Source organism: Rhinoderma darwinii, chromosome 1 (assembly GCF_050947455.1).
Source record: "Rhinoderma darwinii isolate aRhiDar2 chromosome 1, aRhiDar2.hap1, whole genome shotgun sequence".
Classification (NCBI taxonomy): domain Eukaryota; kingdom Metazoa; phylum Chordata; class Amphibia; order Anura; family Rhinodermatidae; genus Rhinoderma; species Rhinoderma darwinii.
Genome location: NC_134687.1, coordinates 286,249,039 through 286,321,127, shown reverse-complemented (window position 1 = coordinate 286,321,127; position 72,089 = coordinate 286,249,039). Strand labels below are relative to the sequence as shown.

At 43.1% G+C, this 72,089-nt stretch overlaps 1 protein-coding gene across 1 annotated transcript; it reads left to right on the top strand.

Annotated features, from left to right (window-relative positions):
- The first annotated feature begins 19,373 nt into the window (after positions 1-19,373).
- On the top strand, positions 19,374-54,247 carry DIRAS1 (DIRAS family GTPase 1). The gene is made up of 2 exons (XM_075825282.1): positions 19,374-19,915; positions 43,779-54,247. Exon 2 carries the CDS (start codon positions 43,798-43,800, stop codon positions 44,392-44,394), a length of 597 nt encoding a protein of 198 aa, XP_075681397.1. The 5' UTR covers positions 19,374-19,915; positions 43,779-43,797; the 3' UTR covers positions 44,395-54,247.
- The last annotated feature ends 17,842 nt before the right edge of the window (positions 54,248-72,089 follow it).

Genomic DNA, 72,089 nt, shown 5'->3' with positions numbered 1-72,089 from the left:
GAGCGAGTAGTGAAATGAAGGGGAAGCAGCTCTCATACGAGTGCTGCGGCCCCTTCAAAACAGCTGATTTGCGGGTCCCGAGAGACACATCAGCTATTGATGGCCTATCCTGAGGATAGGCCATCAATGTTTAGGGACTGCACAACCCCTAAGCCTATGATGTAGCAGGCTTAGGGGGCCCATGAGACAGGATCACAGATTGTGTGATCCTGTCAGCTGGGCCCTGTATCTAAGCCAATCACATGGTAGGCTTAGATACATGGCCCATGCGTGATCCTGTCTGCTGGGCCCTGTATCTAAGCCAATCACATGGTAGGCTTAGATACATGGCCCATGCGTGATCCGGTCTGCTGGGCCTTGTATCTAAGCCAATCACATGGTAGGCTTAGATACATGGCCCATGCGTGATCCTGTCTGCTGGGCCCTGTATCTAAGCCAATCACATGGTAGGCTTAGATACATGGCCCATGTGTGATCCTGTCTGATGGGCCCTGTATATAAGCCTACCACACTGTAGGTTTAGATACAGGGCTCCAGCACACAGTAATCTTATACTGTATAAGATTACTGTCTGCTGGACCCTGTATCTAAGCCTACGTTGTGGTAGGCTTAGATACAGGGTCCCACAGACAGTATCACACATGGGCCCTGTATGTAAGCCTACCATGTGTTACTAATAGTTTTTCTTGTGTGTTTTCTTACAGGTTCGGTCGTTGGACTACGTCAGATTCCAGGACTACTTCGATGACAGCTTTTTTTTTTATTATCAATAAAATGGTTAATGAGGGTCGCGTGTTTTTTTTTTATTTCAATAAAATATTTTTTCTATGTCTTTGTGTTTTTTTTTAAACTATATTACTACCGCCTTAGTAATGGCCGCCGGCTGATTGACAGCATCCATTGCTAAGGCGGGGCTTAGTATTAGCCGATGCAGAGGCTAACACTAACCCCCTTTATTACCCCGGTACCCACCGCCACCAGGGGTGCTGGGAAGAGCCTGGTAATGCTAGGCTGCTGCTGCTTTATTGTATCTGGCTGGTTATGAAAAATGGGGGCAACCCCACGTCATTTAAAAAAATAATTGGAAAGAACGATGTGGGGTCCCCCCTGTGATCGCAATTTGAGTCACGTTACGCCTTGATCTCCATGCAGGTTCAAATCAGGTGGGGGGGGGCGAGCTCGGAGAAGCAACAGATACACTGAGACGTTTCTCAAAGTAAAAATCCTTCTGACTTTATTTAACTGTAGTGGTCGCTTTTATAGCGTCAGAACAAACAAAGAACATTCCATAACATATGAGTCATCTGTATATTCAATCCTTACATCCTTCTTTCCCATAAAGCTCATTGGTGGAACTCAAGGTATTCCCTTAGGTTTCCTTTTATGCTTAGGGGGGTTGGTCAAGTGATTGACAACCATCTGTTCGCAATTTCAAGACACAGCAGAGCAGCTGCAAACTATTTCCTCTCTTAACCTTTCTAAAATACCCATTCTATTATAACACATGTTCTCCTCTATAACATTTCACTCCTTGGGGCCCCAGATACATTATACATATATTTATTCCATAACAATCCCTCCTTTTGTGATTTTACCAACACCTAAATTCCAATGCTACTTCTATCTCCTGATAGCAAGGCTTCGATCCATTTCTTCACTTGATTCACACAGGTATGTAGGTGGGGTAATCTCACAACACTCTTTCATCATAATGTATAGACCTCTGATTGAATGCTTCCCTTATTTTGCAAAATGTATAACAATTGAAACATGTAAGCAATATAAACAATATTATGAAACATATCAAGGGTTGGAATAACACATGCAGTATCTTAGTGGCAGTGGGGGAAAATCCTGTAAATATGTCATACCAATGATGGGCACTAGCATCTTTTATTGCTGACGATAAATTTATCACTTCCCTAGCTGCTATTGTAGCCAATACTTTCACTTTACTTAGAGTTACATTACGGGCTGCTATCAATTTCTTTACGTCTTTAGACTTTTGTAACACTTGTTTTAACTCTTCCAGTGGCAAACTAAAATTTCCATAGGGCAAAGGTTCAGGTACCCATACAGTGGACATTATTTCTTCTAAAGTAGGCAGGAACACTATAGTTTGGTTCCCCCAAGTCAAATGCGTCACATTGTATAGACATCCTGAAAATGGTCCTATGAGATTAAACTGGCTAAGGGTCTGCTTGTCGTTAGTTATTAAACATACATGCTGTGGACCTACTTCAATATATACCTGTAGGTTAGCTTCTGGGATTATAGTGAGTGCGCATACATTATCCTGGTGCTGCATTAGACAGGGTTCATATATCCCTGACTGTTCATTACATACATATCCTTGCTCTGTTAATTGGCACAAATCTATATTCCTTGTCTTATTTTGAGAATCTATGTGTGTTCCTTTCATTTCTGGCATCCAATATTGTCCTAATAATGTCACCGGATCAATCATTACCATTGGCATAACAATACATTTGCATAATAGAGTAGGATTTTTCACATTAAATGCTATTAGTCTTCCTGCACACCATTTAGGTGTACACTCAGTATACTCAGGCTGGAACAATAACCACGTATCATTTCTCTTTCCTATGGGCAGAATGTCTGTCCATTGCCTAACATGACTACTAAACAATTTATTCTTAAAATTATTCATCTGTTCTTGTTGCCACATCGTTTTAAGCGTACATACTGTCCAATTTACAAAAGTTGATACATTCTGTAATGTTCTATATTCGGTTAGCATACTTTCATTAAAAACATTTAGAAACAGTTCATCTATAGCCAACCCTTTTTGCTGTAAGTCAAAGGTAGTAGGTAACCATGAGGCACCTATCCTTAATGCAGTAGATGTGTCGTCTCCCACTGAGTTTCATTTGTTCATAACTGTTTCTACCTGTACACCATTCAATACTCCTAATCCCGTTCCTACCCCTCCTAATAGCGGGTCATACCATTCTCTTTTTTGTCTATGACAGCTGGGGGATTCAGGGAAGGAAATATTGAAGTGTACATTCTTTTTCTGCTGTTGGGTTACAGCGCTCTTACAAGTGTGTGGGATTCTTTCCAGACTTTGTACTGTTATATGTGGCTTAAAACTATCTCTTAAAATTGTTATCCAGAATACAAAATATATTCTATTTCTTATTTGGCTATTATTCATACATAATATCATCCCATCAGTTTCTTTTATTACAATCGTAGAGTTGAGCCTCTCCTTGGTGCATCTTTCATAAATCTTATTTATCATTTCATTTCTATTTTTACTGGTTGTATATTTCTATAGATACTGTAAATCTGGTTCATAACAACAAAACAACAGCCGTCTCTTCTTGTATGCTAATGTTGGCTGTTTTGTCTATGTGAAGGTACACAGTCCCTCCATGTGGTCCTTTTTTCCAAGTCCCTTCGGTTGTAGTCACATTTGTAGTATAACACGGGTCATTGGCCTTACAGGTGTAGTTACCCTGCTTTCTATCCACTGTGGCATTCGCCCACCCTGTCCTGAACTGTTCCAGTGATTCTGTACTGATTACGTGTACAGGAGTAGCAGTTCTGCCTTTTTGTATAAGAGCACACGCAACAACCGCCGCAACAACCGCAAAGATCTTCATTCTTCTGGCTGAAGAACCTTTTTACAATGACTGGTGTGAATCCAGCTTGCCTTTCCTTCGAGCTTCACTGAGGTGCTTGTAACGAGTAGGACTTGAAAAGGACCATCAAACCGTGGCTCAAGGCTCTTCCTCACGTGTCTTTTGACAATGACCCAATCTCCTGGTTCTAGCTTATGCGTCCCTTCAACTGAATCAGGACCTGGAATGGAAGCAAAGACTTGTGCATGCACCTTGGTCAATTGTTTGTTCAGCGTTGATACATAATCTGTTAGTCTACCATACTGCATTTGGAGCACCTGTGGAAAATAACATCCTAATCTGGGAGCCGACCCAAATAAGATCTCATATGGGCTGAGACCTGTTCTTTTTGTGGGCGTGTATCTTACTGAGAACAAGGCTAATGGTAGACACTCGGTCCATGGTTTCCCGGTTTCTACCATTGCTTTTTGGATTTTCAATTTGAGAGTCCCATTTAGTCTCTCAACCTTCCCACTACTTTGTGGATGGTATGGTGTATGTAGGGCTTGACTTATGCCTAGAGCTGACAACACATAGTTCATGATTTCACCCGTAAAATGAGTTCCTCTGTCGCTCTCGATCACCTCTGGAACTCCATATCTGCACACCACCTCGTTGATCAGTTTCTTTACTGTGGCTACGGCTGTAGCTTTGGTTACTGGAAAAGCTTCTGGCCATCCTGAAAAGAGATCAATACAAACAAGCACATACTCCTAGGTACCAACTTTGGGTAGTTGAATATAGTCTATCTGCAGTCTCTGGAACGGATATATAGGTCTGGGTGTGTGCTTCTGTGGTACTTTTACAGTTCTTCCAATATTATGTGTTGCACAGATCATGCATCCTTGTGTAAAACTGCTGGCCATCACACTAAACCCTGGAGCATACCACACCTTGTTTACCAAGTCCATCATTGCCGTTTTTGACTGGTGTGTCTCTCCATGTGTTATCTGGGCCATCATTGGGAACATTGTCTTAGGCAGGCACAGTTTATTCTGGCACTGCCAGAGGCCATCTTTTCGTAGCTTTGCTCCTTGGGCCGTCCACTTGTCTTTTTCTTCTTCTGTTGCTTGTCCTTGAAGTTTTTGCAGTAGTTCCGGGCTTACAGCTGGTCCAACAAAGTGAAAAGTGAAAAAAGCTTGTACCTCAAGTTTTGCTCACCTCATAACCAAGTTGCGTTTTTCCAATGCGTTTTTTTCATGCGTTTTGTGTAAAGCTTGATTGATGCCTGAATAGGCATAAGAATCCAAAAAGCTGTGGGTGCTCGTAGATCCTCCTGAGCTTAATCCTGTGTCGACAGCAGGTTTTGGTAACAAAAATAGTGTGAAGGAAAGGCAGATCCAGCACTCCAATGATTAAAAATTCAGTTTTATTAGGTCATGTTTAAAAGGGATAAAACAACAATCCCGGGACCACGCTTACGCGTTTCAGACCACTAGGGTCCTTAATCATAGCTATGATTAAGGACCCTAGTGGTCTGAAACGCGTAAGCGTGGTCCCGGGATTGTTGTTTTATCCCTTTTAAACATGACCTAATAAAACTGAATTTTTAATCATTGGAGTGCTGGATCTGCCTTTCCTTCACACTATTTTTGTTACAGCTGGTCTTGTTTCCTCTGGATCTTTTATCTGATATACGGCTGCTAACACGGGTAGCTTCTGTGCTGCTTGCTTTGCCGCTTCGTCTGCCGGGCATTTCCCCTTTTGTCTCTGGTGAACTCACCTTAGTGTGAGCTTTAATTTTTACTACTGCTACTTCTGTGGGTAACATCAGGGTCTCCATCAAGTATTTTACAAAGTCTGCATTCTTTACAGGTGTACCTGCAGAGGTCAAAAACTGTCTAGCCTTCCATATGGGGCCATAATCGTGTGCAATCCCAAAAGCATATCGAGAGTCAGTGTATATATTTGCTGTCTTTCCTTCTGCATGTTGGCATGCTGCTGCCAGGGCCTTAAGCTCCGCTTCTTGTGCTGAGCGGGACGCTGGTAAGGAGGCTGCTTCTAGGACTACATCTTCGGTGGTTACTGCATATCCTGTAAGAAAAGATCCTTCTACACAATACCTTGAACCATCCACAAAGAGTATTAGGTCTGGGTTTTGGAGTGGGGTATCTTTTACATGTGCAAACCCCACTGTTTCCTGGGCCATAAGGGCCATACAATCATGTTCATCAGTTTCAGGCAAAAATTGTGACCATACTTTACCTACGTCTTCTCCCCCTTGCTCCAAAGGCAGTAAGGTAGCTGGGTTCAATGTAGTACAGCGGTGTAAAGTAACCTGCTCAGGAAGAAGAAGAGCACAGGTTAATCTCAAATGTCTTGCAGTGGACAAATGCTTAGGTTGTACTTGAGTTAGAATAGCAGTAATATACAAGTTTTGTTTTGCCTTCTCCCTCATCTAAATCCATAAAAACTCGTGTGAGTGATGTCACATCGCCTCCTGTGTAACTTTGCTGGAGGGGGATGGTCTCTTACACATAAACCAAAATTGTACCTAATCAGTTCCTTCACCCTTCCCCCCTTTGTGGACTCTGCGAGAGTGATGTAGCAGAGTTCAAAACTACATCTCAACATAACACTAATTTAACCCCTTGTAATGTACAACAGCCTGAAACAAAAATGACTTTTTCCTGACAAACATTTGATCTTTACAATGACATGACTCATGTGTGAAATCAAAAACAAAACAATTGTAGTTAGTTATTCAATAAAACAGAAAATATTATCTCTGATAACATTAATTACTGCAAACCAATAAACAGTATAACGGTGGGGGTCACATACATTTTCAAAACCCCGTGTCTCACCGTATCTGTAGTTTAATACATCTGAATTATCAAAACACATGAAATCTGATCACATCATAACACATAAATATCGTAACTTTTATAACCAACAGCGCTTGCGCAAAAGAGAAGAAATGTATTTCGGTTTGTAGACATTACTGACATATATATATATATATCTCAGCAGTGCATATTGAGATCCCTTTGTCTCATCAGCCCTGCAGACTGCACCCAGTCAGCCCCCCTCCTCCTCCTCCCAAACACAGCACACTTTAGAGGGGAGGGATGGGGGTCACAAACTCACAGCTTCTCACAACTTCTTCTCTCACAATCTTAACACTTTCAATGCCGGCAAAACAACATACGTATCTGCAATCATTTATCACACCATTGTATAGAAATTATCTACGTTAATGTTTAACCGTACACTCTGTCGGCCACCATCTCTATATTATGATGACGTGTTGTTTCATCAGTGAACTAGACTGGAACTTCTGTAAATAGAAAAAAAACACTACAAATGACAAAATTAACAAGGTGATTATTTCATACTGATTTGGATGGGCCGGGCGTGGCCACATCAGGGGCAGGGGGGGGCAGCCTCTCCCATTGGAAACAGTGCGCAGGGGGTTTCCCACCAACAATGAGGACACACTCAACATGAGGTACGGACGCCATTACCGGGCGTCGGCTGGATCAGCATTTAATGTTGTGTCCATTCATTTCAAGAACAAGATTACATTTCTTATCTCACTAGCAGCTGTTCTCCACCTCCCCCTTCTCTTATCACACAAGTTGATTCTAAATTATATCGTATGGGAATTTACTATAAGGTCATTTGCAACATTAAAACAACTACTACTTCTATACCTCCCTTTGAATTTCCTCTGACAACCTCCTGCACTTTTACTTCAGTGTATTAACATTACATACATTTGTAGGCTCTTTGTTGCTTTCTAAAAGATGCTACTTTGTCATTTGACTCTGTGTGGTTCTGGATTTACAATCCCCTAGTAAATTTACACCATTTTAACAGGTGCTTGCTCACCCATATGCCATACCTCTATTGGCTGTTAGGGAAAGTCCCACACTACGTATCTCCTACGTACACTCTGTATACACTATCCAACTGAGCCAAATTACAACCAACTAAACAATAATCCCACAAAGGATCTGCTCATTATATCATCTATATTTTTCCCGATCTAATCTTCCCGCTTTTCCCATTCCACATGCCTTCATTAACTGATTCGTTCCTTGCGTTGCCTTTTTACCTTCTCTTTCTGCTACTGCCTGTTTGGCTGTCAGTCCTTGTGGGTGCTCATCTCGTAATAGGAACACCAAGTTCCCCATTGTTCACTAGTTATAAGTGGTCGCCTATGGGCAGACCCTAAGTTACGTAGGGGGTAATTTTCCTGATAGGTGAATTTCTTTCTCACCTATTTTAGACAGTTACTTATCCCCTCGAAACTTCTTAATAGGAACACCAAGTTCCTCATCTTGTGACTGTAAGTGGTGGCCTTTTTTGGCACACCCTAAGTAATTCAAGGGGTAAGTTTTCCTGATAGGCAAATTTCTTTCTTGCCTATTTTCGACAGTTACTTATCCACTTGATACTTCTTATTTTGTTACAGATTTTAGCTACTGACAGATGAATTTCTTTCTCATCTATTTTAGACAGTTCTAGTTTCCGTACTTACTCTTCTACTCTGGCCAGAGAATCTTTCCCTTTCACAGTCCTTTTATAACTATCTTACTTTCTTCGTCTGAGACACCACTCGAGTACGTGCCCTCCGCACCATGACAAATATTCCTAATCCAAATAACAAGGCAAACGTAAAATCAAGCTGTTCATTTGACATGCCGGATTATCAGATTGCAGAAAATTCTGGAATTTTGAGCTGAAAATCAGTGCATGATAATCTCCGCAAGTACCTCAATGCTTGTACACACATTTTCGGTATTTTGCCGGATTATCAGATTTGCACAAAATTTTCGATTTCCGGGCTAAAATTTAGCCTATCATAATCCCCGTAGTCACCTGAAGCATGTACACATGTTTCTGGTAATTTGCCGGATTATCGGAAGTTTTTTTCCAAAAACAATTTCCTTATTCTAAAATGCATTTGTGACACAAAACTGGGTTTCTACAACATTCATACAAATACTGCCATGGAGATCAGGCACTTTATCCTGAGGGTAGGATTACATATAGACTTGACCAGATTTTTACACTAAAAATACCCTCATGTGGCCCCTCTATCCCTCAGGAGTACTACCGGGAAGGTGACCTACCAGACAGGAAGGTGCGGAGCAGAGTTTGTAAGAATTAAGTCTTCTTACCTTGCTGCAGCAGTGGTCTGCACGTTCCTTCGTCCGGGTGGTCGCCATTCAAGTCCCGGGAGATCCCCTAGGTGGGGTGCCATCCTTCTGGTCAAGTCCCTGGTTCGGGCGCCAATTTCTGTGATCGCAATTTGAGTCACGTTACGCCTTGATCTCCATGCAGGTTCAAATCAGGTGGGGGGGGCGAGCTCGGAGAAGCAACAGATACACTGAGACGTTTCTCAAAGTAAAAATCCTTCTGACTTTATTTAACTGTAGTGGTCGCTTTTATAGCGTCAGAACAAACAAAGAACATTCCATAACATATGAGTCATCTGTATATTCAATCCTTACATCCTTCTTTCCCATAAAGCTCATTGGTGGAACTCAAGGTATTCCCTTAGGTTTCCTTTTATGCTTAGGGGGGTTGGTCAAGTGATTGACAACCATCTGTTCGCAATTTCAAGACACAGCAGAGCAGCTGCAAACTATTTCCTCTCTTAACCTTTCTAAAATACCCATTCTATTGTAACACATGTTCTCCTCTATAACATTTCACTCCTTGGGGCCCCAGATACATTATACATATATTTATTCCATAACACCCCCCAATTTTCATAACCAGCCAGATACAACACAGCAGCAGCAGGCAGCATTACAAGGGTGGGAAGGGCCACTGTTTTTGGCCTTCCCCGGCCTAATACTACCAGCCTGCGGCCACCCCGGTGCCTGCCCGTCACTACAGATGGTCGGGTACTGGTTTGTACCCGGCTCTTCCCAGTACCCCTGGTGGCGGAGGGGACCGGGGTAATAATTGGGGTTAGTGTTGGCCTCTGCACCGGCTAACATTAAGCCCCGCCTTAGTAATGGAGGTTGTCAATCAGCCAGCGGCCATTACTAAGGCGGTGATAATAAAGTTTAAAAAGATACAAGCACATAGAAAAAATATTTTATTGAAATAAAAAAACACAACCCTCATTAACCATTTTATTGAGAATAAAAAAAACGCCGTCATTGAAGTCCTCGAATCCGAAGTCCAACAACCGAACCTGTAAAAAAAACACAAACACACAAAAATAATCAGTAAAGCAAAATTATTATTCTTACCTATCCTGGGTCCAGCGCTGGAGACGCAATGTCAGCGAGCTGGGCCCTGTATCTAATTCAATCGTGTGATACTGTCTGCTGAGCTGTGTATCTAATCCAATCATGTGTGATACTGTCTGCTGGGCCCTGTATCTAATCCTATCATGTGTGATACTGTCTGCTGGGCCCTATATCTAATCCGATCATGTGTGATACTGTCTGCTGAGCCACTGTATCTAATCCAATCATGTGTGATACTGTCTGCTGAGCTGTGTATCTAATCCAATCATGTGTGATACTGTCTGCTGGGCCCTGTATCTAATCCTATCATGTGTGGTACTGTCTGCTGAGCCACTGTATATAATCCTATCATGTGTGATACTGCCTTCTGAGCCACTGTATCTAATCCTATTATGTGTGATACTGTCTGCTGAGCCACTGTATCTAATCCTATCCATAGTTTATAGGGTCGTAGTGCTATAGATATGCTGTGCTGTCTCATATACACACATTTTTTTGGGCGGACACATATGTATTGGGGCTATTTCCCTGACATTTTAAGCCCTGAGGGTATGTTCACACGGCAGCGTCTGTTACGGCTGAAATTACGGTGCTGTTTTCAGGAGAAAACAGCACTGTAATTTCAGCCGTAAAGGCATGTGCAGGCGTCTTTCGCTGCGTCCATTACGGACGTAATTGGAGCTGTTTTTCTATGGAGTCCATGGAAAATGGCTCCATTTACGTCTGAAGAAGTGACAGGCACTTCTTTGACGCGGGCGTCTTTTTTACGCGCCGCATTTCGACAGCGCCGCATAAAAAAAAATGACCGTCGGCACAGAACATCGTAAGACCCATTCAAATGACTGGGCAGATGTGTGCCAACGCTTTTGAGCCGCATTTTCGGACGTAATTCAATGCTAAAACGCCCGAATTACGTCTGTAAATAGGGTGTTTGAACCCAGCCTTAGTGACGCCCCCGGCTGCTAGTGCTGCATTGTTGGGTCACTTAGGAGACCCAGCGATGCAGCTGAAAGCTGCGGACCGTCGGCCATGAGAAGTTTGCGGGGGGGGGGCCCAGTAAGAATTTTTGCATCGGGGCCCATGAGCCTTTAGCTACGCCCCTGGTCACAGCTCCTGTATGTGTCGGGAGGACGTACTATTAGGTCATGGAGCGCGAACGATACAGCTACCATGACCTAATAGTACGTCCAGGAGCGGGAAGGGGTTAAAATGGGGTGACTTTTTGGAGGTTTCTAATATATAAGGCCCTAAAAGCCACTTCACAATTGAACTGGTCCCTGAAAAAATAGCCTTTTGACATTTTCTTGAAAATGTGAGAAATTACTGTTAAAGTTTTAAGCCTTGTAACGTCCTAAAAAATAAAAGGATGTTCAAAAAACGATGTCAATCTTATGTAGACATATGAGGGGATGTTAATTAGTGACTACTTTGTGTGGTATAACTGCCTGTCTTACAAGCAGATACATTTAAATTTAGAAAAATGCTAATGTTTGCAATTTTTCGCTAAATTTTGGTGTTTTTCACATTTAAATACTGTATGTATCGAGCAAATTTTGCCAGTAACATAAAGTCCAATGTGTCACGAGAAAACAGTCTCAGAATCGCTTGGATAGGTTAAAGCATTCCGAAGTTATTACAACATAAAGTGACACATGTCAGATTTGAAAAATGAGGCTCTGTCAGGAAGGTCACAAGTGGCTAAAGAGGGATGGGGTTAATCCCTTCCCGACATTTGCCGTACATGTACGTCATGGAAAGCATTGACTTCCCGCAAAATGCCGTACATGTACGTCAAATGTTTGGCACTGGCTCAGAAGCTGAGTCGGTGCCATCATCACCGGATCTCAGCTGTATCTTACAGCTGACATCCGACTGTAACGGCGGGGACCGAAATTAGCTTCGATCCCCGCCATTAACCCCTTAAGTGCAGCGCTCAAACGCGATCGCTGCACTTAAGGTGTTTGCAGCTCATCGGAGCCCCAGCAATGAAATTGCCGGGGTTCCGGTGGCTGCAATGGCAACCGGAGGCCTAATACTGGCCTCCCGGTCTGCCTAGCACCGAAGCCGGTCAAGATCCGCCCGGCGGCGGAGCCTGATCGGCTTCCGTAGCTGCCGGCAAGATGGCGCCGGGTCAGGAGCTGATCCGGCGTCATCAGCGGTGGAAGTCAGCTGTACTGTACAGCTGACATCCACCTGTAACGGCAGGAACCGGAACTAGCTCCGATCCCTGCCATTAACCCCTTCGATGCAGCAATCGAAAGCGATTGCTGCATCGTAGCGGTTACTAGCAGATCGCCAGCCCCGACAGGCAATCGGGACTGGCAACTGCTGTTATGGCAACAGGAGACACAGTGGTCTCCTGCTCTGCCATTACGGAAGCCGATTTAGGCCCCGCCGGGAGGCGAAGCCTAATCGGCTTGCTGTCAGTGAATGACTGACAGATCTAATACATTGCACTACATAGGTAGTGCAATGTATTAGGAAAAAAATAATCTGACCGTTGGACCTTCAAGTCCCCTAGTGGGACTTGAAGAAAAGTGTAAAAAAAGTATAAAAAAGTGCAAAAAATAAAAGTTTGAAAACAATAAAAGTTTCAAGTAATCAAATAAAACACAATCCCCCTTTTACTCTTATCAAGTCCTTTATTATTGAAAAATAATAATAAACCATATGTATTTGGTATCGCCACGACCGTAACGACCTGAGGTATCAAAATATTGTATTATTTATTGCACGCGGTGAACAGCATAAAAAAAACGTAAAAAACGTTACCAGATTTTCTGTTTTTTAGTCACTTTGCCCTACAAATATTAGAATAAAAAGTGATCAAAAAGTCGTACCTATAAAAACTATAGCTCGTCCCGCAAAAAACAAGCCCTCATACACCTGCGTCGACAAAAAATTTAAAAGTTATGGTTCTCACAACATGGCAACAGAAAAAATACATTCTTTTTACAAAGTAATTTTATTGTGAAAAAAGTTGTAAAACATAAAAAAGTGCTATAAATTAGGTATCGCCGGAATCGTACTGACCCGCAGAATAAAGTTAACATGTAATTTATAACGCATGGTGAACGCTGTATAAAAAAAACGAAAAAAGCTGTGCCAGAATTGCATTTTTTTGTTTACCTGGCATCCCAAAAAATAGGATAAAAGGTGATCAAAAAGTCACATGTACCCCAAAATGGTACCAATAATAACTACAGCTCGTCCCGCAACAAACCAGCCCTCATACCGCTACGTCTATGAAAAATAAAATTAGTTATGGCTCCAATAAGTCAGGAAATAAAAAAATATGCAGTTGTGCAGGCCCGAGGGGAACATTTCTTCAGTTTGAAGAGGCGATTTATCAAGGACCTAAAATTAGGGAACCAGGAAAGGGAGGGCCCAAACATATCCGCTGGAAGCGACGGTGCCCGTATTATACCAGGACAACACTTCCCAGCAAAATTCCTCAAACTACAAAGGTGCAGAGTGTGGACCAAAAGGGGGATAAGAAATTACACCATTTATCAGTGCGACACTGGCCTGTGCGGAAAGGATTGCTTCACAGCGTAACACACATCTATGGATTATTTTTTTTTTTCATACCACCTGACTATGCCCCTTATATACTCCGCCCCGCTTACAGGTACCCCCACATTATAAAACACCAGCAATACTCAAACAAATTTAGTACCAAGCAAAATCCGCTCTCCAAAAGCCAAATGGTGCTCCCTCGGCTCTGAACCCTACAGCGTGCCCAAACAGCAGTTTCCTTCAACATATATGGCATCGTCATACCCGGGAGAACCTTTTTAACAATTTTTGGGGTGTGTGTCTCCAGTGGCATAAGCTGGGCATGACATATTTGCCACTGAATGGCATATCTAGGGAAAAATATAAATTTTTAATTTGCACCATCCACAGCGCATTCATTTATGGAAAAGACCTGTGGGGTGAAAATGCTCACTACACCTCTTAATAAATGCCTTGAGGGGTGCAGTTTCCATAATGGGGTCACTTCTCAGGGGTTTCTTTTTATTATTTCACATCTGAGCCTCTGCAGTTGTGAACCAATACTTTGTAAATCGCCAAATTAGGCCTCCACTCCGCATGGTACTCTTTACTCCTGAGCCCTGTCATATGTCCAGGCAAAAGATTAGGGCCACATGTAGGGTGTTTCTAAAACCGGGAAACACTGCATAATAATTAGAGGGCTGTCTTGTTATGGTGGCAGAAGCCGGGCACCACATATTGGCATATCTATGGAAGAAAATCCCATTTTCACTCTGCAACATCGAGTGAACACTAATTTCTACAAAACACCTGCAGGGTTAAAATGCTTACTACACCCCTTGGTAAATGCATTGAGGGGTGTCGTTTCCAAAATGGGGTCACTTCTGGGGGGTTTCCACTGTTTTGGGCCCACAGGCGCCCAGAAACCAATCCAGCAACATCTGCACTCCAAATGGCGGTCCTTTCCTTCTGAGCCCTGCCGTTTGCCCAAACAGCAGTTTATGACCACATATGGAGTATTGCCGTACTCGGGAGAAATTGCTTTACAAATTTTGGGTTCTTTTTTTCCTTTATTTGTTGAGAAAATTAAAAAATTTGCGCTAAAGCTACGTCTTATTGAAGAAAAAGGACTGTTTTTATTTTCACTGCCTAATTCTAATAAATTCTATGAAACATCTGTGGGGTCAAAATGCTTACTACACCCCTAGATGAATTCCTCAAGAGGTGTAGTTTCCTAAATGGAGTCCCTTTTTGGGCGTTTTCCTTGTTTTGTCCCCTCAGGGGCTTTGCAAATGTGACCTGGCCTCCGCAAACCATTCCTGCTAAATGTGATCTCAAAAAGCCAAATAGTGCTCTTTCCCTTCTAAGCCCTGCCGTGTGTCCAAACAGCCGTTTATTACCACATGTGGGGTATTGTTTTACTCGGGAGAAATTGCTTTACAAATTTTGTGGTGCTTTTTCTCCTTCAGTCCTTCTTGAAATGAGAAAAAATTAGCTAAACCTAGATTTTTTTTAAAAAAATGTAGATTATTATTTTAAGGGCCTACTTCCAATATTTTCTGCAAAAAAACTGTGGGGTCAAATCGCTCACTATACCCCTAGATAATTTCCTCAATGGGTGTAGTCTCCAAAATGGGGTCACTTGTGGGGGGTTTCCACTGTTTTGTCCCCTCAGGGGCTTCGTAAATGTGACATGGCCTCCGCAAACCATTCCTGCTAAATGTGGACTCCAAAAGCCAAATGGCGCTCTTTCCGTTCTAAGCCCTGCCGTGTGTCCAAACAGCCGTTTATTACCACATGTGGGGTATTGTTTTACTCGGGAGAAATTGCTTTACAAATTTTACGGTGCTTTTTCTCCTTCAGTCCTTGTGGAAATGAGAATAAATTAGCTAAACCTACATTTTCTTTGAAAAAATTTAGATTATCATTTTCACAGCCTACTTCCAATAATTTATGCAAAAAACCTGTGGGGTCAAAACGCTCACTATACCCCTAGATAATTTCCTCAATGGGTGTAGTTTCCGAAATGGGGTCACTTGTGGGGGGTTTCCACTGTTTTGTCCCCTCAGGGGCTTTGTAAATGTGACATGGCCTCTCAAACCATTCCTGCTAAATTTGAGCTCCAAAAGCCAAACGGCGCTCTTTCCCTTCTAAGCTCTGCCGTGTGTCCAAATATCCATTTATTACCACATGTGGGGTAGTGTTTTACTCGAGAGAAATTGCTTTACAAATTTTGCGGTGCTTTTTCTCCTTTAGTCCTTGTGGAAATGAGAAAAAAAATCCCTAAACCTACATTTTCTTTGAAGAAATGTTGATTTTAATTTTCACGGCCTACTTCCAATAATTTCTGTAAAAAACCTGTGCGGTCAAAATGCTCACTACACCCCTAGATAATTTCCTTGAGGTGTCTAGTTTCCCAGATGGGGTCACTTTTGGGGGATTTTCACTGTTTTGGCACCGCAAGAGCCCTTCAAACCTGACATCGTGCCTAAAATATATTCTAACAAAAATAAGGCCCCAAAATCCACTAGGTGCTCCTTTGCTTCTGAGGCCGGTGCTTCAGTCCAGTAGTACGCTACGGCCACATGTGGGATATTTCCTAAAACTGCAGAAACTGGGCAACAAATATTGAGTTGCATTTCTCTGGTAAAACCTTCTGTGTTATAAAAAAAATTGTATTAAAAATTTATTTCTGCAAAAAAATATGAAATTTGTACATTTCACCTCTACTTTGCTTTAATTCCTGTGAAATGTGTAAAGGGTTAAGACATTTTATAAATGCTGTTTTGAATACTTTGAGGGGTGAAGTTTTTAAAATGGGGTGACTTTTTGGGGGTTTCTAATATATAAGGCCCACAAAACCACTTCACAACTGAACTGCCCCCTGTAAAAATGGCCTTTTGAAATTTTCTTGAAAATGTGAGAAATTGCTGCTAAAGTTCTAAGCCTTGTGAGGTCATAGAAAAATAAAAGGATGTTCAAAAAACGATGCCAATCTAAAGTAGACATATGGGGGATGTTAATTAGCAACAATTTTGTGTGTTATAACTGCCTGTCTTACAAGCAGATACATTTAAATTGAGAAAAATGCAAATTTTTGCAATTTTTCACTATATTTTCGTGTTTTTCACAATTAAATACTGAATGTATCGACCAAATTTTACCACTATCTTAAAGTCCAATGTGTCACGAGAAAACAATCTCAGAATCGCCCGGATAGGTGAAAGCATTTCGACGTTATTACCACATAAAGTGAAACATGTCAGATTTGAAAAATGAGGCTCTGTCAGGAAGGTCAAAAGTGGCTAAAGAGGGAAGGGGTTAAAGCAGGATTATTTTGTTTATGTTTGGAACTATACAATCGACTATAATATAACTGCTAGTGACCTATACATAACAGGACAAGCATAGCATGCTACTTTCCAGATATTCTCTCATAATCTATTTATACATATTTATTTATTTTTTAGAGGGGGGTGCAAAAATTCTGGTGCCGCCTAATCTAAAGCTTGCTGGTTCTCTCCCTGCTGGTCCCCCCATTAATGAACCCGTTCAGAGAAGTTATTCTGTACTGTGTGGACCTAGGCATTCTAGGACTTGCAGTTTCGTTACTGCTAGTTATATTTGTTTATAATTCACAAATAATATTCTGACTTGCTGCAGCATGGGGACCATACAGACCTGTGTGGTTTATCTTATGTATCTTTAGATTTGGTCCCAATCACAGGTACTTGCTATACGTGTCCCCCTCCTGTGATGCCTTTATCTTTGTGTGGTGTTGGTAGAGGGCCCCCGAGTTAGTTGGGGTCCCCGATAAATTAACTTCTCCATATACTAGACACCCTTAGGCCTCATGCACACGACCGTAGCCATGTGCTTTACGGGTCGGCCGGCAGCGGACTATCAGCCGCGAGCCGCCTGCAAATCGCAGGCCATGCACATGGCCACGCCCATTATTTTCAATGAGCCCGGACTTACACGGCCGTAATAAGACATGCCCGTTCTTTCTGCGGTGCGGGCTCCCGGGCCATGCACGGACCGTAAAAACCATGGTCGTGTGCATGGCCCCATAGAAATGAATGGGTCCGCAATTCTCCCGTGGATTTTCGAGGGAATTGTGGCCGCAAAAGCACGTTCATGTGCATGAGGCCTTTAGTCTGGCCCTGGTTGCGGTTCTTTCTGGAGGGGTGAGGCCAATTTACTGCAGGTACTGAAAGAGCCACATTCATTATGTGTGGGTGCCTTCTGCCGCAGCTCAGCTACATTCAAGTAATGGGGGTTGATCTGCAGTACCAGGCACATCGAATTGACAAGAGGGGTGAGACCAATACAAAGACCCATAGTGGTTTTCCCACTATGGCAAATTATAGCATGTTGCTAGGGTACATAATTAATTTACAGATCAGTGGGAGTCCGAACACTAGGACCCCACTGATCCCTAGAACAAAAGGGTTGTAGTGCTGATGAAGGGCTTTGTAAATATGACACCACAGCTTTTCTGATTTTGTCACCGGGCAATTTCCTATGGCTGGAGTAATGTCCAGCGACAATTGCTGAAGGTGAACCTGTCACCTGCCCAAGAAATCGCAGCTAACATCTCAGTTAGATTGCAGGCGCCTCACAGATTCTGATGCTTTTTAGTTTTTTCTTCTAGCCCCCACTGTTGCTGAGATATCGGTGGCGTTAGTTTTGGTGCCCGATATGCAAATAAGGCCTTTGACTGTCAAGTGGGCGGGTAACGCCTGTCACTTGATAAGAGGTAACCACCCACTTGACAGTCAAAAGCCTCATTTGCATATCGGTCACCAGAACTAACGGCCTTGATATCTCAGGAACGGTGAGGCTAGAAGAAAAAAAAATAAAAAGCAACAGAATCTGCAATTTAACTGAGATGTCAGCTGCAGGTTTTTTGGGAGGGGGACAGGTTCTCTTTAAATGTTTCTGGTATATGTTCTCAATGGCGTTTGAGGAGATGTTAATGAGGTTTACGGGTTCATAAAGCAGTGGTGCTAGTAATATACACTATATTCGTGTACTTTGGTTACAATTCTACATCCTCATGTATGCAGAACTTCATCCATGTATGAATGCCTTGTGCCTTGTCCATGGTCCTGAAATTTGGGACTAGCTAATTTGTGACAAGAGGCTCCATTCAAATGCCTCCTATTCTTCAGCCTGTGCCAGAAACGATCAGCTCTCCTCACTTCTGTGTGTGAAAGGAGTTGACAACCTCTCCAGTCCCACAAAATGGTGGCCAGAGTAGCTATCCCTTTTGTAGCCAACTGAACTTCTACCCGAGGGACGAGGGCTGGCTCCACAGGTTAACTTCACAGAATGTGTACTTTGTATCTTGCTATGTGCGTTTTACTATGGGTAAAATTGCTTTTTCATCTATTTTTTTATTTTGGGGGGAAGCCCCTGTATCGACTTTAGTGAGGAAATAAACAGGACGAGCCTAATTCCTTTGTGTGCATGCTCTGAGAACGAGCGAGCAGCTGGGTAATTGCAGCTCTGAAAGGATTCATCATAACCATTGGGAATAGAGGAATCATCAGACAGCTTTGGTGCGTTCAATACAAGCTAATAAAGCTCTCCACGCCGAGCAGAAGGCCTGGGAGCCCTCATAGCTCAATGCATGTCACTTCTGGTAAACGTCAATAACGCAACAAGCCCAAATTGGCGCCAATGTCTAGTGAGTGACCATTGCCTCAGAGAGACTAACCCCGTCCACTGCTATAACCTCTCACTACACATAGAAGCTGTTTCCCCACGGGGTCCAGCAGACCCAGCACTGCTGTGCTTATGCTTGCAATATAAAATGAAAAACAATTCGACACCATTACTAGCCGTCGTCTCCCTCAACCACAGATGTCATTTTGCGTTCTATTGTTGGCCTTGTTTTTCATATGCGAGTCAATATGTATTTCTTTATTATTTAAGAGCTCCATTCATAGGTCTGAATTTGTGTGGTGTGTGTGTAACGTGAGCACAAGTAGAGCCGTCATCAGGACACACGCACACCCAGCTCCCTCCCTCCGTCCCTCTGATACCTACATGCAGCCCACGGGTTCCTGCAGAATCCTGAGGAGTCACCCGGAGTGCTACTCATCAGTGACAAATTACACCATGTCCCTGAATGATTAATCACTGAGTGCAGGACAGTGCTGCGTGTGGTTCTTTAGAGGAGAGAGAGAGGTAGAGCTGGATGTGTGCTGAGGAGCAGGGAGCATCCTGACGAGAAAGCACAAGCCCATAGACTAAAGCTGCTGCACAGAGAACATCCCGAGGAGAAAGCACAAGCCCACAAAGCAGCAGGAAAAGGCACAAGCACATGCAGTGAAGGCACACGGGGGCTGCATGTATGTGCAGGAGCAGTGCACATCCTGAGGGGAAAGCACGAGATCATAGAGTAGACACAGAGCTGCATGTACAGTACGAGGAGAAGCTGGGAACATCCTGACGAGAAAGCAGCAGCTTCCACACTGCAGAGAACCCGCGGGCTGCAGCACTGCGAACAATGCTGTAAATAGGCAGCGACAAGACACGACGGACGAGGTAAGAGGCTGCACCACTTCCATTTTTACCTCTCATTATTATTATTAGCATTATTTGTATAGTGATGGCATCTCAGGAAAAATCCTGCAGCAAAGGAGTCAGCATTTTCATGAAAGAAGCTGAGGGAGGGCGGCATTTTCTAGCAGCAAGCTCTCTGTATGGAGCAGTATGAGGAAGCCTCGTGCATTTTATCAGAGCCCTCCTAACTGCAATTGCCTTAGCTAGAAGTGATGAGTATACTGATATGTGCTCTATCTATCTATCTATCTATCTATCTATCTCTATCTATCTATCTATCTATCTATCTATCTATCTATCTATCTATCTATCTATCTATCTATCTATCTATCTATCTATCTCATGTCTATCTATCTATCTATCTATCTATCTATCTATCTATCTATCTATCTATCTATCTATCTATCTATCTCATGTCTGTCTATCTATCTATCTATCTATCTATCTATCTATCTATCTATCTATCTATCTATCTATCTATCTATCTATCTATCTATCTATCTCATGTCTATCTATCTATCTATCTATCTATCTATCTATCTATCTATCTATCTATCTATCTATCTATCTATCTATCTATCTATCTATCTAATGATTATCTATCTATCTATCTATCTATCTATCTATCTATCTATCTATCTATCTATCTCATATCTATCTATCTCATATCTATCTATCTATCTATCTATCTATCTATCTATCTATCTATCTATCTATCTATCTATCTATCTATCTATCTATCTATCTATCTATCTATCTCATATCTATCTATCTCATATCTATCTATCTATCTATCTATCTATCTATCTATCTATCTATCTATCTATCTATCTATCTATCTATCTATCTATCTATCTATCTATCTATCTATCTATCTCATATCTATCTATCTATCTATCTATCTATCTATCTATCTATCTATCTATCTATCTATCTATCTATCTATCTATCTATCTATCTATCTATCTATCATCTATCTATCATCTATCTATCTATCTCATATCTATCTATCCGATACAAATAGTTGGTTATTACTACATGTACATATTTATTTGCACCCCATACATATATCAGGGTATTTACACATGCATATGTATATATATATATATGTATATATATATGAGCACCTCTAACTAATATAAGGGTCAGAGAGATCTTTTTCGAGGTTTGTATCTGCTCTACCTATTGACCAGGGATATATCTATGTGCACTTATGCCCTATAGCTTGGCACCACTTTGTAACCACGGCAGCACTAACCTTGAATTAGCAGAAGTTCAGGGCATTGACCATGTGCAACAGACCTTCAAGAGAAGGGCACTCCACTCACACTGTGGCCAGATGACATTGTACCAAGCCACCCTCATACTGTCTGCAATGCAACGTGAGACCATGAGCTGGTGAAGTATACCCAACATAAAGCAATGCTCGGTGTGTATAGAGTAGGTCAGCAATATGGTACAGGTTCTCTGATTCAGCACATCACACCGCCATTAACATAGACTGCTGCCTCTGCTTTTTAAAAAAAAAATGAAATATTGCAGTGAAAGCGAAGTTCTAACGTTCCAAGCCTACAGAATGATGTGATTCTTTGCCAGCAGCTTATTATTATACAGGCATTTACAGTCCTTTAATTTGCTGATTATTATGTGGGAAGGGGATCAGCTTCTTGTCATCTCGCTATAGATTGCTGGATCAGTCGTGACTTCCTACTCCTACAGGTCAGGCGGATCTGGCTTGTGCTGCAATGCATGTTCCATTATTGAGGTATCCCCCACACAACAGGAATGCGTCACATAGGAAGACCTGAATGACTCACATGTCAAAACACAAATGCAATGCCAATTAGTTTAGGCTTTGCTATTTTTCCTTATTGTTTCCTCAACTCCATTAATACACTCCTTACTATAATGGCCACGATAATTACCGTAAATGTTCACTGCAAAAATACAGTACAATTCCTTTCATTTGGCTCTTGATAATCCTTTGATCTTTAATGGGACAATTTGGAAATTATGTTCACATTTTTTTATTATTATTTCATATCCTTTCATATTTTATATCAAGACAGAAACAGATAAAAATCAGTTTTCACTTAAACGGTTATTGTTTATTAAAAGATATGGGGCACAAGCCCCAAGACATATGTTTCCCCCTAAAATAAAACATATGGCATAAAACTACGACCCCTATACGACCGCCACTGGATAGGTTTAGATACATTGGCTCAGCAGACAGTATCAAACATGATAGGATTAGATACAAGGCTCAGCAGACAGTTTCACACATGATAGGATTGGATACTCTGGCTCAACAGACAGTATCACACATGATGGGATTAGATACACTGGCTCAGCAGATAGTATCACACATGATAGGCTTAGATATAGGGTCCAGCGGACAGTATCACACATGATAGGCTTAGACAAAGGGCCCAGCGGACATTATCACACACAATAGGCTTAGCTACAGGGCCCTGGAGACAGTATTGCACATAATAGGCTTTGATACAAGGGCCAGCGGACAGTGTGATACTGCATACCTTCCAACTTTCAAGCAGTGCCAAGAGGGACAACTGATGTGGCATGCACAGCGCACCGCCACAAATTTTTTCCCTGTTTAGCCATGCCTCTAACCCCGCCAATACACACCTAGTTCAACCCACACAGTATCATGCTCCCATAGTGCCTCCCCACAGTATAATGCCCCCATAGAACCCCACACACAGTATAATCACCCCATAGCTGCCCCCACACAGTATAGTGCCCCCAAACATTATGATGCTCCCATAGTGCCCAACACTGTATTATGCCTCTCCAGCAGCCCCCACACAGTATAATACCCCATAATGCCTCCCACACAGGATAATGTCAAATAGGTGCTCCCACACAGTATAATGCCCTCATAGCTGCCCCCATACAGTATAATTCCCCATACAATATAATACCCACACAGATGCCCCCATACAGTATAATGCCCACACAGATGCCCCCATACAGTATAATGTCCCCATAGCTGCCCCCATATGGTAGAATTCCCCCATAGCTGCCCAATACAGTATAATGACCCTTTAGCAGGTGCCCACATACAGAATATTGCCCCCTTAGCAGGTGTCCCTCTACAGTATGATGCCCCCTTAGCTGTCCCCATACCTTATAATGTCCCCATAACTGCCCCCATACAGTATAATGCCATCTTAGTTGCCACCATACAGTGTAATGCCCCATAGTGCCTAATAGAAAAAATACTCACCTAGCTCCATTCCGACAACGAGTGGAGGAGATTCCTCTGCTCCTCCGCTCTGTGCTGTTACTGGCACAGCGCAGACAGGCGTGATGACATCACTGCATCGTGCCTGTCTGTGCGAGCGGCTCACAGCCGCTTCACACAGTGAATGCTGGAGCAGGGAACTGACGTTCCATGCTTCAGCATTGGATTCAACTGTAACGACATGGTGGGCTTAGATATAGGGCCTAGGAGACATTATCACACCATGTGTGATGCTGTCTGATGAGCCCTGTATCTAAACCTACCACAAGGTAGGCTTAGATACAGGCCCCAGCAGACAGTATCACACCATGTCGGATACTGTCTGCTAAACCCTGTATCTAAGCCTACCATACGGTAGGCTTAGATACAGAGCCCATGTGTGATACTGTCTGCTGGGCCCTGTATCTTAGCCTACCCTCGCTCCTGAGCAGGGTTCTCTCCAGCTCCGGGAGTAGCACAGGTCCTGTTGTAACAACGTTGTGCGCAGCGCACATATCATCTGGACGGTGAAAGGCGTCCGGACCAGCGCTGCGTCCGGACCCGACTCAGGATTGAAGAGGATAAGTATACTGTTACTATAGTAACATGGGCCCATGTAGTTTAATACATAGGCCCCAGTTACTTTTAGGGTTGTCACAATACCAGAATTCGGACTTCGATACTCATACTTTGTATAGTATTGTGATTCTCAATACCAAAACGATACTTTGCCAACAAAATAATAAAAAAAAAGTCCTTCCATTTTCTGATTTGAGGCACGAGGTGTGATGAATTTTGAACCTACATATGCCTCACATTGATAGTAATTAACCCCATCATGTTTCTCAGTCATAATGGACAACATTGGGTTATAGTGTGACGTACATGATGGGGTTAATTACTATTAATGTGAGGCACATTCATAACACCTCGTGCCTCACTATAAATTTGTTGTACAGGGTATTAGTCGCAACGATACCGAATATGTGTTTTTCTTATGTATTGAGACTTTTATTTTAATTTTTATTGTAAAATATGTGTGTGTGATTTTTTTTTATAGTTTTTTTTAAATTTACCATTACTTTAATTTTTTTAACTTTTTTATTTGTAAACTTTAATGTACTGGCATTTATTCAAGGGAATAGCTTTAATCGCATCATTTAAGGGAATAGCGGCGGAGATCAGAGGTTTCTCTGGTCACCGCCGTTAGAGAGGACCTGCGGCTATGTAATACAGCCATTGCCCCACTCCTGACAATTGTGCGCGTGCGGTCAGCATGAGGTGATGCGGCCTACACTCCTCTAATGAGCAGCAGAGCCGTCTCTGAAGTCAGAAGACGGGGGTGTTTTATAGTGCGCCTGCCATGTTCTCTGTCTTCAGTGCCAGCGCTCATTAGTGCTTCGACGGCCATATCACATCATGCTGACCGCGCGCACACTTGTCAGGAGCGAGGCAATGCCTGTATTACACAACTGCAGCCCCGCTCAGCTACATTCATGTGTAACAATACTAAGCGGCCGCGCAGCTTGGTATCCTAATACATGAATTAACGGTATTGAACCATTTGAGGGTGCACAGCATCGAGATAGTATCAATATTTAGATGCATCGTGCAACCCTAGTTACTATAGTAACGGTGAAAAGTCGTGGGGGGGGGTTCGTGGGCCCCCCTGACTTCGGTGCCCGGTCGCAATTGCGACCCCTATAGCTACGCCACTGATAGTAGAGCAGGATTCTCCTCTTCGCTGCGCGCATTGTAGAGAATTAGGTATAGAGCCTGCAGAGGGGAAAACTGCTAAAAAAAAAAAAAAGACAGAATACAGGTCCTGTAATGGTCAGAAATAGTGTTATTTCTCATGTACACACATATGACCGCTTATTCTGAAAAGTCACCTAAAAGTTTATGTAGGCTTTAAAGGAATGTTGGGGCTAAAGAACAGGCAATAAGAAAAAAATCGTGCTGTCTGGTGTTACTGTGAACACCACCATATTTATTTACTTGAAGTTTTGCTGCAGCCTGTGTTGTCACTTCCTTTCTAGTGCAGGTAAGGGGAGGTGGGGGTAAAAGTCTCTTTCATTTTTTCACTGTAGAAGGGTATGAAAATGTTCGGGGGTGGAGGGGTATAACTCATGAAATCTTTACATTGGGCCCACTAATGTGTTAAAGCGTACCTAACTTTTCAGGTGACTTTTCAGAATAACCTGTCAAATGTGTAAACATGAGGAATAACACTATTTCCGACTATTATATGACTTCTATTCTGCATTTTTTTAGTAGTTTTCCCCTCTGCAGGCTCTATCTCTAATTCTCAGTTGTCTCTGAGCTAGTGGGCGGAATCTAACGGTTATCATGTGTTCTATACGCTGTACACATAGAAGAGGTGAATCCTGCTCTTCTATCTAACACACATAGATAGATAAAGATATATATAGATAGATAGATAGATAGATAGATAGATAGATAGATAGATAGATAGATATAGAAGCTGCAGCAGAATGGAGGACATTATACAGCAGCTGAGAATCCAGAACTTGGGTAAAATATAATTCTTGCCAGCAGCCTGTTTCTCACTCTCTTTCTCACTCTGCTCCCCCTCCCCATTGACTTGTATGTGCAGCATGTCTGTGTCTCTCCCTGTTCCCTCCTCCTGCTCCCCCTTCTCCATAGATTGGTATTGGCAGCGTGTCTGTGTCTTTCTCTCCCTGCTCCCCCTCCCCCTGCAAAGACTTCTATTGGCAAGGCAGTAAAGAGACACATTCACACACACACTTGCTGCAGTCTGTCTCCTCTGATCTGTAACTAGAGACGGAGTTTGCTTGACAACAGGGGGTGGACAGCAGATTACAGGAAGAAAGACACCTAGTGGCAGTAACTTCACACAGAATTTGCATGAATAAAACAAAGAATTAGCTTAGGTTCTTCGAAAAGTTAGGGTCCTATTACACGGCCTGACGTGGGCCATGTAAACAAGCGCCCATTGATCGGCGCTCGTTTGCTCCTTTCACACGGAGCATTGATTGCTTATGTATATTGTTTATGTTAATAAAGTTTTTTAAATGTTTTATTGTTTTTTTTTTAGCTTTCCATGTTACTATATATATTTACATGTCATTTCTTGAATATAGTTTAACTCTTGCTCTTGAGCCCTCATAATATGATCACTGGAAAATGCAGAGTACATTACTTTTAATTATAATTAGTTAAAATAAACTACACAAGTAAATAAATATCGTAATGAAAATATTCTTTCACAATCAACCATATAAAATAAGCTCCAATATTGTAACTTCCATATATGGGTATTAAACCAAATGCAAGTAAAGGACCCTCTTATCATCATTCAGACCAGATACAGTGAAGGAAATAAGTATTTGATCCCTTGATGATTTTGTAAGTTTGCCCACTTTCAAAGACATGAACAGTCTAGAATTTTTAGGTTAATTTTACCAGTGAGAGATAGATTATATAAAAAAAGAAAATCACATTGTCAAAATTATATATATTTATTTGCATTGTGCACAGAGAAATAAGTATTTGATCCCTTTGGCAAACAAGACTTAATACTTGGTGGCAAAACCCTTGTTGGCAAGCACAGCAGTCAGATGTTTTTTTTTAGTTGATGATGAGGTTTGCACACATGTTAGATGGAATTTTGGCCCACTCCTCTTTGCAGATCATCTGTAAATCATTAAGATTTCGAGGCTGTCGCTTGGCAACTCGGATCTTCAGCTCCCTCCATAAGTTTTCGATGGGATTAAGGTCTGGAGACTGGCTAGGCCACTCCATGACCTTAGTGTGCTTCTTTTTGAGCCACTCTTTTGTTGCCTTGGCTGTATGTTTCGGGTCATTGTCGTGCTGGAAGACCCAGCCATGAGCCATTTTTAATGTCCTAGTGGAGGGAAGGAGGTTGTCACTCAGGATTTGACGGTACATGGCCCCATCCATTCTCCCATTGATGCGGTGAAGTAGTCCTGTGCCCTTAGCAGAGAAACACCCCCAAAACATAATGTTTCCACCTCCATGCTTGACAGTGGGGACGGTGTTCTTTGGGTCATAGGCAGCATTTCTCTTCCTCCAAATACGGCGAGTAGAGTTAATGCCAAAGAGCTCAATTTTAGTCTCATCTGACCACAGCACCTTCTCCCAATCACTCTCAGAAACATCCAGATGTTCATTTGCAAACTTCAGACGGGCCTGTACATGTGCCTTCTTGAGCAGGGGGACCTTTCGGGCACTGCAGGATTTTAATCCATTACGGCGTAATGTGTTACCAATGGTTTTCTTGGTGACTGTGGTACCAGCTGCCTTGAGATCATTAACAAGTTCCCCCCGTGTAGTTTTCGACTGAGCTCTCACTTTCCTCAGGATCAAGGATACCCCACGAGGTGAGATTTTGCATGGAGCCCCAGATCGATGTCGATTGACAGTCATTTTGTATGTCTTCCATTTTCTTACTATTGCACCAACAGTTGTCTCCTTCTCACCCAGCGTCTTACTTATGGTTTTGTAGCCCATTCCAGCCTTGTGCAGATCTATGATCTTGTCCCTGACATCCTTAGAAAGCTCTTTGGTCTTGCCCATGTTGTAGAGGTTAGAGTCAGACTGATTAATTGAGTCTGTGGACAGGAGTCTTTTATACAGGTGACCATTTAAGACAGCTGTCTTTAATGCAGGCACCAAGTTGATTTGGAGCGTGTAACTGGTCTGGAGGAGGCTGAACTCTTAATGGTTGGTAGGGGATCAAATACTTATTTCTCTGTGCACAATGCAAATAAATATATATAATTTTGACAATGTGATTTATTTTTTTATATATAATCTATCTCTCACTGGTAAAATTAACCTAGCCTAAAAATTCTAGACTATTCATGACTTTGACAGTGGGAAAACTTACAAAATCAGCAAGGGATCAAATACTTATTTCCTTCACTGTATGTCACCAAGGGATAAGTCACCAGTGGGTAAGACTGGGTTCACACTGTGTGTTTTTGTTGAATTTATAACATGCGTTTTTTTTTTGCTTTGGTAGATAAACTCCCAAGTCTCTAAGAGGGAGTTCATATAATAAAATAAAAAAAACGGCTCTATATGGAAGGTGCCCCTAGCGTATCCCTATTAATCCCTCCCAGGTTGATTAGAGCCTGGGTATTATAACGTAAGAGGCCCGAGTTATGTACTTGGTGTAGCAAAGCTACTGTATTAAACAGACATATTTTGCAGTGGCAACTGAGCACTTTGGATGCCTCACAGTTTTCTATAGTTGTCTGACCACCTGTGGTCCTGACGTGAATTCCCTGACAATATGCCAATATTTCCTGTCACTTTTCAGCTTATGACAGGAGCAGGGTCAATAGTCATTATCATCAGAGGGCAGAATTATAATAAAAGGTAACAGCTTTATTATAAAGCTGGTGGCAGAGAACACAGTATCCACCATTGACAATTAAACTCACTTCCTCCCCTCCCTGCACTATGATCCCTGTATATGTCACAGAGCATTCCCACAACACTGTTAGGGTATGCTCTCACGGGATATTTTCTGCCTATTTTCGGGCCGTAAACGCCTGAAAAACGGCTGAAAAATCGGAAGCAGAACGCCTCCAAACATCTGCCCATTGACTTCAATGGGAAAACGTCATTCTGAGCCGACGGAGCGTTTTTCCGGCACGCAAAAAAACGGCAGTGAAAAAGAAGTGCAGAACACCTTTTGGGACGTTTTTGGAGCCGTTTTCCATAGACTCTATTGAAAAAAGCTCCAAAAACGGCCGTAAAAAATGCAGCGAAAATCGCGAGTGGCACAAAGAACGTCTGAAAATCAGGAGCTGTTTTCTCTTGAAAACAGCTCTGTATTTTGAGACGTTTTTGACTCTGCGTGTGAACATACCCTTAGTGTCAACTGAGGTTTCTTATGTCTAGGTGCCTGATGTAAAGGAAAACTCTGGACAAGATGGCTTCCCATATAATCATGTAAAATGATGTAGAGGATATGTCACCTTTTGGATTTTAGTTTTTTTCTAAACTGCAAAAAATAAAAAAAACTATTTAAAAGGAAAGTGGGAACACCAAAATACACGATGTATAACAAAAATACTAAATTTTTCCACTATATAGTGGACCATAATTTCTTGGTTATTGAGCTCTTGCACTTTGTTTCATCAGATGTGATTTGGCCATTCCATAACAATTGCTCTTTTACCATATTTGTTTATATTTCCAATATTTTTATGTATTTTGTTTTCTTTTCAACAAGTTTTATTGAGTTTTTACAACAAAGTAAGGAAATATATTGCATAAACACAAAAAAAAAGGGGGGGGAGATACACAATATATAATATATCGCAACTGATACAGCAATGCACTAGACAGTATGTCAAACAGTCAGGGCGGTAATGATAAGAGCATGTAAAAAGAGGAAACAAAATTGAGAAGTGGAAAGAGGGAATGGAGAGAGGGGAACAAAAAGACAGGGAAAGGTAAAGGTGTGGTCGGCCAGAGATCTAGAGAAAAATTATTAGCAAATTGTCAAAAGGCGGTGATCATGGCACCAGGTAGGTGAGAGTAGGCGTAATTGATCCAGGGCAGCCAAAGCAACTCGAATCTGGCAATCCTATCCAATAAAATACTTGTGAGTTTTTCGTTTACAAATATTTGGTCCATTCTGGTTTTGACACCTGCAAAAATTACAGACTGCTTTTTCCAGGAGTGGGCAATAGTCATTTTGGCAGCCAATAGGATGTAAGAAAACAATTGAAATTGTGCATGCGTTAGTTCAGAGGGTTTGAGGTGGAGGAGAGCTAACTTAGGGTCTTTATGCAAAATTATACCAAACAGACTCTGAGCGAGACCAAAGACTCTGCTCCAGAATCTAACGAGTTTAGGACAGGACCACCATATGTGGAACATGTCACCAGGCGCGGGGCATCCCCTAAAGCATGAAGCAGGGTAAGAGGGAAATGCATGTGCAATTCGGCTGGGGACCAAGTACCACCGCATCATGACTTTATATGCGGATTCTAAGATATTCGTATTGATAGAGCAATGTGAAACTGTGCTCCAGATACTACGCCACTCAGCCAGTTCCAGCGTCATCCCCAAGTCCCGGTGCCATCGGTCCACATATGTATGAGGGGTAGGGGATGGATTGTTGAGGAGCCATTTGTATAAGAGGGATATAATCCCTCTCGAGGTTGGGCAGATGCTGCAGATTCTCTCGAACTGTGAGCAAGAGTCAGATGTATCCCTGTTGTTAAGAAGAGAAGTAATCCAGTTTTTAAGTTGTAGATATCTGAATATCTCGCCACTGGGGATCTGCTTAGAGGTCTGGAGTTCACAGAACGAGAGAATCCGAGAGTGAGTGGGCGTGAGGAGTTGGTGAACTCTAAGTATGTCATTCGACCACCACCATTTAAAGGCATAATAGTTGTCTGCGCCAGGAGAGAACAAAGGGTTGTGCCATATAGAAATAAGGGGAAGATGTGGAGAAATCAATCTACTGGAATATTTGATAGAGTCCCAGACCGTTAAAATGTGTGTAAGAGAAGGGGAGAGATGGGTAGGACGTAAGGATGGGGGCATCCAGGGCAGAGATTGTATCGGGGTGGGCGACACCTCCGGAACATCCAGGTACACCCATAGAGGCATATTTACCGAAACGTGTAATTTAGGCAAGGATGCTATCATGGCTGCTTGATAATATTTAGAGATATTAGGAACACCCAATCCCCCGTCTGTTTTCAGCGAGCAGAGAGTGGACCTGGATATTCTAGGACGTGTGCCACGCCAGATAAACGAGGATATACGGTTCTGAAGGAGACGTAACATGTGCGGTGGGACTTTTATCGGCAGGGTTTGAAATAGGTAAAGAAGCCTGGGAAGGATGGTCATTTTAACCGCAGAAATCCGTCCAACCCAAGAGAGATAAGTGTGTTGCCATGATGTCAGAGAAGAGGTGAGGGAGCGGATCAGAGAGGGATAATTGGCAGAATATAGCTGAGCATATGAGGGAGTCAGGTGAATACCCAGATAATTTAATGAGTGTCTGGCCCATTGAAAAGGAAAATGGTTACGTATGGAGTGCAGGACTTGTTGGGAGAGATTAATATTTAAGGCGATTGATTTTGTAGGGTTAATTGCTAGCCCAGAAATTGAGGCAAAGTCGGATAAAGTTTTCATTAGGTTGGGAAGGGAAACAGTAGGTTGGGAGAGCATTAGTAGCATGTCATCAGCAAAAAGGGACATTTTATGTTGCATGCCCGCCACTTCCAACCCTTTGATGTTCTGATTTTGGCGTATCATCATAGCCAAGGGCTCAAGAGCCAAAATAAATAGAATGGGAGATAGCGGACATCCTTGTCTAGTGCCCCGTTCAATAGGAAAAGGAGCAGACTGATAACCAGCATAGCAAACTTTGGCTGTAGGGTTGGAATAGAGGGCATGCACCCAGGACATAAAGTGGCGTTGGAAGCCCCACTTCCCCAAGGCAAAATCCATGTATGACCAGGATATTGTGTCGAAGGCTTTTTGAATATCGAGCGAGAGAAGCATTGACGCCACATTTCTCCTACGAGCTACATGAATCAGAGATATAACTCTCTTGGTGCAATCACTTGTCTGTCTGCCTGGGACAAAGCCAGCCTGGTCCCCATGGATAATAACGTCAAGGAAGCAATTAATCCTAGTCGCCATAATCTTGGCCAGGATTTTAATATCTGTGTTCAAGAGTGATATTGGTCTGTAGTTGGTAATTTGGAGAGAGTCTTTTTGTGGTTTGGGGATCATAGCGATATGAGCATGAAGGGTTGATGGGAGAGGGGTTGTACCAGTTCTGAGGGCATTAAAGAGTTGAGTTAAATACGGGACCAGTAGTGGGGAGAGTTTTTTATAATATAAAGGAGAAAAACCGTCAGGACCAGGTGATTTGGAGGGTTTCAACTCCTTGATAGCTGCCTGAACCTCTGCTTCGGATATCTCAGCCTCCAAGGCTTCAAGGTTGGAAGGAGTGATATCCGGAAAAGTCAGGTCTGCAAATAAGCCTTCAGCCCTCAAGGAGTCAAATAATGGGGGGGAGGAGTATAAGTTGGAGAGGAAATTTTGAAATAGGGAAGTGATTTTATTGGGGTCCGCTGTAACATTACCTGTGGAAGTTCGTAATCTAATAGGCTCCCTTGTCGACACAGGGACCCTCAATTGACGGGCCAGGAGTTTACCCGGTTTATTACTTTGCGAGTAATATCGCTGTTTGGACCATCTGAGTTTGCGTTCTACCTGCTCCGTCAATAGAAGGTCCAGTTCCAACCTAGTAGCATCTACCGAGGTTTTATTAGCGATCGAGGGGTTCTGTTTCCAAGTATGTTCCTTTTGTTCTAACACGCGGTATAACTCCGCGATTTTTCGTTCTCTATTTTTCTTTTTAAATGAGCCTAGTCGAATGAGAGCTCCCCGCAATGTGGCTTTATGCGCCTCCCACAATATAATCGGGGAGGACGTGGAACCCACATTCAGGTCAAAATAGTCCTTTACCGCCGCTTCCACTTGCGCGAAAGTATCTTTAGAGGACAAAAGGGAGTCATTCAGACGCCAGTTAAAGGAGAGCCCTCGTGGGACTAGGGAAGAAAAGGAAACTTCCACTGGATTATGATCAGACCAAGGTGTGCTTAATATCTTAGCTGAGGAGCATAGTGGTAGAGATCTTTGAGATGTAAATATGTGGTCAATACGGCTAAACGAGGAATGAGGGCAGGAATAGAAAGTAAAGTCTTTTGTGGTGGGGTGGAGTTCACGCCAGAGATCTTGAAGGTCATGTAGGTGCAACATATCCCTGAACTCAAAGGAAGATGTGTGGGATGTGGATGGATTGGGGGTCGGGGATTTATCCACTGAAGGATTGATTACCAGATTCGAGTCACCCATAACCACCAGAAGACCCCGTCGGTTAGCGTCGACCAGCTTAAATAGGTGGGAAAAAAACCCTGTTTGAAAGTCATTAGGACCATAATAACCTACTAGGGTCACTTCTACATCAAATAGTGTGCCGACTAAAATCACATAGCGTCCAGTGGGATCAATAATTTCTGTGTTGCAAATAAAAGGGAGATTCTTTCTGAAGGCAATAACTACTCCTCGCCGTTTTTCGTGAGCGTATGCGCCATAAAAAACGGGGAAGTGCGCACTTAGATATTGTGGTTTAGAAGTGGCAGAAAATCTAGTTTCCAGGAGGCAAACTATATCGGCATGGCTAGCTTTGTAGAAATGAAAAGCCTTCGAGCGTTTATGTGGGGAGTTGAAACCCTGGACATTGTGGGAGATTATTTTCAAAGCAGGAGGGGCCATGAGAGTGGTTTAATGATCCGACGAAGAGTTCTGACCGACAGGGGGAGAAGGAGAGAGGGGAAGGTAAGAAAGGGGAGGGAGAGATAGACTAAATAAAAAGGGATATAAAAAAAACTATGCACATAGACATCGAGAAGTGGAAAATGCCCAAAACACGGCATAGAGAAGTGGATAGCAGTACGGGTAATACTACTTGTAGAACCAGGGGGTCGCCAGCACCTGGGCACAAAGGTGTGGTAACAACATTTTGTTGGGGTGAACTCAAAAATGTAGCAGAGGTAAAGTAAGGGGAATAAAACGTAAGTATATTGACAGCAAATGTAAAGCAGAGTTAACCGATCCCACACAAAATGGAACGGCGGCAGGCTTGGTGTGCTCCATTACTTGTATACAGAAATAGAGACAGTGTTGTGAAGCGGCATATTAAAGCACAGTGTATGAAACAACATCTCGAGCCGGGAAACAGCATGTCCGACACCCGCCACCCCCAATGAGAGGCAGGGGGCACCCGGCAGGCCGATCCACGGCCCGAGAGAAGTATGCCGCAACACCCGGCTGCAATACAGAATAGGAGGCAGTTGAAATGTATGTCCAGCAGGCCATGCATGCAGTGCCGCCATGAGGTGAGGCAAAACATGCATAGCAGGCCAGACCAAAAATCCATAAATGTGTAAGTGGAAAATGAGTGCGGGTAATGCCAGAAATACTTTGTATGTAGTGAACAGCATAGAAATCAATCACAACAAGACAAAACGTCTAATGAGTTAAACTGCCCGTTGCAGAGATCAGTCCCCATCGTAGACAGACCATTGCAAGTGAGGCAGAGTAACAATCCAAGGTTATTGGAAACAAAAAGGTGGACGGTCAGACCACTGCACAGGAGGATTCCAAGCAAAAAGTACTCATCCATCAGGCGGGGTCGTCACGAACATTGGGTATGGCACCAGATCTCCCAGGTGGTCTGCGTGGAGGAACTTTCTCCCAGATGGGGCGAAGAGGAGGTCTGTCGCGGCGCGCCTGAGACAGTTGACTCGGTCTGTCAGCCTCCACAGGTAAAAGTTGCAGGGTGACCAAAAGTTGCTTGAGGTCGTCGGCTGAGTTGGCGGAGTAGAACTTATTATCCACAGAAAATTGGAGTTTGAAAGGGTATCCCCAGCGGTATCTAATCTGACGATGTTGTAAGACGGCCAGCAGGGGTTTCATGTTCCGCCGCTTTTGGATGGTGATCGGGGAAAGATCGGCGAAGATTTGGTATTCGTGACCCTGGAACAGCAGGGATGAAGCAGCTCTGGCTTTTTGAGACAGGGTTTCTTTAGTAGCATAATAGGTAAGTTTCACCACTATATCCCGTGGCCTACCATCTTGACGTTTGGGACCGAGCGATCTGTGGACCCGATCCATCTCCAATCTGTCTATAGGGAGGCCTGGCGCCAATTCCTGGAACAGGGCAGTAACCGAGGAGTTAAGATCTTCGTAGGTTTCAGGTAAACCTCTAATTCGAAGGTTTCCCCGCCGCGCACGGTTTTCAAAATCCTCTAGTCGGAGCATAGTGGAATCCAAATCTGCCCTCAGGGAATCGAATTCAGCATCGTGCGCATTTAAGACTTCTATGGTGTCATCCATTTTAGTCTCCAGGACATTTGTCCGGGCTCCCAGCTCCCGTATCTCCCGAGTAAGATCCCTGGACAGCTTAGAAGCTGTAAGTTGTAGTTCCTGCTGTAGAAGCTGCTTAAATTTTAGAAGCAGGGAGGCATCTCTGGTAGTGAATTGTGGATCGGGTTGCTGGGACCCGTCCTCCTGCGAGTCTGCAATGAGCTCGGGTGAGGCCCGTATCTCGTCCTCGGAGCCTGCCGACATGGCGGGAGAAGTTGCGCTCTCAGGCGTGGGGGCAGGGACGGAGGACTCCGGCGGTTTTAAGTCCTTTCGCCCCACTAAATTCTTCCGGACCATGAACAAACTGAGCAGGGGGTCGTCTGGGGGAGAAAGTGGGGTGTGATAGCGAGATAGTTCACCTCAAAAGTTAGCGTCTGATAGCTGTTGTGCCCAGGAGTCGCGGAGCTACCTCAGCATGCGGCCATCTTGGTTAGCAGCTCGCGAGCGCCCCCTCTATGTATTTTGTTTTAATGTTGCCCTTTATCTTTATTGGGAGCCCTCTAGAATACACAGCTCAGTACCTGTAACCCTTTGGATATCTAAGCCATCAGTGCCTGGATGTCCCCAGGAAAATGTCAACTTTTGTACACAGTCGAGTCACATTATTATGACCACCTCCTACTTTCGACGTCGGCAGCGTGTAGCCCATGAAGGGAGTGATGTGTTGTGGGCTGGCTTGGTGGGTATATAAAGTGTGCGATAGGCTGTCTGAACACATATCATGGGTAAAAGGGATGATTTATCAGAGTTGCAAAAAGGGATTATTGTTGGCTTTCGGGCCAAGGGTGGCAGTATTTCTTAAACAGCACCGTTTGTGAACTGATCACGTGAAGCTGAGGTGGAAGTGTATCGTGAGTGGACAAATTGCACCATTGGGAATAACAGACATGGAAACTGCGGAGCACCACGTGTCATTGATGTGAGAGGTGAACGTCGGCTACAAAGATGGGTGAGGCCCGAACGACACGCTACATGGGAGCAGCTCACCGCGAAAATCAACCAGGGGGCTACCAGACGTGTGTCTAAAACAACAGTTCAGCGAACCCTACTGCGTATGGGGCTCCGAAGCAGACGGATATTCACTGTTCCTATGCTAACAAAGGGGCATTGGAAAAAAAGGCTTCAATTTACGCAGCAGTATCAGAATTGGACCACGGATGATTGGCAAAGGGTTGCCTTCTCCGATGAGTCATGTTTTCGTCTTCATTGAACGGATGGACGTTGGCGTGTCAGTTGGGAAACATCAGAGAACAAACACCCTGCTACCATTGCTGGAAGAACACAAGCTGGTGGCAGCAGCGTTATGGTCTGGGGAATTTATTCATGCCATTTTCTGGGCCCACTCATCCATGTGGAAGGCACTCTGAACCGATTTGGGTATGAATCTATCGTTGCAGATCACCTCCACCCATACATTCTGTTTGTCGTCCCTGGGGTAAATGGAATCTTCCAGCAAGACAATGCGACATGTCACACAGCTAGAAATGTCCGACAGTGGTTGGAAGAGCACGACCAAGACTTCCAAGTATTTCCTTGGCCCCTTAATTTGCCAGACTTGAACACAATTGAGCATCTGTCGGACCACCTTGATCGTCCTGTTCGCTCTATGGATCCTCCCCCACTCACCATCCAGCAAATGTGGGATGCACTACAGTCAGCATGGCTCCAGATACCGGAGACAACCTACCAGCACCTTATTAAGTCACCCCCAGCCAGTCTAGCTGCTGTCCGTGCTGCACAAAGCAGTTACTCTGGATATTGGCTGGTGGTCATAATAATCTGAATCGACTGTGTAATTACGCATTCTAAAAAAATGTCGAATATTTTTTTATTTCATACACTCGCCAATATATATTTTTTGCAGCAGTTCATTATTGTCACAATTCTTGTTGTCCTGGGTAGTACAATCAGTAGCATTGTCACATTGGTCATTTTCGCTACCTCCATTGTTTACACAACACATTTTTGAGCACTTTGTATGAAACACTTGATAAGGCAGAAATGGTAAATATAGTTTCTGCCTTCTCACAAGGGGTGTCCAGTTTTCTCTAACTGCAAGATTATTTATCCTATTGCAGAGTACCGTAAAAAAACAACGCTCTAGAAAAAGGTCCCTTAACCCCTTCCCGCACGACGACGTACAGTTACTGAGTTTTTCCCGGTGCACACTGTCGGCGAGAGTGTGCACCGGGAACCACTCTTGCCGGCCAGCGGTCTTTTGCCGCTGATTTCGGCGAAATTAACCGCTTAAATTCGGTGATCGGTTGCAATCGCCGAATTTTGGGGGTTTCTAACATATCGGTAGACCCCGGTCCGAAATCGCGGGGTTTGCCGATAGTTAGTATGGCAAACGGAAGCCAAACAATGGCTTCTGTGTCTGCCATGGACGGAAGCCCATCAGGACCAACCTTCGGCTGGTCATGATAGGCTTCCTGTCAGAGTGACAGGAAGTCACTGTGTCGTTCCCGATGCACACTGTCAGCGACAAGGTGTGCATAGGGAACTTGGAGATCAACTGTCCCCGACAGCTGACACTCCAGTGTTGCCGATCAGCGGCTCATCGCCGCTGATTTCGGCAATTAACCCGTTACATGCGGGGCTCGATTGCGATCTCCGCATGTAGGGGGTTTGTAGCACATCAGCAGCCCCCATGCAATCGTGGGGGCTGCTGATGCTTGTGATGGCATCCGGAGGCCAGACAACGGCCTCCGGGTCTGCCATGTATGGAAGCCTATGAGGATCAGCCTGTGCTGATCCTCGTAGACCAACTGTCAGAGTGACTGTGACGTCACACTGACAGTTGGAATACATTACACTACCTAGGTAGTGTAATGTATTCTAGCAGCGATCAGAGCTGCAGGTCAAAAAAATAAAGTGTAAAAAGTAAAAGAAAAGTTAATAAACAAAAAAATAAAGTGTAAAAATTAAAAAAAAGTTAATAAAAGTGTAAAAATACGTTTTTGTTTTCCTATAATAACTCATTTATTATAGGGAAAAAATGAAAACGTTAAAAAAAAAAAGTACACATATTTGGTATCACCGTGTTCGTAACGACCCAATTTTTCCGCACGGTGAACGCCGCAAACAAAATAAAAGGAAAACTATGTCAGCATCGCTATATTTTGGTCACCACCCCTCCCAAGATATAGAATAAAAAGTGATCAAAAGTCGCATTTACCCCAAAATAGTACCAACAAAAACTACAACCCGTCCCGCAAAAAACAAGACCTCCCACAGTTTTTTTGACGAAAAAATAAAAAAGTTACGGCTCAGAATAGCGTGTCTCAGAAAATAAATAATTTTATAGAAACTTAATTTTATTGTGCAAACGCTGCAAAACTTAAAAAAAAACTATACACATATGGTATCGGCATAATCGTACCGACCCGCAGAATAAAGTAAAACGTAATTTATTGCGCATGGTGAACGCTGTAAGAAATAAAGAATTTAAAGCGCCAAAATCTTTGTTTTTTGGTCACCTTAGCTCTAAAAAAGATCCTGTGGGGTCAAAATGCTCACTATACCCCTAGAAAATCTGCGCTCCAAAATCGAAAAGGCGCTCCTTCCCTCCTGAGCCCTGCTGTGGGTCCAAACATCAGTTTACGACCACATATGGGGTATTGCTGTAATCGGGAGAAATTGCTTTACATATGTTGGGGTGCTTTTTCTCCTTTATTTCTTGTAAAAATTAAAAAGTTCTATGTTTCCACAGAAAAAAAGGTGATTTTCATCTTCACAGACTAATTCCACTAAATTCTGCAAATAAACTGTGGGGTCAAAATGCTAACTATACCCCTAGAAATATGCCTTAAGGGGTGTAGTTTCCAAAATGGGGTCACTTTTGGGGGGTTTCGACGGTTTAGGTAGCACAAGACCTCCTCAAACCTGACATGGTGCCTAAAATATATTCCTAAAAAAAGGAGGCCCCAAAATCCACTGGGTGCTCCTTTGCTTCTGAGACCTGTGCTTCAGTCCATTAGGACACTAGGGCCACATGTTGGATATTTCTAAAATCTGCAGAATATGGGCAATAAATATTGAGTTGCATTTCTCTGGTAAAACCTTCTGTGTTACAGATTTTTTTTTTTTTACAAATGAATTTCGGCAAAAAAAATAAAATTTGTAAATTTCACCTCTACTTTGCCTTAATTCCTGTGAAACGCCTGAAGGGTTAAAATACTTTCTGAATGTGGTTTTGAATACCTTGAGGGGTGCAGTTTTCAAAATGGGGTGATTTATGGGGACTTTCTAATATAGAAGGCCCTCAAAGCCACTTCAGAACTGAACTGGTCCCTGAAAAAATGGCCCATTGAAATTTTCTTGAAAATATGAGAAATTGCGTCTAAAGTTCTAAGCCTTGTAACATCCTAGACAAATAAAAGTACGTGAAAAAAAATAATGCAAATATAAATTAGACATATGGAGGATGTTAAGTAGTAACTATTTTGTGTGGTATTACTATCTGTTTTACAAGCTAACACATTTCAATTTAGAAAAATGGTAATTTTTGCTAAAATTAGAAGTTTTTCACAAATAAATATTGAATTTATCGACCAAATTTTTTCACTAACATAAAGTACAATATGTCACGAGAAAACAATCTCAGAATCGCTTAGATAGGTAAAAGCGTTCCGGAGTTATTACCACATAAAGTGTCACATGTCAGATTTGAAAAAATCATCTGTGTCCACAAGGCCAAAACAGGCTGTGTCCTAAAGGGGTTAAAGTGGATGAACACCTTTGCGACAAAGAAATTTAATGCTCTAAAACAGCTTTGCAAAGAGTCTTAGTTTAAATATATCCTACCATTTTCTGTACACAGCTTCTATGCATATTTTTGTGTCACCTTGGTTACCATCGGAAACAAACCCTGTGGAGCCAGATCCTGCAGTCATACTCCCTTCTGCCTCCTACTTTTTTGCTAATCTACCAAATGTGGATTACTAAAAAATAGGGGATAGATGGAAGAAGGAGGAATGCAGGCTCAGACTAAACAGTTTGTTTCTAGTTTGTAAACATGGAAACACATTAGTCTGCATAGCAGCTTTTATTTTTTATAAACCTAATATATATTGTGTCATTCTTCTTGATTTCTTTCAGAACTTTATTGTACAGTTTGGGGGAACTTGTCACATTCAACATGCTGCATTAGCAGGAGGAGTTGAGCAGATTTATATATCATTTTGTGTGAAAAGATTCAAAAGGAACTTGTATTTTTTATTTATTTTAAATCCCTACTTATTCTGGGTTTAGGAGTCCAGTGGGCGGTCCCAATCGGTGATTTACAGGTATCTCGGTATGCACACTCACACCGGGAAGGCTGTCAATGATTGAATCACTACACCCACTGGACTCCTAAGCCCAGAAGGAAAAAGGATTTAAATAATTAAAATTCAATGTATACTACATTTTTCCCCACCAAACTCTATATTATGCTGTTCTGCTCCTGCTACCCGATAATGTGCTGCTCTCAGATTGGACAGCATTTTAAGGTGACAGGTTCCCTTTAATTCATCTAGTTTCAGCTGTAACCTAATCTCAGTAAATCTGAGAATCCGTTTCCTCTCTGATCTACGGATTCTATGAGTTAACATTTGAGGAGGAGGAGTCTGATAAGTAGAGAAAGAGGCATTTTTCTGTAATAAGATTATTTAGAAAAAGTTTCTTATCTTCGCTTGTACTATTGATTAATGGAAACTTGTATTATAATCAAAGGTACACTTTAATATGCAGAAGTACTGGTGTACCGAATAAACCGGTCTCTGAGTGTTTATGGCTGTTCTGACTGTTATCTAGAACTAGCTATACCCCTTTATTAACCCCTTAAAGTGTAGCTAAACGTTTGACAAACCTCTGACGTCATAATGACATGTCAGAAGTTTGGATTGGTGGGGGTCCGAGCAATGAGACCCCCACCAATCGGTATAACGAAGCAGCGGAAGCGCTCGTGTGAGCGCTCAGGCGCTTCGTGTCTGTTTGGCTTTTTCCGGAAAGCCGATGTATCGGAGTATGGGCTCATAGACTCTATGACATATCAGACGTTTGTCAAATGTTTAGCTACACTTTAAGGTTGCAAACTACTTTGGACCTTTGATTTTTTTATTTGCCACATTCCAGGAGCATTATTTTTCATAAATGTAACGGTATGAGGGCTTGTTTTTTTTTGGGGACGAGTTGTATTTTTTTAATGGCACCATTTTGTAGTATCATTTATTTATTAACTTTCTTTTTCTGGGAAAGCCATTACAATAATGTGATAACTTTATTCTACCGTCGTTAAGATTTCAGCAATACAAAATATCTCGTTTATTTCATGTGTTACTACTTTTGCACACTATGAACATGTTTTATGTCACTACATTTCGAGAGCTGTATTAGGTCTTGTTTTTTTGCTGGACGAGTTGTAGTGTTTTGGGATACATTTTATTTATTTATTGATTTGACTTTTATTAATTTATTTTGGGGGGAAATGGGAACAAAATAGTAAATCCACTATAGTTTTTTTTTTTTTTTTTACATCATGCACGATGCAATATAAATTTTATGTTATCTTTATTCTTATCTTACACCTATTGCAGACGTGGGGACCTTTGCTAGATAACCGACCAGACCCCATGAGCCTTGGTGCCAATGGGCTGACAGAGGGATCCTACTCCCTTTGTCAAAATCTTTAGGTGCCGCTGTCACTATTGAATGTAGCATTTAAAGGGTTAAACCGCCAGGATCAGAGTTATGTCCAATCCCGGCCATTAGAGTGGGATGTCGGCAGTATAATAAAGCCGACACCCACAAATGATGGCGCAGGCACAGCATCTGTACTCGCACCATCATTGCAACGTAATAGTACAGCAATTCGCAGGAATGACCCGCGTCGTGCTATTACATCACAGAGCAGAAATGGGTTACTATTTTAGACCAGGCTCTTTTTTGATAGCATATATGAACATATTTGTATTTTATCAACATTATTCAGGAAAATCTAATTATTCCATAATTTAGCACTGCATCTTTCTGTAGTAAGTTCAACCTCAGATATTTACTCCAAAACTTGGCTGCTCCCAAGGAATGTCAGATGTGTATTTCATACAAATTATGACATTGTTTAAGGGTTAAATATTACTTTTACATCGGGATCGTTTAAATTGTGTAACTCCTTTATACAAATCTACAGAGTATGATCATTTTGCGTTACTCCAGAATTCTTAAGGGGTTGGCCAATTTAGGTATAATATTTGCAAATTGTATTTGAAATGGGAATATAAAATAGAGCCATTAAAAGTTTTGTGCTGCTTATTCACTCTGGCAAGCCATTACCCCTTGTTAGCAAAGCCTTCTCCCCTAAGGCTGGGTTCACACGACCTATTTTCAGGCGTAAACGAGGCGTATTATGCCTCGTTTTACGCCTGAAAATAGGGCTACAATACGTCGGCAAACATCTGGCCATTCATTTGAATAGGTTTGCCGACGTACTGTGCAGACGACCTGTAATTTACGCGTCGTCGTTTGACAGCTGTCAAACGACGACGCGTAAATTGACTGCCTCGGCAAAGAAGTGCAGGGCACTTCTTTGCCACGTAATTTGAGCCGTTCTTCATTGAACTCAATGAAGAGCAGCTCAAGATATACGAACGTCACAGACGCCTCGTATATTACGAGCAGGAGCATTTACGGCTGAAACAACGCAGCTGTTTTCTTCTGAAAACAGGCTGTCATTTCAGCCGTAAATGACAGCTAGCGTGTGAACATACCCAAACAGTACTACTAATTCCATCCTGAAAATTGCCCAGAGATGGAGGGTCACGTGACGCGACCTGTCCATCAGCAACTTCAACTGAAACACACTGTCTATTCCTGTCTCCTGGTGGTCCAGGACCAGCGCAAGCGCAAATTATTGTGTCCAGTCACACTTTCATCTGCGCTTGTGGACATCCAGGAAATTGGTGCAGGTGCATTGTGTTTCGATTGAAGTTACTGATAGATGGGTCGGTTTGACAGAATCTGATGGTCATTTAACTTGAAGAGGGGACTGGGAATGGGATTAACCGCAGCAGCAACATTTAACAGGAATGCATCAGGTATACATTCTGCATCAATAGTCACATTTTTACAGTGAACCAGAGGGGCCCTTTAAATCACCTACCGATAAAAAAATTATTACTGTAAACCAGAGTGGCCATTTAAATCACCTACCAATAAAAAACTAAGAACTAAAAACACTGTGTTACTGTTGTGCACACCACGTTTGGGGGTGTCCATTCCTAGGAGTTTTCTAGCTACAGTTTTAGTGTTTTGTTTTTTTAATAGGCCATTGTTAAGGTATAAAATATCTAGGTTATGGCCAGCTTTAGGATGGGCCATCAACGTGCAAACTGTGGGGGTCCGCTCCCCAGTACCACTTACTGCAGTAGTTCTGCAGAACGGGTCACTGATTTTGTTTAGTCCTTATATATATTTTGTATATATTTGACTGTGATAATATTACCTAAACTAGTTCAGTAGATATTTAGTATGGGATTTTATCTGAATATTTTATTGTTTATCTGATTATTTTTCAAGCCTATAATATGTTCTTCTAAAGCAATACATGTGATTGTGTATTCTTGTCTCTTATTCTAGGACTCAACCAGCTGTTAAAATGCCAGAGCAAAGTAACGATTATCGAGTAGTTGTGTTTGGGGCAGGAGGTGTTGGGAAGAGCTCATTGGTTCTACGTTTTGTAAAAGGAACATTTCGAGACACGTACATTCCCACCATAGAGGATACATATCGACAGGTCATCAGCTGTGACAAAAGTGTTTGCACCTTACAAATCACGGATACAACTGGAAGTCACCAGTTTCCAGCCATGCAGCGACTCTCTATTTCCAAGGGTCACGCCTTCATCCTGGTCTTCTCAGTCACCAGCAAACAGTCTATTGAGGAGCTGAAGCCTATCTACCAACAGATCCTGCAGATTAAAGGAAGTATAGAGAGTATACCAGTAATGCTGGTGGGAAACAAGTGTGATGAGACGCAACGTGAAGTGGATACAAAAGAAGTGGAGGCGTTGGCCAAAGAATGGAAATGTGCCTTTATGGAGACCTCAGCCAAGATGAATTACAATGTGAAGGAACTTTTCCAAGAGCTTCTAAATCTGGAGAAAAGGAGGAACATGAGTCTAAATATTGACGGCAAAAGGTCCAGCAAGCAGAAGCGGGCAGACAAAATTAAGGGGAAGTGCAGTATCATGTAAGCAATCAAAATGCTGGTGCATCCATTTCATTCATGTATATGCACAGTCATACCAGTTTTCTCTTTTGTTGTTGCTTTGAAGAGAGGAAATCACGTCCCTTGCTGCATTTTAACACTGTGACTGCCCAGGCATACAGAAACTGCCTCGCATATTCTTTGTGCAGCAACTAAAGGTTTTGCTTTACATCCAAATATCATTCATTTTATTTTTGGAGAATGCAAAATCTGACAGAACAATACCCCTTTCTCCCTTTTCTATTTTATTTTTTTAACAAAAAACATTGGAACGGAAAAAAAAAATGTTCTGCTTCACCTTGCATATATAACACAATGGTATACAAGTTCATGGCTGTTAGCCTTATGATAACATATACAGATGTATGATTCACTCAGTTCCAAACAGGTGGTGCTTAAATAAAGTATCAGATATGTGTCCTGGTCCAAAAGAACATTAGAAAGAGATATTTTGGCGAGCACAAACAACGCCAGAAAGTACAGTCACCTTTGACCTTATCTACGTAGTACTGTGATGACAAAGAAGGCCCAAAACAAGAAAAATGCAACTTCAGAGACTTGACATAGAAAATAAATCTGCATGAATCTATTGATCGTCCAACTGAAAGATTATACCGTTTACTTGCATTTAAAGAAAATAATACATTGGCTTTACAGATTATATCTCTGGGGGTTCAGCTGCTTATTAGTTCTTATATAAGTTTGGAGGTATGGACTTGATCACAAATCTACACCCACGCGTGCACGCGCGCATACACACGCACGCGCACAGTCAAAATCTTAAATAGAAACCAGACAGGGTAACACTTTGTCACTTATTACTTCATACAGGTTCTAAATAAAACACCCCATTCCAAAAAGAGAAAAGAACATATAGAAGTATGGCTTACTACTCTCTGTAAGAGAGGAAATGCCTTTAAGACATTATTGTTATGTATTTTGTGTGGAATTTCATTGAAAGTATTTTTATACATAATAACATTCAGCATCTTGTTGACTATACTCATTGGAAAGCAATCTACATAAAATAGCTGGTTTCCTCTATTGTCAGACCAGCAGCCCATTACACACACAGGAGACTGCGTGGCATGAGCCTCCAATATGGGTTGCGACCTAAAAGTCAGATAGTAAGAGTATTTATACTCTGTAGTGCAGGATATCAGGATTATGTAATAAAAGCAAACAGACCTAAATAGTCTGTGTTATTGATAAACAATGTATAAATCATATGCCCTAATGTATATCCTGAAAAAGAACCGAATAGTAGCAAATGAACATTACATATTTATTGATAAAGATATTATTCTGAAAGTATACTATAGAAAGGGTTTGTCAAGTACTATGTTATCAATCACCATAATTATATATACAATACATCTGTTGTAACCTTAACATTTCCATGATGTAGAAGTTTAGCAACGTATGTATAATCTTCATTGTCTATGTGTAATATTAAGCTAAAACAGAACACAAGGGTTACAGGCACAAGAGGTAGGAGAATTCGATTGGATTTACGGCAAAAAACATATATCTTAGTCCCATATAGATGAGTTCTCAAGCACAATGTACAGTCCTATCCAAATAAACAGCATAGCACAGAACCTATGATTATACCAAGAGTGAGCTCTAAAGGCTACATTTTACATGGTTAAACAAGAAGCAAATTGATGCTATGTAGAAAACAAGCTGGCAGGTTTTACTACAGTGTCTGTCTATTTAACTACACAAGGTGTTCGAAACTGTTTGGAGAAACACATTGTAGTAGTCCAGTAGTAAAAGTCAAATGCACTGAGCTTCTGCCAGTTCAGTATCTAAGAAAAAAAATAGCACAATATTTTACCATACAAAACCTAATTCTAAAAGCACAAGAAATGACCAGATATGAAGTAGGACAAGCTTTTTTACAGATCTGTTGTTTTCTGTTTCACATGTATAGATCATATCAGATGGGTATAGGGTAATTTCATGCTGGAGGTAAAGAAACAGTTAAAGGGTAACTAAACTTTTAAAATACTTTTGACATGTCATAGTGACATGTCAAAAGTTTTGATCAGTGAGGGTCCGAGCACTGAGACCATCACCAAACGCTAAAACGAAGCAGCAGGAGTGTTGTACAGGCTTTCCTTGGAGCGTTGTACAGGCTCAAGAGAAAGTCTATGAACCCGTACACTATAACAAAAAATTCAAGTAAAACTACAGGACTGTTCTGGAACATTGGCCAACAAGAGCACGTGTCCAAGGAAAAGAGAGCTAAAGATTAAAGGGTTTGTCTTATCAAAGAAAAACTCCTTTCATATTGCAGCCGCTGTGGCTTCCGGCACCCCTGGCAAACAGTCGATTATGCCAGGGGAACCCTTTTCTGTTTTTGATATTTCCCTTGCACTTGCCCCTTCAGAGGAAATGTGTAGTATTGCATGGCAGCCATTCAAGTCTGCCAGAACGGGAGCTGCTCTTACAGTGGGTACCCCCTCCATGATATCCATATGGCCTATAGACAGGGGTGGTCTTAAATATTCTTAAAAATTGTCAATATATGTCAAACGAAGCAGAGACTGGTTATACATATTTACAGAGATATATGCAAATAATTATTGTAAACAGCAGTGAGAATCAAGTACAGAGACAAGAATCAGGCATATGTGTATGAAGAACCAAGAACTAGGGCTACATATATGAAGAACCAGCAATATGTGTCTAGAGTCAGGAACCAAGGTCTACAATTACATGTGTCTATAGAGACTGAAAACAGAGACATCTACAGTTATGTACCAAGTATCTGTGGAAAAAGGAAATCCTTTATCACAGAGGTGGAAACCAAGGATATGTGTTTAGACAAAGAAAGGAACCAATTATATGTCTCCTCGGGGGCAATAATGAAGGCAACTTGTTCAATAAAAAAGGTACCAGATATTATTAAATAGAGGAATGATCTAGATATCTAGAACCAGGGATGAGTGTGACAGATACAGGAGACAAGTGCCCACATCTAATAGTCACAGAGATGCATGTCCAGATAGGGGACCATTTAAACTTGAACATATTGACTGAAGCAATTGATGGGTTTCTACATAGTAGCAAAATAAACAAGTGAGATCTGTAAAATGTGGAAATAAATTAGAATTTAAAAGAGCTTCTGAGATTTTGATCAGGATTTACTCAACTTGACTTTATATGAAACATGAATACTGAATAATGCATGATCTTAGATGAAGACAAGTACAGTAATGAGACAGTAATTGTATATTAGAAATGTAAATACATATATGCAGTATCTTTTATCCTAATGTATAACTCAAAAGAAACGAAAAAAAAGTAGCATGTTAAAGGCTTGTCTGCTTTCAGGCAACCCCCTTTTTAAGTGCTGTTTTATGGCATGTTTAGCAAATAATGGAGAGCAGCCTCCAGAGCGGCTCTGAGCAGTGGAGGACTGTAAGAAACCCCGTTCGAAGCAAGGAATAGCATAGACCTGTAATTACAATGGGCTATTTGCAATGCTTTGTTTTCCACTGTGATGATTTTGCACAAAAATCAGCCATAAACCACTGCAGCTCCCCTACCACAGCTAATGGACGGGGAGTTTCCAGCAGCAAAAACAATTATGCACTGCATACAATTTTTAGCAATGAAAAAATTGAATCCAAAAAACATAAGGATAAAAAAAGCGCAAATAAAAATTCAACAAAATTGATACTAGTATTTTTTTCCGCTTTAATTGTGTTCCGTTTTACTTTGTGCCAAATTAGTGTTACTTAACACTAAATAATATTAATTATATTTTCTATATACCTATAAGATATGTTAAATCATAAATTATTTTTCTGAATTTTTAAGTTGTTTTATCTTTTTTTTTAACCTCATCTATTTTTAATAATTATTTTAAAGCAACTGTTTTATATAGTCCCTATAACATTTATATAGATGGTGAAAAAAAATATTCTTTGTCATGTCAGCTGAAGACCATTCTCTTAATAAAATGACAGTGTTGACAAATACATTTATTTAACATAATTTGTTGGAAAAAAAATGACAAATGCTTAATAATGGAAACACTTTATCAGTCAGTATATTTTTTTGTTTTAGAAATACAGGCGACCAATGTGATCCTCTGTATAAATCAGCTATTCAAAACCTTACAACCCTTCAATTTTTCCACTCCAGGGAAACCCATACTCCCATTTGTCCCTCAAAGAAGCATAATGTAGGGGCTGTTAAAGCATCCTATTCTTGCCTAGCAGTATATTCTGGTTGAGATGCGTAGACTTCTCTGCCAAGCATCTTTCAGCAGGTTGAAATCCGTTTTCCGTCTCTTCTGTAAATGTGACAGGTCTATGCAGCTGCCTTCTGAGAAACGTCTGTCCCTTTCTAGTATCCCACGTAGAAAAACACAGATCTAGATCAGTGCTTCTCAGCATTAGGCTACATGCAAACGGACGTTCGTAGTTTGTGTCCTGTAACCAACGGATCCTTTGTCCGTTTTTTGCGGTCCGTGTGTCATCAGTGCGTCCTCTGCATCCGTTCCGCATTTTCCATATGTTTGACTTGAATGGGCGAGATGGAGCCGCAAACAGGGATAGGACCTACTCTGAATTTTGCGGCCCCCACACATATCCATGAAAAACATGGTAGTGTGCATTCGGCCATAGAAATGAAAGGGTCAGTGTACTATCCGTTAACAAAAACATAGCACACTAACTAAAACAATAGCCTTATTCAGCTAAATACCCCCCACTAAAATAAAATGACATCAAAGTACCCACAAGGCTATAACCACACACGTTCACCTAGTAAAAGAACATCAGAAGGGCAGTGTGAGTACCCCCTAGAGATATGGCATGTATCCTCTAGCGTACATGTACCACAGGTTCTGAACCAAAGGTCTAAATCAACAACTGACTAGATTAATAGTCTCTTGGCTGCTATAGGCAAAAGAATACCATATTTGTACTGTATTATATAGTAAGTTATGCAGACTGAAAATAATAAATGCTATATTCTTCTTACAGATGTGCAATGTGATAATCACAACACGGATTGGATTTAGATTTTAGATTGTCCACATCCAGGTAGGAACCCTAGACAAATCAATTCAATATCGCTTGATGACAGTTCCTATTCCTATCTACAAAACTTACCCATGAAGCACAGCACCATAGAAGCTCCACAAAACAGGGAGATTGATCATTACTGTCACATAAACAATATATGAGAGGGTGTAAATTGTGCCAAATTTATCAAAATGATATATGTGGCATTATAATCTGGTGCAACTTTTCTCTCCTTTATGCCACCTCATGGCTGCCATGCATAAGCGCCAGTAAAAAAAATAAATGGGTGGGGAATGAAAAAAAAATGCAATTCCGCTATTGTGTCTTGCGTTGCTTTATTTTTTTACGCTATGTATTGTTTGGTATAAATGATACGTTAACTTTATTCTATAGGTCGTACGATTACGGCAAAACCAAATGTATATATATTTTTTTAATGCTTTAGTACCATTGCAGAATAAAAGTATATTTTATGGAAAAAATACAAAAATTGTCGCCGTATTGCCAAGACGCATAACTTTTTTACATTTTCCGTCGACATAGCCATATAAGTATGAGGGCTTGTTTTTTGTGGGACGGACTGTAAGGTTTTTTTTTTCTTCATTTTATGCTACATCGAAATTATTGTTTGACTTTTATAAAAAATAAATAAAGGGGGAATGGCAAAAAACAGATTTTTTTTTCATGCCATATGTGATGCGGTTTAAGGCCATGTTCAGACTGCTTCGGACAGTCCGCGGTGGAATTCTGCAGCAGCCGTTTTTTTACATTTCTTTCTATATATTTTTAGGAAACTTAGTTCAGACGTTGCAGAAAATAACTGTGCAGAATTTAGGCTGCGGTGCAGAATTTTCCCTCCGCAGCATGATCATTATGTTGCGGAGAAGCAGCGGAATTTCACTGCGAATTTCAGCCTTTGCAATGCAAAAACTGAAATCTGTGGCAAGTCCGCTGTGATATCTGCAACGTCTGAATTACCTCTCAAATATGCAAATGTTGCTGCAAATTCGTTGGGTAATTGCCCCGAATCTGCACCAACATTTGCAGCGTAAAAATTCTGTGGCCTAAATAACATGTTATCTTTATTTCTACGGGTTGTAGAATTGCATCGGTACCATATATGTATTTTTTTGAAACTATTTTTAAAGAAATAAACATGTTTTTGATGAAAAATATATTTTTAACGTTTTTTGGGGGGGACATTTTTTATTTTATTAATCTTTTATTAAACTTAATCTCACTTTTTTTGTATTTACGCAACGAATCCGCACCAACATTTGCATATTTGACAGGTAATTCAGACGTTGCAGAAAAGACAACGGACTTGCCACAGATTTCAGTTTTTGCATTGCAAAGGCTGAAATACGCAGTGTAATTCCACTTCTTCTCCGCAACAGACAGTGCATGCTGCGGAGGGAAAATTCCGTACCGCAGCCTATGGTCCGCAGCTGAGTTTTCCGCAACGTCTGAACTAACTTGCCTCAAAATGTATTGAAACAACTGTAAAAAACGGCCGCTGGAGAATTCCACTGCGGACTGTCCGCAGCGGAATTCCACAGCAATTCCACCACGTCTGAACCTGCCCTTATTATTCCAAAGCATTATTGCCTGTCAGTATGAGGGTATGTTCACACGATGTGTTTTCAGATGTGCTGTTTATGCCTCGAATTACGCCAGAAAAAACAGCACCATTACGCCTCCAAACATTTGCCCACTGCTTGCAATGAGATTTACTGTGTTCTGTTCCCACGAGGCGTAATTTTACGCCTCCTTTTCAAAATACGGCGCGTAAAAAGACGCCGCGTAAAAAGAAGTGCAGGTCATTTCTTGGGACGTTTTTGGAGCCATTTTTATTGACTCCATTGAAAAACAGCTCCAAAAATGGCTGTAAAATACGCCGCGAAAAACGCAAGCTCCGTATTTGCAGACGTTTTTGACTCAGCGTGTGAACATACCCTGACACTGACAAGCAGACTAATAAACAAAAGCCTCTGACAGAGCTGGGAGCCTTTGTCAGGCCCCTGGCTGCCATATAAACTCATAGGCACCTGCAATCACAACGCATGGGCACAGCTTCTGTAAGAACACCGCAATTAAAACATAATGATATGTCCATTTGCAGGAACGGGTTAATAAATTTGAAGCATTTTATTACTTCTCTTAGCCACACCCCTTTTTCTTAATGCTTTTCAAACCTGTGCAGGTAGGTTTAAAAAGTGTGTGTAACAGATAAATTTGGCGCACACCATGTACTCAATTTTTAAGTACCATTTGGGACATAATTCTTAGGCATTTTGGTTATTAAATCTCCCCCACATTGCACACTGTTTTACTATTTTTATCAGCATGCTCAAAAACAAAGATCCATTACGGAGCAATGGCTAATTTGGTTGAATAGTATAACTAAATGGTTTGTGGTGAAATACAAAAAATACATTCATGTAACAGATATAACCTGACTCTTTTATTGGCTTAGAATGGCTTGACCTCACAAAATTGAAAACATACAAACATCTGTCTTACCAATATATTTGCCAGCTGTAAATGTGCCATATATATGTCTGAAATGGAAAGTATTCAGAAATGTTATCTGAAATTCTGCACCATTCTATAAAAGGAAAGATGAAACATCATCCACAAATGATTCTTTTTGTATGAAAATAATAAAAAGTCTATGTGTGACTTGCTTGCTCAGCTATAGCTCCCATAGACTTAAATGGAGAGGGCAGCAGCCATCTCTCTATGACAACCCATACTTAACCACACATTTTTTGAGGACCATTTAAATGCACTTTACATAATATACACGAAAAGGTAAATTTTAAAACAGATTATTTTTAGTGATCCTAAGGGCTCATGCACATCACTGTAATAGGGCACCCTTAGCCATATGCCTCCAATTTCAGACCATATAAATCCATAAAAATAAAAAAAAGATCCATATTACAGCATTCTCCTCTAGGCACCATATATTGGTACACAGAATACCTACTGCTCCGTATTACTGAGCCACAGTGACTGCCGTGCATGACATATAACTTTAATTTAAATGTATCCATTCTGTTTTTTTCCCCTCCAAGTATTTATCGCTTGTGACCCCACTAGATAAGACAGATTGCAGAGTTGTTGCAAAGATTTGCTCCGGCTCTGGAGGTATTGGCAAGACCAGGCATTAAATGTCACGTCATAAAAGTGCAACTTGCAATACAGCACTTACAGGGAAGTTGTGCGGCTGCCCAAAGCCTCCCCTGACAATAAAGGCTGATGGTAAAGACATCAAATACAATTTTAGTTCCCATAAAAAAAGCATCCCAAAAAAAAATGCTGCATGCGTTTTTCTGTCATTTTTGGTACCAATTTTTGCTATTCGTTTGCTTTACTACCTGCCTTTTTTTTAGGTGTTTTTTTTTCACATTGCTAATCATGTGATTCAAAGATCATGTGATGCAGAGATTTAAAAACTGAGCCAAAAAAAAGCAAGAAAAAAAGAGACAAAACACAACCTAAAAAAAAGTTATGTTTTCAGTGCATTCTATATTTCCCCACTGACTACCAGCTAACATCTGGCCGCAGAGTTTTCTGTGTGTACATTCACCCTAATGCTGTTAAAAATATTCTGCTCAAATAGCATATCCCAAACATAAAAAAATTAAATAAAAAATATGCTAGGAAGGTGGCTTATATGGGAAAATATAAGATTGTTCAGTTCTATCTGAAGGGTTTCCCTGATTCGATGTCAGCAGACTATCTATAGATTGTATATGTTGGATGGGATTGATAGTATAGATATTTTATGAATAAGAGAAGCAACCAGGAACTTAAACCCCTTCCTGACAACCCTGCTGTATATTCGGAGGACCATGACATCAACTCTAATAATAACCACAGGTAACTGGTATTTTAGGCAACTAATGAAGTTATATATACAGTTATATACATTGAACCCAAATGCGATAGAAAGAGGGGCTGAGGCGTTGGCTCAACAACAGAGAGCGAAGGGTTTAAAGCGACAAATTAAAATGAATTTTGTTTGTGTTCTTAGTCATCTTTACTAATAGATATATGTGTGCACGACATGGCTAGGGAGAAGTTTCTCCGTAAGCTTTGGGTATACAGATAAAGGGAACATAAATATTTTGGCAAGTCTATGTGGCCATTTATACTGTATATTGGTAACTTGGTTGTGTTATCCAGCTGACTTTCAATGGGAAGCTGCCCACATTAGCTTGCTGGACAAGGGCATTAATACACAAACATTAAAAATTGCTCATTATCTTCAAATCACTTTTTAATAGTTTATATGGTAATGTTAGTCAAATGCATATCAAATGTGTTCTACGAAAGAAATCAGGGTGTTTGAAGCAATTGAACAGCCAAATGGAAATATGTTTTATATAATTAGTTAAAAACACAAGGTGCAAAGTTATGTTATTCCTTGCTTTGGTCTATGGAGGGCATGAAAGCTGGCGCACAATCCTGCATTGCACTGGTTGGTTCCATATTGCCTGTAGTGATGATTCACTTGTAAATGCTAAAACATTTGTCGTAGATTAAAGACCTCAAATCCTGCAGCATCCCATTCATTCCAGTACCCATTTTATAATGTCATCATATGCTCACAAAACCCTTGACATAAATATATCCATCTGTTTGTGATCACTTTTCTTATTCAGACTAAGAATATATACCTATCCGCTTCCTACTGTGGAAGGTTGCGACAAGTGAAATGCTCTAAGGTTACATGTTGAGTACATTTATGAAAATCCTAATAAAACATTTTTATTCCGAATATTATATGTGATATCAGTTGTTATTGTATTAGGCATCATACACATATATATATATATATATATATATATATATATATATATATATATTTTCCGCTGTACGTTTGTAAACTGTGTATAATTAAACCAGCATGCTCACAGCACCAGGAGTGTTGCAGTAAACACTTTTATAAAGAGCAATGCAAAGCAAGTTGTAGACCTAGTCTTCCTCAAATGACCTGATCCGCAACCCAAAAGGAAGGCGTGTAATCAATCTTGTAATTAAATAAACCTAATGAGAAAATCGTTTTTTTGCTTCCAATTCACATATGTCAACCACCGCTTTCTACTGCATGAGGAAGTTCACCTGGATGTAAGCTACTCAAAGGCTGATATAATAATTGCAGAGAAAAGGTAAGGTTAAGGGTATGTTCACACGCACTAATTACGGACGTAATTCGGGCGTTTTTGCCCCGAATTACGTCCGAAAATAGCGTTGACAAACATCTGCCCATTGAAAGCAATGGGCAGACGTTTGTCTGTTCACACGAGGCGTATATTTACGCGCCGCTGTCAAATGACGGCGCGTAAATAGACGCCCGCGTCAAAGAAGTGACCTGTCACTTCTTTGGCCGTAATTGGAGCCGTTATTCATTGACTTCAATGAATAGCAGCGCCAATTACGTCCGGAATGGACGCGGCGTTCAAGCGCCTGCATTCCGTTACGGCTGAAATTACGGGGGTGTTTTCAGGCAGAAACATCCCCGTAATTTCAGCCGTTACGGACGCTGTCGTGTGAACATCCCCTTAAACTGCGGCAACACGCAGAATTTTTGTAGTGCAATTGTTTTGTCATAGGGGCATTGTGTTCACTTCCTAACTGGCTCTCTTAGGGGCGGTTATGCGTATTGCTGTAAATGGTGATTTGGGTCCACACAATGTCCATTGAACTGGACAGAAATCAGAAATGTCATATGATAACCGGACCACAGAAGCTGCATGTGTTGGGCATATAAATCCAAACACTTGTGACACTGATAAAAAAAAAAGTATATTGTTTTTCTCGATTTTCCTTTAAAATAAATGGCCTTATATATTACCTTATCTCAAAATAGCCACACTGGCAATCAACTAATCGCTGGCGGTCAAGCTACTGGAAATCCTGCCAACCAGAAATTATCGCCGGGAGAGGTCTTGTCCAGCCATATATTTCGGCAGCTGCAAGGGAAATGTAGTATTGCATGCTGCCCATTCAAAAGAATAGCTGCCCTCACTGTCTCTTTGCTGAATTTGCAGATACTGCCTCAGAGCTGAACCTTGAAGGCTGTTTTTTTTTTATCCCCTTTCCACAGAATAGAGGATACATGTGTGATAGCTGGGGGTCCGACCGCTGGGAGAGAACAGTGGACCAGAAGTCCCCCAAAGTGCTCCATGGGAATTGAGCGCTGGTTCGCATGCTCAATCAGCGCTAGATTCATTTCTATGGAGCTGCCAGAGACAGTTGTCCCGGAAGTCCCATAGAAATGAATGGAGCGCTGGCCGAGCATGTGCACCAGCGCTCAATTCTCATGGAGCACTTCAAGGGACTTTTGGTCCACTGTTCTCTTCATCTATCCTGTGAATACGAGATACATGTGTTTTGTGGGAAAACCCAATTAAGATACTGCCTCAGGGCTGAACCTTAAGGTCTGTAACGGCTGCCGCGCCGTTCCCACGGCCTCTGCTCCGGTTCCGGCGTCCTCCATTACCAGCTGCTCATCCCGAGCTCCACTTAAAACGATCCGGACGCTCTGCTGGCCCTGGACGGCGTCAGGTAAGTGCATCCCTTACATCCCTCCGCGGCCATCATCCTCGATGTGTGGCTGCAGTCACTGGAGGGCGCTGACACGTCCTGTCTTAAATGGCCAGCGCGCGCCTTAATTCCTAAGACTTCCTATTTAGGTTCCTCCTTCCTTGCATCCATGTTTGTTCAACCTAGTTCCCCGTGACTGTCCCTGTGCTCTGGTTCCCTGTTTCCGTCCCTTCTGCCTTTTGTCTGGATTACCCGTTACGACGCCTGCCGCCTGCCTTGACCTATTGCTGCCATACCCGTTACGACGTCTGCTGCCTGTCCTTACTTCTCCCTATCCATCCGACCGCCTCTACCCGCTGTGCCAAGCGTTGCCTGGGTTCCAAGCACCATCTTCCAGACGATACTGAGGATCCATGAACAAACCAGTGAGAACCGTTATAAGGTCATTGTCTATGGGTCTATTCTATTCAATCAATCCGATCATCCAGGCCATGTGATCCAGGTTTAAAGAGGTTTTATAGTAGAACTGCTTCTGTAATATGGTACATGCTTTACAAGAGGAGATTCTGGGTACCACTAAATGCATCGTGGGATGTACATATGATTGTTTATGCACACTGCAAGTAAGCTATTCCAGACAATGTACAATATATATTAGTCCTTCTCAATGAATTCGAATATCATCAAAAAGTTTATTTATTTCAGTAATTCAATTCTGAAAGTGAAACTCATATATTATATAGATTCATTATACAAAGAGTTATCTATTTCCAGCATTTTTTTCTTTTAATGTTGATGATTATGGCTAACAGTTAATGAAAACCCAAAAATTAGTCTCTCAGAAAATTAGAATATTGGGTAAAAGTTGAAGATTGTAGACTCATGGTGTCACACTCTAATCAGCTAATCAACACAAAACACCTGCAAATGTTTCCTAAGCCTTTAAATTGTTAAACAGTCTGGTTCAGTAGGCTACACAATCATGGGGAAGAATGCTGACTTGACAGTTGTCCAGAAGACAGTCATTGACACCCTCCACGAGGAGATTAAAACCACAAAAGGACTGTCATGTCCGTGGCTGCGGGCCGTCAGTTCCACTCTCCCCCGTGACAGCCGCAGCCACGAGCCGGCGAGCGCTGGCCCCAGTCTCCTCCTCAGGAGACGCCAGCGCTCACTTCCACTCACCTCAGCCGGATCGTGCCCGCTCTTAAAGGGGCAGCACTCGCACGGGACTTTATGAACAATCAGTCCATTACTCCCTGGACTATAAGAGGGGTTCACTTGCTTCTATGCCTGAGCGTTGTTGTTGTACTGAAAGTTTGTCTGTCTATGCTATGGTCTCCTAGTGTGTTCCTGTATCCCGTGAAATCTTGTGCTGTGCTGGTGCCGTGCTGTGCTGTATTCTATGCCTGTCCTGCTACTCCACGCCTGACGTCTACCTGCTTTCTAGTCCCAGCCAAGCCTGCCTTGCTACTGTCCGAGCTGCCACAGGTATCCTATAGGACTATAGACTCTGACCTGCATCCTGTTGGCACGCTGCCATACCGCCAAGGTGGTACGGCCCTGTGGGTCCACGAACGCAACGTGACAAGGACATTGCTAAAGAAGCTGCTGTTCACAGAGTGCTGTATCCAAGCATATTAATGGAAAGTTGAGAGGAAGGAAAAAGTGTGGTAGAAAAATGTGCACAAGCAACGGAGATAACCGCAGCCTTGAAGGGATTGACAAGAAAAGGCCATTCAAGAATCTGGGGGAGATTCACAAGGAGTGGACTGCGGCTGGAGTCAGTGCTTTAAGAGCCACCACACATAGATGTATCCAGGACATGGGCTACGACTGTCACATTCCTTGTGTCAAGCCACTCATGACCCAAAGACAACGTCAGAAGCGTCTTACCTGTGCTATGGAGAAAAAGGACTGTTCTGTGGCTCAGTGGTCCAAAGTCCTGTTTTCAGATGAAAGTCAATTTTGCATTTCATTGGGAAATCAAGGTCCCATAGTCTGGAGGAAGAGTGGAGAGGCGTCAATCCAAGTTGCTTGCGGTCCAGTGTGAAGTTTCCACAGTCAGTGATGGTTTGGGGGGCCATGTCATCTGCTGGTGTTGGTCCACTGTGTTATATAAAGTTCAGAGTCAGCGCAGCCGTCTAGCAGGACATTTTAGAGCACTTCATGCTTCCCTCTGCTGACAAGCTTTATGGACAAGCTGATTTTATTTTCCAGCAGGACTTGGCACCTGCCCACACTGCCAAAAGTACCAATACCTGTTTTAATAACCACAGTATCACTGTGCTTGATTGGCCAGCAAACTCACCTGACCTAAACCCCTTAGAGAATCTATGGGGTATTGTCAAGAGGAAGATGAGAGACACCAGACCCAACAATGCAGACGAGCTGAAGGCCGCTATCAAAGCAACCTGGGCTTCCATAACACCTCAGCAGTGACACAGGCTAATCGCCTCCATGCCACGCAGCATTGATGCAGTAATTCATGCAAAAGGAGCCCCGACCAAGTATTGAGTGCATATACTGTACATACTTTTCAGTAGGCCTACATTTCGGTATTAAAAATCATTTTTGAAATTGGGCTTATATAATATTCTAATTTTCTGATACACTACATTTTTGGTTTTCAATAACTGTTAGCCATAATCATCAACATTAGAAGAAAAAAATGCTGGAAATAGATCACTCTGTGTGTAATGAATGTATATAATATATGAGTTTCACTTTTTGAATTTAATTACTGAAATAAATGAACTTTTTGATGATATTCTAATTCATAGAGAAGGACTAGTATATAGTATATACCCGTTGGAGTTGGTTTCCATTTGTTTCCGTTCCGTAAGGTTTGAGTTTTTTGCATAAATAAAAGTGTAGTCAAGTATGCTATTGTTTCCTCTAAAGAAACGGAGACCTTACAGAATGCAAACAAACCAATTCCAACGGAGGCATTACCATTGAAATCAATGGTAATGCAAACGGAAGCTTTGGTTTCCGTTTGGCTTTCCGTTCATCGGTTCATCTGACGGAAAGGCCTAACGGAATCCATGAACGGAAGCCCGACACCCTAATAGATGAACAGAAAGCCGAACGGAAACTATAGCTTCCGTTTGCATTACCATTACCATTCGTTTCAGTTGGTTTCCATTTGTTTATTGTCTATAAAGTTTCAGTTTTTTTTTTATGGAAACAATATCATAGTCGACTAAGCTATTGTTTCCGTAAAAAAAAAAACGGAAACCAACTGAAACGGAAGCATTACCATTGAAATCAATGGTAATGCAAACGGAAGCTATAATTTCGGTTCGCCTTTCCGTTCATCTGTTTCTCTGATGGAAAGGTGGAACGGAAACCCTAAACGGAACCCAATGCTGATGTGAACAGGTCATTAGTGAAGGATCTAATCCAGAGCCACTATGGTACAGTTTCAGTGTTCTAGCATTTGTTATGGGGCCAGTAGAGATTGGTCACTGTCACGGGGCCAACAGGATTGTGTGGACCCTCTGTTTTGCCAACAGATTTGGCATGGGGCTAAACTGGGCAGTGGAGTCTAAGGGATTGTTAGGTTTTCACCCTTTAACCTCCGTGAGGAGATGTGGACTTGGTCACCGTTGGCAACAGCTGACGTAGACAGGCGGAATATAAATGACAGAAAACTAGGTGCAGCGTCTGTACTAGCAAAGGTCAGGGCAAGTGACAGACAGTCATCGCAGCAAACAGAGAAACGGTCAGGGCAGGTGGCAGACAGGTAAAGTTCAAGCAGGGTTGGCAACAGATAATCCAATGGAACAAACAGACAAGTACAATTAGCAAGCTAGAGTATTGAACCTAATTACTCTGGCCCATAGCATAGGGGAAGGTAACTTATGTACACTGTGAAAGCTGGGTGCTTTGGTGCTTGTTGGCCCTTTAAGGCAGGAAGGGTCTAGCACTAGTACTTGGCGGGGGACCTGGAGAAGAGCAGCAGCGAAAACAACTGCCGGCCAGGCGGCCCGGAATCGCAGCATTGGCCTGGACAGAGGAGATGCCTGGGACAGGTAGGTAAGAGTCGGGAGGAATGCGGCCTTGGACCCGGCCATGACAGTACTCTTCTCTTTATGTCCCCTCTTTTAAGGCCTATGAGGAAAAGTCTGTTAGAACTTATTGTGAGATGGAGCATGAATTTGTATAAAGGCAAAACTATGTTCTTGTCATGAGCATCTATGCCTCTTTTGATGCATCCCATGATTTATTTGCCTTGGCAGCAGCTGCCTGGGACTGGTTGCTAAAGTTACGTTTACTGTCCATAAATACCTGCACATCTTTTTCAGCAGTAGTTTTACCCAGTGCTTTACTATTTAATGCATAATTATAGAATTTGTTTCCTGGGCCCAAGTGCATAACCTTACATTTATCCACATTTAACTTTATTTGCCATTTCTCTGCCCATGCTTCTAGCTTCCTTAAATCCCTCTGTAGTATTACATTATCCTCTTCTGTGTTGATTACTTTACAGAGTTTAGTATCATCTGCAAATACTGAAATTATACTCTGTAAACCCTATACAAAGTCATTAATAAGCATATTAAAAAGAAGAGGGCCCAATACTGACCCCTGTGGAACCCCACTGGTATCTGCGACCCAATCTTAAAATGTGCCAATAATAACCACCCTCTGTTTTCTATCACTGAGCCAGTTGTTAACACAATTACACATATTTTTCCCCAGTCCCAGCATTTTAATTTTATGTACCAACCTTTTATGCGGCACATTATCAAACACTTTTGCTAGATACATCACATCCACAGCCTTACCCAGGTCCAGTCTAGCACTTACCTCCTCATAGAAGCTAGTCAGATTGATTTGACAGGACAGATCCCTCATAAACCCATGCTGATTGTAATGACGGGGTAGGGAGACGGACAGGTGAGCCCTAATTTACCCGCCACTCAGTCCCTGCCTACTTGCACGGCCCGTCCTAGGCGACGGCGTACAACTGGGCGACGGTCCCTATGCTCAATATGTGCACGACAGACAATACAAGACAAGGGTACACAGAAGCAAAGGGAAGTGGGGCAGTTGCCCACGGCAACACCGTGAGCAACAGAGTAGTGAACGAGCCGAGTCAAACCAGGAGAGTACACGGTAGCAAAAGCAGAGCAGGAGAATAGTCATACAAGCCAAGGTCAATATGAAGCAGAGGTCAATGGTAATAGCAGGAACAGCAGAGCCAGGAAACAAGAGAGTCACAGGCAAAGGACAAGCAGCAAATGAAGGTATAAATAGACCACGTGCGGGAGCTAGAACCGTCTGGCCAGGCTGTGATAGGTTCTCCTACTCCTCAGCCTACCAGCCTGAGTGGTAGCAGATCGAGTCACTCTAGCAGACCCAGGAACAGATACAGGCTGATTAACCACGGGCGTTGACACAGAAGCGGTGTCAGCAAATCCTTTACACTGATGCTGCGTTATGTCTATTTTCATTTAGATACTCCAGGATAGCATCTCTTAGAAAACCTTAAATTTTTTTACCCACAATGGAGGTTAAACTTACAGACCCATAGTTTCCGGGCTCCCTATATGAATATTGGCACAACATTTGCTATGTGGCAGTCCTGTGGAACATATCCTGTCATGATAGAATCCTTAAAGGGAACCTGTCACCAGCATTTCACCTAATAAACCAGCAATACCTGGTGGAAGTGGGTGAAAAATCATTTTTATGTAACCTATAATTATCTTCTAAGTAGGCTCTGTACCTTTAGCATTTCGTTTTGTAGTGTTCCTGCACCGTATGCTAATGAGCATAAAAGAATCATATCTTTGTTCGAAAATAGTCATATCTTCATTCCTCAAGCCTTTCCGAGTTAACCTTACTTTTGATTGACAGCTCCTCCCTCAGCACGCAGGAAATCCTGCGCTTGTACATCGATGTCCTGTTCTGGTGCATGCACACACCATAGCGGTGCATGTGCAGGTTATAGATGTGAGCCCTGGACAAAGCAGGGAAGGGTGTTGGAACATACATGACGGGCGCATGCGCGCTGTCTCAGACAAGATTGTGGCATTCACGGAGGGCCAGTTTTCGTCGTTGGGCGGGCATAAGAAGAGGAACAAATGAGACTGCTGGATTAATACCATAAAAGGCGCAAAATGTTTGCAGACCGTTATTTACGGTCTGAGGAGGAGTTTAGGAGAGGGGATAACGGCAATGAACTTTTGACAGCAGCGGCCAGTGAGGGGTGACTAGAGTTCAACAGGTGAAATGCTGGTGACAGGTTCCCTTTAAATATTCGAAATAAGGGTCTGTCTTTCACAATACCGAAATGGACATGAACTTTTCAAACAATTTGTTAATCTAAAAGTATACAGTGCATTCGGAAAGTCTTCAGACCCTTTCACTTTTTTCACATTTTGTTATGTTGAGGCCTTGTTCTAAAAGAACAACAAAAAAACAAGAGTTTCCACATCATTCTGCACTCAATAACCAATAATGACAGAGTGAAAATCAAATTTTAGCAATATTTGCAAATTTATTAAAAATTTTGATTGGACATAAGTATTCAGACCCTTTGCTATGACACTTGAAATTTAGCTCTGAGGGTCACCCATTTCTCTAGATCACCTTTGAAATGTTTCTACACCTTGATTGGAGTCCACCTGTGGTAAACTCATTTGGTTGAACATGATTTGGAAAGACACACCCCTGTCTATATAAGTTCTCACAGCTGACAATATATATCAGAGCAAAAACCAAGTCATGAGAAGTAAAGAACTGCCTGTAGAGCTCAGATACAGGATTGTGTGGACAAAACACAATTTGCCTATAAGGCAACTAACCCTATTTTCCGCACTACTAACAGAAGGTATTAAATTGTTCTATTCACATAATTCCTAATAAGGAAAATAAACTTTATTAAAGGCACGTAGCCTATATTCTAAAAACAAAACCACCCATGAGCCCAGAAACGTTGTCACTCATATAGATGTACTGGTCAGTCTCTGCTAACAGCAGTAGAATCAAAATACTGACCATTACATCTATATGAGTAATAACATTTCTGGGCTCATGGGTTGTCTTTAACCCCTTCCAGCTCCTGGACGTACTATTAGGTCATGGTAACTGCATCGTTCGCGCTCCATGACCTAATAGTACATCCTGCATTCAACACAGCGCCGCTCGCGCCGGGTGCGTTCATGAGCTGTGATAGCTGCTGTTTCCGACAGCAGGCTATCACAGCTCAATGTGCCGGGACCAGTCGCGATGGTCCCGCCTCGGCGATCGCCGCTATTGGCTAGTCAGTGACTAACTGACCAATAGCGGTGATCGCTGTCTTCATTTCCTTTCTCTGACATCAGTTCCTGCTGCAACCGCCCTGAACGTCTCTGCTGGAGTTAGCGAGGCGTTCAGAGCGGTTGTGAGCAGAGAAAAGAAGTGAAGAAAGTTAAAAAAAGTTACAAAAAGCACTTTTTTTTGCTTCCCACCTCCCCCATCCACTACCCACTTCTGTTCCCTTCCTCTTTGTGTCCCCCCCCCCCCCCCCGTTTTTGGTCACTGATCTCCTATCACTGACCACTTCTCAGCTTTCAGGACCAAATTTCTTGGTCCTCGCAGATTTTTTTTTCATTTTTTATATATAAAATATATAAAACAAAAAAATATATAAAAAACAAAAAAAAATAGTTTCGACAATTTTGACAATTTAACTGGTATTAGGGTTAGTTAGTGTCAGGGAACCGTCAAAAAGCGTCGTTTGGTATAGCGTCAGGGAACTTAGCGTCAGGAATACGTCACTGTAGTTAGGTTTAGCGTTAGGGATCCATCACCGTAGTTAGGTTTAGCGTCAGGGAAGTTCACATAAAATCTAGTTAGGTTTAGCGTCAGGCACCCGTCACCGTAGTTAGGTTTAGCATCAGGGAAGTTCGGCATAATCTAGTTAGGTTTAGTGTCAGGGAAGCTCTGAATAATCTAGATAAGTTTAGTGTCAGGGAATCGTCGCCGTAGTTAGGTTTAGCGTTAGGGAAGTCCATGTGTTCTCTAAAAACAAAAAAAACACAAAAAAAAAATCACGCTTTTGTGCTAGTTTAGGTAGCAGCCTATTGCTCCCAGTTAGGGAATTTTTTTTGCTGTATACCAAATACATTTTGTACGTGTCTAAGCACAACAAACATGTCACAATGGACATTTACTGCCGAAGAGGCATATTAATTTCTTGCCTCCGACACAGACTCGTCGGATGGTGAGACTCTGTTTTATTTGTCGACCTCATACAGTGATGAAGAGGAGGGACCCCCGAGGAGAAGCCCCAGGACTACCAGCATAGTTGAAACCCCTGAGAGAAGTGACCCCGGAACAATTGATACCCCCGAGCAAACTGACCTTATTTGGACGCCCGCAGCAGACAATTATGAACCCCAAATCCCTGAGCATACGGGCAGCCCAGGGATAAAATTTAACATGGCAGGGCTCAGTGAGATGGACTTTTTCAAGTTCTTTTTCACTGATGAGTTTATAGAGCTTATGGTATCCCAGACAAATTTATATGCCCAACAGTATATGAACCCCATATCATTTTATGCCCAATCCCACAGGTTGACTCTTGTAGACGCAGCAGAGTTGGGTAAGTTCTGGGGACTGCTCTTGAACATGCGGCTTCTGAAAAAGCCATCCATTAGGACATACTGGAGCACAGACATCTTATACCACACCCCGATGTACCGCATGGCCATGTCCAGGATTGTAGCGCCCATGGCCGCGGGCCGTCGGGTTTACTCACCTCCCGACGCCCGCAGCCATGGATCTGTGAGCGCTGGCCTCCGTCTCCCTCCTAGGAGATGCCAGCGCTCACTTCCGCTCTGTCCGGCTGGGTCCCGTAGGGTGCGCGTGCACGCTCGTGCCCGGTCTTAAAGGGCCAGCGCGCGCAATTAGGAAATCATCATTATCAACTGCCACGATTTCCTGGCCTATAAGAAGGCCCCTGGCCTTCTAATCCTTGCCTGAGCGTTGTTAGTCTTTCCCAGTCTGTCTCGCAAATGGTCCCTTAGTGTCTCCCGTTCCAGCTGTTACCCGTGCCCTGTTACCGTTCCTGTATTCCGTATTGTTCCTGTGCCTACCCGCGTTCAAGTGTCTTCTGCCACGTCAAGTGCCATCTGCCATGTCAAGTGTCTTCTGCCACATCAAGTGCCATCTGCCACGTCAAGTGTCTTCTGCCACGTCAAGTGCCATCTGCCACGTCAAGTGTCTTCTGCCACGTCAAGTGCCATCTGCCACGTCAAGTGCCATCTGCCACGTCAAGTATCTACCGCTCATCGGATACTGCCCACCACGTCTGGCGCCACTTGCCGCACCTGCTTCCATCCGTGCTGAAGCCACAGCCACCGCCCGGACTATTTCAGGTACCTAAGCATTACTGTCTGCCATTTTACTTTCACATAGACTGTGACCTGGTCAGCTGCCTCCCCGCTACGGCGGAGCGGCCTAGTGGGTCCACAAACCCAGTGTCCGTGACAGTACGCTCAGGCCATGGAACCCGCTGGCCAGCCCAAGACCCCAGTACAGAAGATTCAGACAGAGATGCATGACCTACGCACACGTCAGGATCAACTCCTTGAGGCGGTGAATTCTATTCTGGTCCGCCTGGATCTACTCGCGGTTCCACCCCCGGTTCTTCCTCCTGAGGCTGTTGCCGTGCCACTGCCTGTTGCTCCCCCTGTTTGTTCCGGATCCTCAGTTCCTCTGCCTCTTCCACGACGGTGACCCCAGAGCATGCAGAGGATTTCTCAATCAATGCACGGTGCATTTTAGGCTACGGCCTCATCTCTTCCCCTCCGAGGAGGCCAAAGTAGCGTTCATTATCTCCCTCCTCGCTGGCAAGGCCCTCGCATGGGCGAACCCAATCTTGGAGCAACAAGGACCTGTATCCTCGGACCTAGCCTTGTTCCTGCAGTCCTTTTGTGCCGTGTTCGAGGAGCCGGGTCGAACATCCTCTGCCGCAGCCACTCTGCTGGCCCTCAAGCAAGAAGGCTCCACAGTAGGGGAGTATGCGATCTCCTTCCGTACCCTAGCAGCTGAGCTGGCATGGAACAATGAGGCACTGGTGGCGACCTTCTGGCAGGGACTGTCCTCTCACATCAAGGACGAACTGGCAGCCCGCGACCTTCCTCCTACCTTGGATGCCCTCATCCTGTTAGCCACCCGGGTTGATATAAGAATCCGGGAGCGCTCTCAAGAGGTTCGTCAGGAGAGCCGGCCCCACAGACCAGCACCCTCTGCCCAGAGACCACTATTGCCCACTCCTAGTGCGCTACCTGAGGAACCCATGCAGGTAGACAGAGTCCGGTTATCTGAACAGGAGAAGCAGCGCAAACGCTCCTCTGGACTTTGTATGTATTGCGCCCTCAAGGGTCATTTTGTGCGCCAATGCCCACAGAAACCGGGAAACTCCAGTACCTAGGGTTGGTTGGAGAGGCAACTCTAGGTGGAACGTCTCCAAACGTTAAAACCTCTTTCAAATTATCGATACCTGTGGCCATCGTCACCGGACAGGCATCACATCCTTCCTCCGCCTATCTTGACTCTGGAGCGGCTGCTAATTTTATCCACCAAGATCTAGTGGATCGGTTTCAACTACCCACAGTCCGTCTGGAGAGACCCCTGGCAGTTGCCTCTGTGAATGGTCTACCGTTGCCTGATCCGATCATGCTCATCACTGAGCCGTTGACACTACGGGTCGGAGCTCTTCACTCTGAACAGATCTCCTTCCTGGTACTACCCAAGGCTATCAATCCTATCCTGCTGGGTCTGCCATGGCTCCGTCTACACGCCCGACACTCGACTGGAGTTCTGGAGAAGTTCTTCAATGGGGTTCCAGATGCCATAGCCATTGCCTGTCACAAGTCCGTCCTGTTGTGCCCTCTCTGCCTCAGTCACTCTCCGATCTACCTTCTCAGTATGCCAGTTTTGCGGATGTCTTCTGCAAACGAGAGGCTGAGACGTTGCCTCCACATCGGAATTATGACTGTCCCATTGAACTGGTTTCCAATGCTTCTCTTCCCCGTGGACGAGTATATCCTTTCTCTTTGCCAGAGACTTTATCGATGTCAGCCTATATCAAGGAGAACTTGGAGAGGGGTTTTATTCGAAAATCTTCCTCCCTGGCCGGGGCAGGATTCTTCTTCGTTAAAAAGAAAGATGGATCTCTCCGACCCTGCATTGACTACCGTGGTCTCAATCAGATCACGGTCAAGAACAAATACCCGTTGCCACTCATCTCCGAGCTGTTTGATCGCATACGAGGAGCCAAAATTTTTTCCAAGCTAGATCTGCGAGGGGCCTATAATCTAATCCGGATTCGTCGGGGTGACGAATGGAAGACGGCATTTAACACCCGCGATGGGCACTACGAATACCTAGTGATGCCCTTCGGACTGTGTAACGCTCCCGCAGTATTTCAGGAGTTCGTTAATGACATCTTCCGAGATCTCCTCTATACGTGTGTTGTAGTCTATCTCAATGATATTCTAATTTTCTCCCCAGATCTGATGACCCATCGGAGGCATGTTCGTCAAGTTCTTCTGCGACTAAGAGAGAATCGCTTGTATGCCAAGTTAGAGAAATGCACCTTTGAAAAGAGGTCTTTGCCCTTCCTGGGCTATGTCATCTCGGATCAAGGCCTTAAGATGGATCCTGAGAAGTTAAAGTCTGTCCTGGAATGGCCACGTCCTCAAGGCCTAAGGGCCATACAGCGGTTCCTGGGTTTCGCCAATTTCTACCGCCAGTTTATTCCGAACTTTTCTTCTCTGACGGCCCCCATCTCTACCCTTACCAAGAAGGGTGTGAACGCCAAGGTATGGACTCCAGAGGCAGAGTCCGCATTCATTAGCCTCAAGAAAGCCTTCACTTCAGCTTCGATCCTCCATCACCCTGACGTATCTCAGCAGTTCTCACTGGAAGTGGACGCTTCCTCTGTTGGTGCAGGCGCACTTCTGTTCCAGAGGAGCTCCAAAGGAAAGGCAGTAGTATGTGGCTACTAGTTAAGACAGTTTTCCTCTGCTGAGCGCAATTATTCCATTGGAGATCGGGAGCTACTGGCTATCAAATTGGCTCTGGAGGAGTGGAGACATCTTCTGGAGGGCGCTGCTCACCCCATCCTGATCTTCACCGACCACAAGAATCTCACTTACCTTCAGTCCGCTCAAAGACTGAATCCTCGTCAAGCCAGGTAGTCACTGTTCTTCACCCGTTTCCAATTTCTGCTCCACTACCGTCCCGCTGACAAGAACGTGAGGGCCGATGCCCTGTCCAGATCATTTGAAACGGAAGACACGGTGGAGTCCCTTCAGACGATCATAGACCCATCCTGCGTTGTCACCGCCAATCCTCTGCAGCTTAGAAATATCCCTCCGGGGAGAACTTTTGTTCGGTTGGCAGACAGAAAAAGAATTCTCCGCTGGGGACACAGTTCTAAACTGGCTGGGCACGCCGGTGTCCGTAAAACCCAAGACCTGATTGCTCGTCACTTCTGGTGGCCCACGCTACCTAAGGATGTTCTGGACTTTGTCTCTGCTTGCACGGTGTGTGCCTCTAACAAAGTGACTCACAGCAAGCCTGCCGGCCTGCTTCAACCTCTGCCTGTACCCAGTGCCCCCTGGCAGCACATCGCTATGGACTTCGTCACGGACCTTCCTCTCTCAGCAGGATGCAACACCATCTGGGTGGTGGTGGACCGGTTCTCTAAGATGGCACATTTTATCCCGCTGACCGGCCTACCCTCTGCTCCTCGTCTGGCAAGTTTCTTCATTCAGCACATCTTCCGCTTGCATGGCTTACCTCTTCACATTGTGTCCGACCGGGGGGTTCAGTTTACCTTCAAGTTCTGGAGAGCCCTCTGTAAACTCCTGGATGTGAGTTTGGACTTTTCCTCTGCCTATCACCCCCAGTCCAATGGGCAAGTTGAGAGGATCAACCAGATCCTGGAAAATTATCTCCGCCACTTCATCTCTTCACAGCACAATAACTGTGTACAGCTTCTTCCATGGGCCGAGTTTTCATATAATAACCACACAAGTGAGTCCACCACTTCCACTCGTGTACAGTCAACATCCCAGAGTTCATCTTCCAGTGTCGACTTCATCTCAAGTACCCGCCGTTGACTCTGCATATGGGGACTTCCTGCAAATCTGGCAACAGACTCGGTCCTCTATTTTGCTGGCGGTAGACCGCATGAAGCGTAAGGCAGATACCAGGAGAAGAGAGCCGCCTCAGTATCTTCCTGGGACTAAAGTCTGGCTGTTCTCTCGGAACATTCGCTTGAGGGTGCCTTCATACAAGTTCGCTCCCAGGTTCCTTGGTCCTTTCGAGATCCTGCAACAAATTAACCCTGTTTCCTATAAGCTGTGGCTGCCTCCTACCCTCAGAATCCCTAACTCCTTCCATGTGTCCCTCCTGAAACCAGTGGTCCTGAATCGCTACAGCAAGACCTCTAGTTCCACAGTTGCTCCCAGCGGCCCTTCTGATGTATTCGAGGTAAAGGAGATCCTGGACCGCAAGAGGGTAGGAGGAAGGACTTTCTATTTGGTGGACTGGAGAGGGCTTGGTCCTGAGGAGAGGTCCTGGGAGCCAGAAGAGAACCTCTGCGCCCCTGCTCTTATTAAAAAGTTCCTCTCTCACTCTGGCCCCAAGAGGAGGGGGCGTAAGAGGGGGGATACTGTAGCGCCCATGGCCGCGGGCTGTCGGGTTTACTCACCTCCCGACGCCCGCAGCCATGGATCTGTGAGCGCTGGCCTCTGTCTCCCTCCTAGGAGATGCCAGCGCTCACTTCCGCTCCGTCCGGCTGGGTCCCGTAGGGTGCGCGCGCACGCTCGCACCCGGTCTTAAAGGGCCAGCGCGCGCAATTAGGAAATCATCATTATCAACTGGCACAATTTCCTGGCCTATTAGAAGGCCCCTGGCCTTCTAATACTTGCCTGAGCGTTGTTAGTCTTTCCCAGTCTGTCTCGCAAATGGTCCCTTAGTGTCTCCCGTTCCAGCTGTTACCCGTGCCCTGTTACCGTTCCTGTATTCCGTATATTGTTCCTGTGCCTACCCGCGTTCAAGTGTCTTCTGCCACGTCAAGTGTCTTCTGCCACGTCAAGTGCCATCTGCCACATCAAGTGCCATCTGCCACGTCAAGTGCCATCTGCCACGTCAAGTGCCATCTGCCACGTCAAGTGTCTTCTGCCACGTCAAGTGCCATCTGCCACGTCAAGTGCCATCTGCCACGTCAAGTGTCTTCTGCCACGTCAAGTGTCATCTGCCACGTCAAGTGTCTTCTGCCACGTCAAGATCCATCTGCCACGTCAAGTGCCATCTGCCACGTCAAGTGTCTTCTGCCACGTCAAGTGTCATCTGCCACATCAAGTGCCATCTGCCACGTCAAGTGCCATCTGCCACGTCAAGTGTCTTCTGCCATGTCAAGTGCCATCTGCCACGTCAAGTGCCATCTGCCACGTCAAGTGTCTTCTGCCACGTCAAGTGTCTACCGCTCATCAGATACTGCCCACCACGTCTGTCGCCACTTGCCGCACCTGCCTCCATCCGTGCTGAAGCCACAGCCACCGCCCGGACTATTTCAGGTACCTAAGCATAGTAGTCTGCCATTTTACTTTCACATAGACTGTGACCTTGTCAGCTGCCTCCCCGCTACGGCGGAGCGGCCTAGTGGGTCCACAAACCCAGTGTCCGTGACAAGGATGCGTTATGAGGCAATACTTCGCTTCCTACATTATACTGATAATGAGCAGTGCCCACCCCGAGATGACCCCAGTTTTGACCGTTTATATAAGCTGAGGGAGGCTTCAATTCCGCTAGAACCTGCCGAGTAAGAGGGCAAGGTATGGTGTGACGATGTATAAGCTGTGCGAGAGTGCATCAGGGTATACTTACAAATTTAGGATATATGAAGGGAAGGACACCTGTATTCAGCCCCCAGAATGCCCCCCGTTACTGGGAGTTGATGCCAAAATTGTGTGGGATTCGGTGCACCCACTGCTGGACCAGGGTTACCACGTCTACCTGGATAATTTTTATACCAGCGTCCCACTCTTCAAGTGACTCGCTTCCAGAAGTACTGCGGCATGCGGCGCTGCTAGAAGAAATCTGAGAGGCCTCCCTAAGACACTGCTTAGGCAAACACTCAGGGCAGGGGTGAGAGCAGGGCACATTCTAGCAACAACATATTGTGTGTCAAGTACAAGCACAAGAGAGATGTTCTTGTATTGACAACAATACATGGCCACACCAGTACCCATGTACCAGTTCAGAGACCCCCAAACCAGACTGCATCCTGGATTACAATAGGTATATGGGAGGGGTGGACTTGTCAGATCAAGTCCTGAAGCCCTACAGCGCCATGCGGACATCGAGGGTGTGGTATAAGAAGCTGGCCGTGCACATCATACAGATGGCATTGTACAATGTGTACGTGATACGTCGATGTGCAGGCCAGAGGGGAACTTTCCTGGAATTTCAAGAGGTGGTTATCAAGAACCTAATTTTTAGGGACCAGGAAGGGGGGGGACCCAGTACTTCTGGAAGCCAGGCCACACGCATAGTACCAGGGCAACACTTTCCAGGAGAAGTTCCCCAGACTGGTGGGAAGGGAAAGAGTCAAAAGAGGTGCAGAGTCTGCTATAAGAGGGGGATAAGGAAGGATACAACACATCAATGTGACACGTGTCTCGAAAAACCAGGGCTCTGTATGAAAGATTGTTTTAACTGGTTCCCGACCGCTGGCTGTGTTTTTACTGCCAGAGGTCAGGGTCCTTAAACCCGTGCCACAGACTTTTTACGGCGCGGGTTTTAACTTGCTGCCCGAGCGATCGGGCAGCTGAATGTCGGGTCTCCAGCAGTCAGTGACTGCCGGGGACCCTGAGGAGAAGATAGAAGCAGCTTTCGCTGCTTCTGTCTTCTCCGATCTCTTTTACACAGCGCTCAATGAACGCTCAATGAACGCTGTGTATAGGAATAGAGGCAGCGTCCTAGACCCAGCACAGCCCTATTAGTGATAATTGTCACTATGAGAGGGCTGATTTCCCCTGTAACTGGGGCTGCTGTGCAGCCC

Coding starts and splice junctions, on each gene's coding strand:
- DIRAS1 (XM_075825282.1), top strand. CDS start 43,798: ATGCCAGAGCAAAGTAACGATTATCGAGTAGTTGTGTTTGGGGCAGGA.